The sequence below is a fragment of the Patiria miniata genome, unplaced genomic scaffold (genome assembly GCF_015706575.1).
Source record: "Patiria miniata isolate m_02_andy unplaced genomic scaffold, ASM1570657v1 HiC_scaffold_3, whole genome shotgun sequence".
Classification (NCBI taxonomy): Eukaryota; Metazoa; Echinodermata; class Asteroidea; order Valvatida; family Asterinidae; genus Patiria; species Patiria miniata.
The window spans coordinates 14,680,942-14,752,500 of NW_024037069.1; the positions used below are offsets into that span (position 1 = coordinate 14,680,942).

The 71,559-nt window shown below is 40.8% G+C and overlaps 6 protein-coding genes and 1 pseudogene across 6 annotated transcripts in view; 1 reads left to right on the top strand and 6 right to left on the bottom strand.

The window, feature by feature from the left end:
- Positions 1–9,390: 9,390 nt before the first annotated feature.
- On the bottom strand, positions 9,391–12,918 carry LOC119736376 (cytochrome P450 2J6-like). Its single transcript, XM_038210391.1, has 3 exons — positions 12,331–12,918; positions 10,657–11,655; positions 9,391–10,403 (listed from the first exon to the last, which is right to left on the bottom strand). The coding sequence occupies exons 1-3, from the start codon at positions 12,665–12,667 to the stop codon at positions 10,201–10,203; spliced, it is 1,539 nt and encodes a 512-aa protein (XP_038066319.1). The 5' UTR covers positions 12,668–12,918; the 3' UTR covers positions 9,391–10,200.
- A 1,831-nt stretch (positions 12,919–14,749) lies between these two features.
- On the bottom strand, positions 14,750–29,799 carry LOC119737820 (cytochrome P450 2J6-like; the record flags this gene model as incomplete). Its single annotated transcript, XM_038212435.1, has 4 exons — positions 14,750–15,867; positions 16,120–17,118; positions 17,802–18,188; positions 29,721–29,799. Coding segments are annotated over 4 exons (1,668 nt in total), but the record flags the coding sequence as incomplete, so codon positions are not given.
- On the bottom strand, positions 21,481–29,724 carry LOC119737821 (microsomal glutathione S-transferase 1-like). The gene is made up of 3 exons (XM_038212436.1): positions 29,505–29,724; positions 22,133–22,209; positions 21,481–21,939 (listed from the first exon to the last, which is right to left on the bottom strand). The coding sequence occupies exons 1-3, from the start codon at positions 29,634–29,636 to the stop codon at positions 21,696–21,698; spliced, it is 453 nt and encodes a 150-aa protein (XP_038068364.1). The 5' UTR covers positions 29,637–29,724; the 3' UTR covers positions 21,481–21,695.
- Positions 23,243–29,482, bottom strand: LOC119737819. Its single transcript, XM_038212434.1, has 2 exons — positions 28,119–29,482; positions 23,243–27,665 (listed from the first exon to the last, which is right to left on the bottom strand). Exon 2 carries the CDS (start codon positions 26,279–26,281, stop codon positions 24,767–24,769), a length of 1,515 nt encoding a protein of 504 aa, XP_038068362.1. The 5' UTR covers positions 26,282–27,665; positions 28,119–29,482; the 3' UTR covers positions 23,243–24,766.
- A 13,861-nt stretch (positions 29,800–43,660) lies between the features above and the next one.
- On the bottom strand, positions 43,661–45,321 carry LOC119737001 (microsomal glutathione S-transferase 1-like). Its single transcript, XM_038211049.1, has 3 exons — positions 45,095–45,321; positions 44,329–44,405; positions 43,661–44,142 (listed from the first exon to the last, which is right to left on the bottom strand). Exons 1-3 carry the CDS (start codon positions 45,227–45,229, stop codon positions 43,899–43,901), a joined length of 456 nt encoding a protein of 151 aa, XP_038066977.1. The 5' UTR covers positions 45,230–45,321; the 3' UTR covers positions 43,661–43,898.
- Positions 45,322–45,538: 217 nt separating this feature from the next.
- On the top strand, positions 45,539–46,541 carry LOC119736907 (annotated as a pseudogene).
- Positions 46,542–62,843: 16,302 nt separating this feature from the next.
- Positions 62,844–71,559, bottom strand: part of LOC119736496 (low-density lipoprotein receptor-related protein 1-like) — a 12,619-nt gene continuing 3,903 nt past the window's right edge. Inside the window, exons 4-12 of the mRNA XM_038210513.1 lie at positions 69,925–70,061; positions 69,069–69,326; positions 68,573–68,686; positions 67,977–68,084; positions 67,760–67,867; positions 67,543–67,650; positions 65,804–66,016; positions 64,938–65,034; positions 62,844–63,066 (exon numbers count right to left, since the gene is read on the bottom strand). Of these exons, the coding sequence (XP_038066441.1) occupies positions 62,844–63,066; positions 64,938–65,034; positions 65,804–66,016; positions 67,543–67,650; positions 67,760–67,867; positions 67,977–68,084; positions 68,573–68,686; positions 69,069–69,326; positions 69,925–70,061 (1,366 nt within the window). The remainder of the gene's footprint in view (positions 63,067–64,937; positions 65,035–65,803; positions 66,017–67,542; positions 67,651–67,759; positions 67,868–67,976; positions 68,085–68,572; positions 68,687–69,068; positions 69,327–69,924; positions 70,062–71,559) is intronic.

Genomic DNA, 71,559 nt, shown 5'->3' on the forward strand with positions numbered 1-71,559 from the left:
GTGCTCTGCAAGTCTCCTGATGCCGTCAGTCTCCTGCAAACGCTTGACGGGCAGTTTACCCCGGTCCTTTTCAGAAAGTCACAAACTCATTCCAAGCAATGGTTTCCGGAACTATGCACGCTGCTAGTATGCCACAAATCCGTTTTGTGGTGAAGCTTAGAAGATGACATCATAATTTCTTTAGCGTAGGATTACCGTTTCGCGTTTCAGAGAGATGTTGGCATTCAGGCCATGCTTATGTTGGGGAATCAGTACCATTAATATTCCTAAGTTCAAGTGACCTTAATCATTTCTGGACCGCAGCCAATTATTATTATACCCACTCCTGCCTTTAGTCTTTCCCCAAAAAGGTACACTTTCGGCTGGGCGATACTAGAGCTGTCTCTACAATAGACCGACCTTGGACTGTTGAAACAATGACCTTTCCGTGTCAACGTTTTGTCGGACTCTGGAAAGGAAATGGAAGTTATTCAATGTGATTAAGAAAGGCAAGATTTTCCTTCGAGTACAGTATTGTTTCCTGGTGTCTAATGCTTGAATTCAACTGTATAATTTTTTTCATCGAAATGCACAAAAAGGTGTTTCTTGCTCAGAGTTGAATGGTTTTTAAATACATGCTTGCATTACTAAATGAGGCGCGAATCACATATAAAACAAGGTATATTGTCTGCTAGATGGGAACACAGGCAAACCAATTATTTCACAGCAATTAGGGAAATAACTGTTAATCAATGGGGCCTTTTATGAAGGATGTAGGTCGCGAAATAACAAGGATAATCCCACCAACATTTGGAAGTTGTAAAAATCTGTCGACGGCTCTAATGACATATCGTGCTGGGTCGTGTAGCCGTGAAATTGGCCGCAGACGCAGCACTCAACTCCACCTACACATGTTTGTCTTCATAACAGACCTTGAATTGTATTTGTCACAAGACTGCTACACAAATGACTAATCACAGTTTCTGTTTTGGATTACTTTTTTTACGAGGACTAGCAGGTGTCCGCCTCGTTCCTTTACCTTTCAAGAGGATTGCTCTCATAATAATAGGAAAGAAACGCAATTTTGGTTCAAATTACGGCCAAGAATTAATTCTCTTATTTTCCACGCTTTTGGTGACTCACTATATTGAGTCCTATCCCTCCGTTTTAAGTGACAACGTGTGGTATTATATCCTTGGTTTTTTTTCGGCACAGTTGCTTAAACCATGATTAAAGCAGCAACATTTAAAATGAGGACACCAAATGCTAAATGTCTTGACATGGTCCGAACAAGAAACATATTTTATTGTTAAATACAAAGCCCAGTACTCTTAATTGCCACTAGAAAGCTGACTTGATCGAAAGTCACTGGCAATGCCTATAAAGACATTGGGCTTTGAAAAGGTAAATTATGGGTCTAGGTGTATCCCACACGCTGAGCTCATCGAAACCATTGACGTTCCTCAACTGGGAAATTGTAATGGGCACGTTCCCAGCTTAATTAAGTGAAGGCTTCAGATGTGAAACTAATTCTCCAATATTTTCTTTTCCGAGAGTTCAAGATCATGTTGCTATACAATATGGACTTTCATGGACAACAATGAACTTTAAAAGGGCCCGGAATGTATTTGTAATTAACGCAAAACCAGTGTTTTAGAATGTTACGGTGACACATATAATAATGTCGGGAAAGCCAACCGATTGAACGTTGCTCCAACTTTACATCAGAAGAAAAAAAAATCATGTATAATTTTGAAATCAATATCTATCATTGTGCGAAACGGCCGTTTCAAACGGGGAAGCTTTGCAAATTTCTTAATAAAACAAGAAACTGAAATTTAACTTCACAGGAACACCAATGAGAACTGTGACTCGAGCATAGATTGGCTGGGGAGAATTTTAGAACAATGTCATGTGTATCACTACCTACAACATCTATTTAGGAGTACATCGCAAAACTTATAAGGTTTACCCACGAATCTTAAGATAAAAATAGACAATTATATTTATTTTCTCACACTAATTTTGTTTTTGTGTGCAAACTGTATGTGCCGTCTGGTCAACAGGTGAATCCCAGATGTTTCCGGGGCCGAGGCCAGACTGTGTTGATGGTGGGCGACCGTGACAAAGGTCCGAGCCGCGACCTTGGAGAGCAGAAAGGTTAGTTTGTATAGACCGTCCTGTCGACAAACCGGAATGTACTTTCCTTATAAACATTTCTTTAAACAAAACAAAAATCGATGACAACGTTGAATACAAGATGTGCGCTGGATGGGAATTTGAAATCTTCTGGTGTTGAATAAAGAGTAGACTTAATCCCTGCTTTGAGAGTTGAGCCCCTTAAATCCCTTGATGATCTTTTCTCAGTTAAGAGGGGATTATCCCTTTTACTTTTATCCCGATCTTTGAGAAAATGATATTTCCTCCTATCCATGTTTGTAAAATACATTTGTTCAGTTGTGTTTAGGAAGGGCAGGGTGAGGGGGGGGGGATATTGTCCAGGCTGATTATTTTACAGCTCTTGGCTGCAAGACGTGGGGACGCGCTTGAGAGGCAACATCATTTGAAGCAATACAAACGATGGAAGGGGCCCCCCTTCTGTTCGTCATTGTGTTCTCGGAATGTCAAGAATTACTTTGATACTAAGGGGGATTGTAAGGTAACGATAGTCTAGAATAGAGCATCAAAAGACCTTTTGACACAAAAATTAGAGTAAGAAAAGTGTGATCATGCCGCGTTCGATTAGGGAGCAATTAAAGGCTGATGGCGTCGAGTGGGATACCTGGCACAATAGACAAACATACGTGGAGTATGTTTATAGGGAAACTGGGGGTCACCCATTAGTCTGGAATCCTGCAGAATGCAGGCAGCATTAATGCAAAGAGAACTGGACACATTGGGGTCAATGCCTGATACAATTACGCTCTGTCAATCCTCAATCCCTAATACACCATCGCTATATGTATGCACGCGTATTTCACTCACCTTTGTACAGCACAACCAGGGGCGGATCCAGGAATTTCGCGGGGGGGGGGGGGTGTTTCATCAGCAAAACATTCTGAAATGTAAACAAGGGATTTTTTTGTCTCCGGCCTCCGGCTTCCGGAAATCAATAGGGTGGGTGGGGGTGGGGAGGGGGGGGGGGGTTGTCGGGGTTCGGGGGGGGGGGGGGTGGGGGGTCGTAACATACTTTCAATGGTGGTGCTGTTGAAATCCGACGATTATTTACACAATATTACAGAATAGTGTACAAATACCCCCTAATCAAACTGGCTCTCCCATATTTTATGCAAAAGTGGACTTGCTTAACAGTGCTTTTTTTTTTGGGGGGGGGGGTGGGAGTGTCAGAGCAGGGGGGGGGGGGGTTCGCATTATTTGTAAGGGATTTCTATGAATTTTTTTTGACAGAGCTGGATCCGTCGCCTGACAACAACAGGCACCAATATTAGACGAATGAATCCAATGGCGTAAATCTGTGCCGGCGAGTGGGGGGGGGGGGGGGGGGGGGGTATGGGGGATGACGACAATCCAAATATTGCCCGCCCTTGGAAATTCGAAAAGCAGGAGCGGGGGGGGGGGGGGGGGGGCTGGACACCACATTTCACTAGGGGGCGCTCTTCAGGATATAGATGTATATCAACACATATACTCGCGTTTACATCAAAAAGGCGCATTTTAAAATCTGTTGTACTTTGTTTCTCCATTTTTCGGTGCTTTTGAATACATTTTGGTTGGAAAGTTAAAACAATACCTCGAAATGTGCATTTTTGCCTCATCACGAAACAGTGTGGGGGGGGGGGGTGATTCAATGGCCCACCCCCCACTGGTTTTATACCCCCCCTCCCCCCCAGGATTTACGCCCCTGTTTGAACATATACAAGTACTGGGGTGCATGATGTGATCTCACAGATAAAACAAGCAGCTGAGGTTTTTGCTTCCAGCTCCCAGTCCTGTGAGGTTGTCGAGGTGAAAAGGTCGAATGAAGACACATGCAATTGAAAGTTATAGTTTTTTATTTGTTATAAAAAGCCTAAAAGCCATATCGTCTCTGAGTGATCCCCCGGTGTTTGCTATTTCCCACATTTGCAGCATTGCCAATGTTGCTAGCATCGTGACTTTAGGTCATCCCTGGCTACATGGCATATACAGGTTTATGGCTTCGGACCAACCGCGCCCTCTGGACAAAGAGATTGCCAAATGGGCTGGATAGCTCAGTTGGTAAAGCGGCAGCGGAACGGTAATCTGGAGTTCGCAGGTTCTCGTATGATAATCACTGGAATGTTGCGACCAAAATAATATTTGAAACAAGTTGTCTAGAAAAAAAGGAGAACGTCACGTATGATATCTAAAAGTAGAAACAAAAATTAATGTATTCCTAGGCCTATATGATGTCAGTGACGTCGGTTAACCATGGGTTGGTCCAGACAGACTCTGCAGACAGACCCCTCAAGAAATGACGGGAAATGCCCGACACTTTCCTCACCTGAACAAACTTCCCGCCTGAAGTTAGAAGACGTCTGAGCTGCAGAGGACACGTCAGGTAAAACCTACCTATATCAGTGTTAAAGAAGATCTTGTTGGAATTTCAGAAACATACACGCCTAATCTATACGTGGACTGTATGTGGAACTAGCTATCAAAAAATTGCCAGAAAGACCTTGTCGAGAAAACTGAGCCAAGATAATTGGCCAACCGTATAAGCGTTGTGTGTATTTCTGAATATTCATCATGGGCTCAAAGTCGTCATTATGTCCATTAGGAGACATGTTTTGGGGTAGTATCCCTTTATTTCTCATTTTTGTGGAAGGGTTGGGAGGGGTGTGTGTCATTTGCCATAACCCGCGGTCAACGATTGACAGCAACAGTCACATACCGAGTATGATGACAGTCCTAAGACGACGTGACCGGTGATGAAAAGCTAACCTTAATCCCTTTGATGAGTCAAGGCCTTGACAGACAACCGAAGTTCAAGTTATCCTTTCTTAACGTTGTTAACTTCGCTGTATCATCCTCAGAGGTTCCTGGTGTCATTTCCGTCATAAGATCACACTCATTAACGTGTTCCTCTTATTCATTGTCCATGTGATTGTCAGATTTCGCCAAACAACAAAGCCTTTGCTTTTGGGTTAGCAGTTTGTAAACTGGTTACTGCTATAGCAACTATCTTTTTTAATGCTTTTCATTTTAAGTAAACAAACAAATAAACACACGAAAAAAATAATAATATAGTCCACAACCCTACACAACCACAATTAAAAAAAGTCTACTGATGCAATGGCAAAAAAATCCATTGGAATCATCTTTGGAGAGATTTTGTTAAATATGCCTACTGTCGTTTGGCGTTTTTAAAACCGGACTTTAAAACAAGCTGATGTCGCATAATTTGAATTCAAGCTTTTGCCATTTTGAAATGGAAACAGTAAAAATTTGTAAAAAAATTGGGATTTTTTTATTTTTGTTAAATAAAAACAAAATAAAAAGCTCCAGAATTTTTTAACTCTCTTCATGACAAACCTCGTCTCGAAAGATCTCAAAGACATGATTGAAAAGAGCTCATTGAATTGTATTATAGGCGGCTTATTAACATCACACTACTAAGCAGTGCTATAAAGCGGAATGTGCGAGGGAGGGTGAGTGTGCGGGTTCACGAGCATGATCGCCCGCGAAGCAGGCGTTTGCTCGCCAGGAGGACATGGCGGCGAAGCCTCTCCAAGCGGGCTACTGGTGCAGCCTCGTCCTATTAAAAAAATAGATTAGGCTAAGTAAAAATGCAAATAAATCGAAGCGAAAAGCATACTGGGTTTTTGCATCTCCTTTAAAAAAAGAAGAGTGACTTATCCCTCGGATTGTACTTGGAAGAATATCAAAGTATTCCAAATTTTCGACTTTCCCCTTTATACTTATAATAACAAATGGTGACTTGCATATCTTGATGTCTCTTTGAATTCTAAGTTCAAACCCGAAATGGAATCCACCAACATTTCCTTTTCGATCCTTATGATTTTTCGATTCCTGCTATTTAAGAAAAAAAAGGAGGTCGGATAATCCATTGGCCTTTGGCTGTAGGATGGCAACCGCTAGCCACGGGATGTATACTTGTACGTACACGGTCTAATTAGCAAGAGGATATGTGACAGTGAAGTAGACACGGTGTACCGCAGACTTTCCAGACAAAGGAGGAAATGGCCGCTCATGTGTAATAGTTGTGGGGTAAAACAGCGCCCGAGACCAAGACCAAGTTGTCAGATTGAATTCCTGCGAGAGATAAGACTATGAGGTGTCCCAGGAATCATGCACGCCATTACAGATTATTGTAACAATATGGCGGCTCGTGTAGTTCCGTCGATCGACAGGTTTGTACTGAAACAGACAGATGTTACCAGGATAGCTCAGGCATTGGTTTCCATAGATATTTGGAGTGTACTTTCAGGACGGTCGGCCTTCTCATGCTAACATCGTCTCATGAGATCACAGTGCCTGTACAGTCGCCTCTGACACGGGTACCAGAGAACCCTTAAGGTGAACCAGGCGTTATTCTTCGTCAAAAAAATATAATTTTAAAAGAACATCTGGTTGTTTTTTTTTATATGGATAGCTTTACCGTCAATCAACTTTCAACACCACCATCCTAAGTTTTCACGCCAAAGGGTGATTAAAACTAATTGGGGAACGATTTTGCCTCGGGGTACCATTGTCTATTGGCAGCCATCCGATAACTCCATGCGAAAGCAGCCCTTATACTGAGCTCAGTCGACTATTACTTACTCTCTCCGATCACGCTCCGATGAATGAGGCACAGTGACGTGACACGGTGGGGGGTTCGTGCTCCCCTGGGTGCCCCCACCCTAATTTAAAATGTTTAATGCCCCGACCCCCCCCAAAAAAACCCCCCAAAATTAGTTGCCCTCAGTATCTACCCCCTGAAAAGTATTGGTGTACCCCAGGTGGTGCCTCCCACCCCTAGAATTGAGTTTAATCCCACGGCGCTGAGAGGCATGTCATTATTGCTTTAGCCAGTGGTCGGTGGCATCAAATTGTACAGGTACAGGTACAATAAATGATCGAAGACGCAATGCTTATCTATTCCTTTCTTCATGCACAAATATATTCCACCATCATGCACCAGCGGCGTAGCAACGGGAGGGGGTGGGCGGCGTGGGGGGCGCACGCCCCCCATACAAAAATCGTCACCTTCGCAGTCGCCCCCACCCCCCCCCCCCCCCTCCACTGGAAATTTGGCAATCGGAGAAAATTGTGTTACCATTGTTAGCGAGTTTACCATAAATTGACTATTTTTCACTATGTTAATTTACCTTTGGCCAAAACCCTGCTTTCCTTGATAGGCTGTACATTTTAACGTCCCATGGAACATGTATAGTGACACCCATTGTCTGACAATGACCATGAATCCGTTTTTAAACATACCCCATTAAAATATTTTGTGTCAACCTCCCCCCCCCCCCCCCAAAAAAATGATCTTGCATAGGCGGGGTGTCCAGTGAAAAAAACAAAAACAAGAACCTGTCTACCTTTCACCACGCAGGAATTGGACGCCCCTCCACTGTAACGTCCAGCCCCTCCCCCCGGCCCTGGGATGAGAACACTAGCTACGCTGCTGTCCATGATGGAATGTAAAACAAAAATGACAGCGTCAATGAGTAATTGGAACTCCAGCAGGTATGTGCAATGTCAAATAAAAGCTGAAATAATTTAGCAAACAGCTCAATTCAAATGAGGGCGCTATTTGAAGTTTCAGAGGCAAAAGACATTCGGCAACAGAGGTTCGCCCGTACCCCCCGCCCTGCAAACAGGACGCTGGGATACTCTGATGAATTCACGCTCTGATTGGTTGGATTTTACGTCACAAGTGACCTGCGCGTCATCAAGGTCATGACTCTGCAAGGTTTGAAACGGCCGTTAATAGCGTAATTTTTATTCCTAGGAGGGTTAGGGGCAATGTCATGAATAATTCATGTTTATCCATGAGAACGGACAATGACATCAACAGCATTGTTGTTAGTTACTCAACTAGTTACAATACATTAAAACATTTTAAAGAACGGTTGTCGTCGAGCTACCACACAGTAGCCTATGGATACAAAGATCCCTGGTTCGAATCCACGTCGTCGCTGCTCATTTTCATCAGCTAATTTTCTTCTCCAAATTTATCACTGAGATAATTTTAAATTAAGGGGAAAATAGAACGAGAACCTAAGTCTTGCAATGATTCAAAGGAAAAACTGAATTATTCATGACATTGCCCCTAACCCTCCTAGGAAAAAAATTACGCCGGCCGTTAGGACTGATTCATTACTCTTGTATTCCAGTTTAGAGATGGTTTTTTCTCGTTGAAAAGCGTAATAATGTAGGAAATTCTGTAAAACCTATTTGTGTTGTAAATTTACAATTCCCGTCACTCGCTCAGGCTCCGTTTCGAATCACAAACGGTCGGATTGCATTATGCGACGCTCAAAATTTTGTCCACATGGTTCACGATGAAACAGAAATCACATCCGGTATGGAATGTGCGCAATTCAACGTAGAGTTTTCGGATAGCATTTGCGCACATTGTCTAACTGCGGTCTTGAACAGCTGCAGCCAGATGCCTTATACATAGGTCATAGGGCACTTCCTTCACAAGATTCTGTGAAGCTCATCAGAGTATTACAGCGTCCTGATTGCAGGGCGGGGGGTACGACAGACAGAGGTCGCAATCGTGAATTCTTAAAAGAGTAAATTTTACGTCTCCCTATTATGAGATACTGAAATCCTTTGTTTCGTTTTTTACAAGACAACATGGCTATTTGGTTTGGGTAAAATCCTTTGTATTTGTCAAGATCTACCCACACCGTAGCTTCTTCCTACTGTGTCCGATACATCAACAAAAAAAGCATTTATAAATAGGATCCATACATAAGGATCACCGTGCAAGTATCGATTTGCCAAAAAAAGGTTTCCTTCCAGTTTGCTGCTCGTCGCCTACTAGTTGAAAGTGCGTGATTCCGGATGGGAAAGGATAATTTTAAGGATCAACCAGCCCCCCCCCAAAAAAAAATAACACAATCGGCTGAACAACACGAAAATGCCGATAATGACGTTACCGGTACCACAGGCAAACAAAAAGTAAAAGCATTCACACCCCCCCCCCCCCCCCAAAAAAAAGAAACCACGAGGTTTCTAAACAGCGCCACCAAGTTTCAAAGGGTGTCCAGCTCCCTTCCATAGGGATGCACATACTAATTGAAGTGAGAATTTCTACGCGAACTGATTATTAAAATGGCTGCATGCATGCTTGGGAAGCATCACTTTCGGAAGGTGATTTTGTTTTGGTGTGAATGTTTAAAAATGTTATTGGCTTTATAGTCTACCGAAAATTGAAAAGAAATGAACTGATGAAGGACAAGATAATAATTTAATTTTTGTCGGCTTGTGTGTTATTTGGCCCTGGACTTTGTCGATTTTACACTGTTTTCAATGGGGCTTGAATTGTTGTGGTGCACCCCTAAACAGGATACTATGTAGACTAAGCAAAAAGTCGGTTGAAAGATAAAAACAAAAGTATCGCGATTATCATTTTACATATACAATGTTAACATTATAATTGCTAACTTTCCAAATCTATATATGAACAATTTCGATACAGAAATATGTTTATACTTAACATGTTTTAATTCATTTGGAAACTGTTGTATAATTATTATTGGTGTAGTAAACAAAATCAAATTTGACTACACAGCATATTTACGTACAAACATCTACGAAATAGATAATTTATGTATTTACTTCAAAGTGCTTTTTCAATATTTTCTCTTTAATCTGCTCAAGGATTATAACTGCTACTGGAAATCCTAAAATGACTCGGAAAAATCTGAGAAAGTTACCGTATATCAATGATGCGCTCCATTAAAAACAAGAACGAAAGAACAAATATGCTAAAATGGCATCATTTGACGAGGACAGAAATATGCCAAAAGAGACGCTCTACTTTCTATCTATTTACTTTAATACAGTCGGTGGAATTAGCCTAGAATAAATCTTGCCTAACAGAATATTTCAAAGTCTATACAAAGCGAGGAGATGCAAGTATTTTCTCCTTTTATATTATAGGCCATACACATTTCAGACCGTTGTTCTGACAGCAACCATACCATTCATGTTCACGTTCAGATATACTCAACATTCACATCTTCATTGGAAGAGCACAGATAAGATGGTCGCTTTTCAAGCGCTAAACCCTCCAAAATCTTCTCGTGAGATGGCGCACAGGTCGTACGGCTGCGGGGAGTGCGTGATGCCACCCTTGCCCTTCAACGCCAGCGGAGGAGAATTTTGGGGTTTCTTGAAGGTGAATTGGTGCATGAAGAAACTGAAGAAGAGGAACAGTTCCATCTTGGCCAGGTGTTCCCCGATGCAGCTCCGCCTGCCTACAAGTCAAAAATAAATCAAAGTCCAAAAAGAAAGTGATTGGTTTACGTTCATTTCTTAATATAAAATGCACTTGCAGACAACTAGTCTACTGAGTTCTTATTTAACTAACCCCCGTTGTCACAGTCTAGTCTAATCACGTTTGAGTGACCATGAATTACTCATCCTCGCTGTTATGGCATAGCGCCCTCATTTGTACTCAAGAGACTACCGCTTCGTTCATTATTGTGGTTTGAGTGAAGGTTGACTTACCAGTGCTGAACGGTATCAACTCTTCTGGTTTCACAGCCACGCCTCTTTCGTTCAGAAATCGTTCTGGTTTGAACTGCTCCGGCTCGGGCCAATGCTTAGGATCTCGAAAGATAGTCCACATGTTTGGCACAAGCAAGGCATCCTTGGGGATGAAGAAGCCTCGGAGATAGATATCCGAAGCAGCGGCGTGTGGGACGCCCAAGGGAACGATGTTGGCCAGGCGTTGGACCTCCCAGATTACTGCTCGAGTGAAGTGTAGCTCCGGAATATCGGCCATTCTTGGCATCCGGTTGCGACCCACAACGTCGTCGATTTCTGCCTGGACTCGCTTCTGGACGTCAGGGTTTACCATCATGTACAGGATTGCCCACTGGAGAGTGGTGGCCGTAGTCTCCGAACCAGCCGCGAAGAGACTCAAAATAGTACCGACGATGTTACGTTCACCCAGATGACCGAATTTCGAAGCTTTGAGATGTTTCCCATCGGGAAGCATACCCTCTTTATCTCTACTTAAATTCTGTTGGATTTCCATAAGATACGCGTCGGTGAAATCCTTCAAATTATCAGCGTCGAAGGTTTTGCGGTGGGTGTCGATAACGTTCCGTGCAAAGTTAAGAAGTTCTTCAAAATTTGACAGAAGCTCAGGAATGGGGAGAAAAGGCAGATATCGTAAGCTTGGTATGAATGTGATGGCACCTCCACCTCCCACCAGCTTGATGTTACGGCTCATTAAACCAAGGAGATGCATAAACTCCTTATCGTCGTACTTGTAGCGCTTTCCGAAGATGACGGAGCAGATGACATTAGACACTGCGTTGCCAAGGAACGGTTTCGGATTGAATGGCTTGCCTTTGAATGCGGCGAGTTCTTTCATTAATTCCTCAGCCTCAGTGCCTATCTGCTCCTCGAATGAAGACTTGCCGACCCCAAAGCTCCGGAGTACAGTGAGGCAGAACCGACGCAGTTCGAGCCATGCTTCGCCGTTAGATGCAGCAACCCCTTTTAGAAAATAATGCAAAGTTAACCAAATTTAGCCGGTATTTGTATACAATATTGTTGATGGTTGATATTGCAATAGTGAAAAAGAGCAAAATCACTAAGTAGTAATGATTACATGTCAGCTCGTTGAAGCATTTGTGTTTCGCGTGTGCATTTTGAAATAAAAATTCGAACCAGCCAACCGATCCCGTTTAGCTCAGTAGTGGAGTGGTAGGACTAAGACGTCTGCACTAGATAGCAGGAGGTCGTGGATTTGAGTCCCACCCGAGTGATTTTTTCCAACTTTCACTCGGGAGGTTACACACTGAGTACAAAGTTTTTATACGTCGGTGAAGGGCAAAACCTAATTTGATTTACATCGCCCCAACGCAAAATTTAAAAAAATCCATCTTATATGGATACAAATTGTGGGGGGTTCTTTTCGTTTATTTACTTAGGCTACACAACAAGAGATCATAATCTGAAAATGCGTTTACGTTTTCTTTACACTTTATGAAATGAAATAATCCACATGTACCTGTAACGGATTGAACTATTTGTTGAATTGATGGTGCTGGAAACAACCATGAAGCGGCACTTAAAAGTAATGAATTGTTTACAAGTATTCACAATGATGCACGACATATTGTCAACGTGCGCCTTTTGAAACCATGACGTTTTCTGCTGATGACTTACCTTCCAATTTTAATACCTCAGTAAAGAGACTTTTAGGTCTGTTGCTAAGTTGTGGATGTTGGAACGCTTCCTTCACCAACGCGTAGTCGTTCAAGACCACAACCGTCTTGTTGAAGATTTTGATGCGAAATATGGGCCCATACTTAGCGGCGTACTTTTCAAATTGATGGTGGAACTCCAACCCCCGAAGCATGCACCAGACCATGGCTGGGACAGAACCGAGAAGTGGGAATCCCCAGGGCCCTGGAGGAAGGTTCTTGGGACGGCCAAGCAACCAGCGAAGAACCAGGAGCAGAAACACGCCCAACAGAACGGTGCGAACGTCCAGGAAATCCATGACGTAGGGAACAACGGACTTGCAAGATGTATGATAAGTGTCAATACATGTACGTGTGCTCTCGTATGGAACGAATTCTAACGGAAGTAAACCGTCCGAACAGAGAGCGGCGTGAATTCGAACGTCCTGTTTAAACGACTACCAGTTTGCACTCTGTTTGCAACACAAAGAATCAAACAGCCAACCCTGTACGAGGTTGGAAAAGTGTGTGAACACGCACACTCACGATATCTCACGCATGACACAGCTTAAACACGCACACTCACGATATCTCACGCATGACACAGCTTAAAAGGGTTGCTCCGGGTCAAACTAAACAATTCCAATTTTTTTTCTGCTCTGCACTTTTTATTGTTAGTAAGCCCAGCCTATCTTTGACCCCGGCGTAATCTTAGTAGTAGGGTGACGTTGCAAATAAAACGTTCGGATGCATGGATGTTGCCAGGGTTCTCTTTTTTAGGGGGGGGGGGAGCACATCCCCCCCCAAAAAAAAAAATCCTTGTACTTTTTCTATCTTATTCTCATTTCTTTTTTCGAGGGTGGGCGGGGGACATTTTGCCCTACCACCCTCAAATGACACCCTGCAGCCTGCGCCAATTTTGTTGAAATGTGTATTGAATTAATAACAAATATGACTCCACACCTCTTTTTCTTTTCTTTTTGTTCTCATTTTTTCTCCCTTTTTGGTTTTTATTTTTTTTTCCGGGGGGGGGGGGGAGGAAGCGCCTTCTTGCGCCCCACGCCCCCACTCTCGTGACGCCCATGTTCGGACCGATGTAAATCTGTGCACAGCAAGTGCAACGACTAGGTTTGTGGGGTTAATGTTTTAGTATCTGTCCTATCTGCGTTTTAAAATCTGTTAACAGCTTAAATGTGTGGAGTCAAAGAAAACAAAGTGATAACTGGAGGAGAGTGGAGAGATATAACTAAAACAGAGAGTTCAAACTCATGCGAAAGCAGTTTTTTTAATTGGACATACCAGATGTGACTTTTTTTTACAACTTCAAAAGCTATTCAACATGCTTATATTTATCACGTCCTTGTGTATTGTCAATTGATTACTACATGAAATAAAAAAAAACCCATTGACTTCCACGTTTTACTCGACAGAAACGACGTGAATCATGCCTACTTTGAACTTTGGTGAGACCCAGATTAGCGGAGTAAAGAAAACGCTGTGTTAATAAATAACTGATGACGAGGTTGATTTCTTTGGCGCTTATCAGTATTGTAATCCATCTGTATTTAAACATTTCCAAGTGATAAATGGTTAGTTTGTGGACACTCCTAGCTATCTTATGGATCTAGGGAAAAGTTGTCGGTTGCCTCTATCCACAACCAACATCGATAAAAAAAATACTCCGTCCCCTTTGACCCTTTTCATTTCTAAATTAAATTGAAACGCTTCCCTGATTATTCGACAAAAACATCTTTTTTATAATTATGTATTCCACAGAATCGACAAATTCTATTCCCCCTTAATCGAAATACCCCAACGTCTATCATTTTCCGTGAAAAATGGTCTTCAACTAATCTGCCTTCAAACCTCTTTGCCGCCCTTCCAAGGTCTAAAAATCAGGCTCTAATCTTGCCAAAGCTTTGGGATTGCCGCGGAAAGGTTTGTCACACGTTGTTTTCTCGGCGCACACTTTGTAAAACACGAAATCCGGTTTTTGTTGAAATATGCAGCTTTGGGAAACGGATTAAATTTACGGTACCACTGAGACCTTGCCCTTGAAGTTGAACTTGCGGGTCGTTAAACCTTTGGCCTGTCCCCTTATCATGTTGTTATAGTTGACGTTGTCACAGTAAATTTGACCTTTATGAATCGTTAATTTCTGGGGAATTTATCAATATTGTAATGGACTGGATTAGTTATATTTCTGAACAGAACGACTTGAACTTTTTAAAAAAATAGTCTATATATAGCCTTTAAAACATATATAGGGTAAAAGTCGTCATCTCTGCCCAGATCTGACAGCGACGAACAAGCAAGAACTGCCTCAACTTTGCCCAACGTGTGTTGGTCAAACCGAAAACAAAAGATCAAAATAACGCTGACACAAACTGTTTTTCATTCTCATAATCGCTACATGCGTACGTTGTAAAGGGCGAGTCAAAAGAAAGTGACAGAGTACATGTGATTGGTTGTAGGCCTAATTGTAGTAAATGTGAAATTCCACGTAATTTGCATACTTTAAATAACGTCAAGTTATCTCTATTTTTAAGTAATAGAACACAATCCAGCTGTCTGTCACTGAACATTCACCAATACGCATTGATGAATATCATGGGGGTATACCTCCATGAATAAACGAAAAGTTCCGAAGGGAAAGAGACCCATGTGAACAAGACTTGTTCCTTTAATAGTGACAGCGCAAATCTCAAAATCTGACAGTAAAAATATAGTGTCTCAGTTTGACTCAAATTATTAAAATCTCAATTTGTATTTGAATGCCTGTGTGTAATCTCTGGTTCCCGCTCAGCTGAATAGCTTCCAAGCATTTAGCAATCTACTGACAGATGTAAAAAAAAAAATGTGTTCTTTTAGCAGAACATGCATAACTTCTGATTGCATGCATCAATATTGCATGTGTTTTTTTCACGAGTAGAAGAACATGCGCGTTAATACATGTTCTATGTATGTATCAAATTTAATAGTTTTTAAAAAGAAAAATTCATTAATGCAGGTCACTTTCTTTTTGACTCACTCCATTGAAGGCCCATGACGTTTTATTATTTAAAAAAAAACAAGCTCTACTTTCTATCTATTTATTTTAGTACAGCCGGTGGAATTAGCCTAGAATAAATCTTGCCTAACAGAATATTTCAAAGTCTATACAAAGCGAGGAGATGCAAGTATTTTCTCCTTTTATATTATAGGCCATTCACATTTCAGACCGTTGCTCTGACAGCAAACATACCAATCATGTTCACGTTCAGATATACTCAAAATTCACATCTTCATTGGAAGGGCACAGATAAGATGGTCGCTTTTCAAGCGCTAAACCCTCCAAAATCTTCTCGTGAGATGGCGCACAGGTCGTACGGCTGCGGGGAGTGCGTGATGCCACCCTTGCCCTTCAACGCCAGCGGAGGAGAATTTTGGGGTTTCTTGAAGGTGAATTGGTGCATGAAGAAACTGAAGAAGAGGAACAGTTCCATCTTGGCCAGGTGTTCCCCGATGCAGCTCCGCCTGCCTACAAGTCAAAAATAAATCAAGGTCCAAAAAGAAAGTGATTGGTTTACGTTCATCTCTTAATATAAAATGCACTTGCAGACAACTAGTCTACTGAGTTCTTATTTAAATAACCCTCGTTGTCACAGTCTAGTCTAATCACGTTTGAGTGACCATGAATTACTCATCCTCGTTGTTATGGCATAGCGCCCTGTTTTGTCTCAAGAGACTACCGCTTCGTCCATTATTGTGGTTTGAGTGAAGGTTGACTTACCAGTGCTGAACGGTATCAACTCTTCTGGTTTCACAGCCACGCCTTTTTCGTTCAGAAATCTTTCTGGTTTGAACTGCTCCGGCTCGGGCCAATGCTTAGGATCTCGAAAGATAGTCCACATGTTTGGCACAAGCAAGGCATCCTTGGGGATGAAGAAGCCTCGGAGATAGATATCCGAAGCAGCGGCGTGTGGGACGCCCAAGGGAACGATGTTGGCCAGGCGTTGGATCTCCCAGATTACTGCTCGAGTGAAGTGTAGCTCCGGAATATCGGCCATTCTTGGCATCCGGTTGCGACCCACAACGTCGTCGATTTCTGCCTGGACTCGCTTCTGGACGTCAGGGTTTACCATCATGTACAGGACTGCCCACTGGAGAGTGGTGGCCGTAGTCTCCGAACCAGCCGCAAAGAGATCCAAAATAGTACCGACGATGTTACGTTCACCCAGATGACCGAATTTCGAAGCTTTGAGATGTTTCCCATTGGGAAGCATACCCTCTTTATCTCTACTTAAATTCTGTTGAATTTCCATTAGATACGCGTCGGTGAAATCCTTCAAATTATCAGCGTCGAAGGTTTTGCGGTGGGTGTCGATAACGTTCCGTGCAAAGTTAAGAAGTTCTTCAAAATTTGACAGAAGCTCAGGAATGGGGAGAAAAGGCAGATATCGTAAGCTTGGTATGAATGTGATGGCACCTCCACCTCCCACCAGCTTGATGTTACGGCTCATTAAATCAAGGAGATGCATAAACTCCTTATCGTCGTACTTGTAGCGCTTTCCGAAGATGACGGAGCAGATGACATTAGACACTGCGTTGCCAAGGAACGGTTTGGGATTGAATGGCTTGCCTTTGAATGCGGCGAGTTCTTTCATTAATTCCTCAGCCTCAGTGCCTATCTGCTCCTCGAATGAAGACTTGCCGACCCCAAAGCTCCGGAGTACAGTGAGGCAGAACCGACGCAGTTCGAGCCATGCTTCGCCATTAGATGCAGCAACCCCTTTTAGAAAATAATACAAAGTTAACCAAATTTAGCCGGTATTTGTATACAATATTGTTGATGGTTGATATTGCAATAGTGAAAAAGAGCAAAAATCACTAAGTAGTAATGATTACATGTCAGCTCGTTGAAGCATTTGTGTTTCGCGTGTGCATTTTGAAATAAAAATTCGAACCAGCCAACCGATCCCGTTTAGCTCGGTAGTGGAGTGGTAGGCCTAAGACGTCTGCACTAGATAGCAGGGTTATAGCAGGAGGTCGTGGATTTGAGTCCCACCCGAGTGATTTTTTCCAACTTTCACTTGGGAGGTTACACACTGAGTACACAGTTTCTATACGTCGGTGAAGGGCAAAACTAATTTGACTTACATCACCCCAACGCAAAATTTAAAAAAAATCCATCTTTAATGGATACAAATTGTGGATTTTTTTTTCGTTTATTGACTTAGGCTACACAACAAGTGATCACAATCTGAAAATGCGTTTACGTTTTCTTTACACTTTATGAAATGAAATAATCCACATGTACATGTAACGGATTGAACTATTTGTTGAATTGATGGTGCTGGAAACAACCAAGCGGCACTTAAAAGTAATGAATTGTTTACAAGTATTCACAATGATGCACGACATATTGTCAACGTGCGCCTTTTGAAACCATGACGTTTTCTGCCGATGACTTACCTTCCAATTTTAATACCTCAGTAAAGAGACTTTTAGGTCTGTTGCTAAGTTGTGGATGTTGGAACGCTTCCTTCACCAACGCGTAGTCGTTCAAGACCACAACCGTCTTGTTGAAGATTTTGATGCGAAATATGGGCCCATACTTAGCGGCGTACTTTTCGAATTGATGGTGGAACTCCAACCCCCGAAGCATACACCAGACCATGGCTGGGACAGAACCGAGAAGTGGGAATCCCCAGGGCCCTGGAGGAAGGTTCTTGGGACGGCCAAGCAACCAGCGAAGAACCAGGAGCAGAAACACGCCCAACAGAACGGTGCGAACGTCCAGGAAATCCATGACGTAGGGAACAGCGGACTTGCAAGATGTATAAGTGTCAATACATGTACGTGTGCTCTCGTATTAAACGAATTCTAACGGAAGTAAACCGTCCGAACAGAGAGCGGTGTGAATTCGAACGTCCTGTTTAAACTACCAGTTTGCACTCTGTTTGCAACACAAAGAATCAAACAGCCAACCCTGTACGAGGTTCGAAAAGTGTGTGAACACGCACACTCACGATATCTCACGCATGACACAGCTTAAACACGCACACTCACGATATCTCACGCATGACACAGCTTAAAAGGGTTGCTCCGGGTCAAACTAAACAATTCCAATTTTTTTTCTGCTCTGCACTTTTTATTGTTAGTAAGCCCAGCCCACCTTTGACCCCGGCGTAATAGTAGTAGGGTGACGTTGCAAATAAAACGTTCGGATGCATGGATGTCGCCAGGGTTCTCTTTTTTTTAGGGGGGGGGGAGCACATCCCCCCCCCCAAAAAAAAAATCCTTGTACTTTCTCTATCTGATTCTCTTTTTTTTTTCGAGGGTGGGCGGGGGACATTTTGCCCACCCACCCTCATATGACACCCTGCAGCCTGCGCCAATTTTGTTATAATGTGTATTAAATTAATAACAAATATGACTCCACACCTCTTTTTCTTTTCTTTTTGTTCTCATTTTTTCTCTCCCTTTTTGGTTTTTATTTTTTGTTTTTCAGGGGGGGGGGGGGGGGAAGCGCCTTCTTGCGCCCCACGCCCCCACTCTCGTGACGCCCATGTTCGGACCGATGTAAATCTGTGCACAGCAAGTGCAATGACTAGGTTTGTGGAGTTAATGTTTTAGTATCTGTCCTATCTGCGTTTTAAAATCTGTTAACAGCTTAAATGTGTGGAGTAAAAGAAAACAAAGTGATAACTGGAGGAGAGTGGAGAGATATAACTAAAACAGAGAGTTCAAACTCATGTGAAAGCAGTATTTTTAATGGGACATTCCAGATGTGACTTTTTTTACAACTTCAAAAGCTATTCAACATGCTTATATTTATCACGTCCATGTGTATTGTCAATTGATTACTACATGAAATAAAAAAAAATTGACTTCCACGTTTTACTCGACAAAAACGACGTGAATCATGCCTGCTTTGAACTTTGGTGAGACCCAGATTAGCGCGAGTAAAGAAAACGTTGTGTTAATAAATAACTGATAACGAGGTTGATTTCTTTGGCGCATATCAGTATTGTAATCCATCTGTATTCAAACATTTCCAAGTGACAAATGGTTAGTTTGTGGACACTCCTATCTTATGGATCTAGGGAAAAGTTGTCGGTTGCCTCTATCCACAACCAACATCGATATAAAAAAATACTCCGTCCCCTTTGACCCTTTTCATTTCTAAATTAAATTGAAACGCTTCCCTCATTATGTGACCAAAACATCTTTTTTATAATTTTGTATTCCACAGAATTGACAAATTCTATTCCCCCTGAATCGAAATACCCCAACGTCTATCATTTTCCGTGAAAAATGGTCTTCAACTTATTTGCCTTCAAACCTCTTTGCTGCCCTTCCAAGGTCTAAAAATCCGGCTCTAATCTTGCCAAAGCTTTGGGATTGCCGCGGAAAGGTTTGTCACACGTTGTTTTCTGGGCAAACACCTTGTAAAACACGAAATCCGGTTTTTGTTGAAATATGCAGCTTTGGGAAACGGATTAAATTTACGGTACCACTGAGACCTTGCCCTTGAAGTTGAACTTGCAGGTCGTTAAACCTTTGTCCTGTCCCCTTATCATGTTGTTATAGTTGATGTTGTCACAGTAAATTTGACCTTCATGAATCGTTAATTTCTGGGGAATTTATCAATATTGTAATGGACTGGATTAGTTATATTTGTGAACAGAACGACTTGAACTTTTTTTTGTAAATAGTCTATATATAGCCTTTAAAGACATATATAGGGTAAAAGTCGTTGTCATCTCTGCCCAGATCTGACAGCGACCAACAAGCAAGTACTGCGTCACCTTTGCCCAACGTGTGTTGGTCAAACCGAAAACAAAAGATCAAAATAACGCTGACACAAACTGTTTTCCATTCTTATAATCGCTACATGCGTACGTTGTAAAGGGCGAGTCAAAAGAAAGTGACAGAGTACATGTGATTGGTTGTAGGCCTAATTGTAGTAAATGTGAAATTCCACGTAATTTGCATACTTTAAATAACGTCAAGTTATCTCTATTTTTAAGTAATAGAACAAACAATCCAGCTGTCTTTCACTGAACATTCACCAATACGCATTGATGAATATCATGGGGGTTTACCTTCATGAATAAACGAAAAGTTCCGAAGGGAAAGAGACCTGTGAACAAGACTTGTTCCTTTAATAGTGACAGCGCAAATCTCAAAATCTGACAGTAAAACTATAGTGTCTCAGTTTGACTCAAATTATTAAAATCTCAATTTGTATTTGAATGCCTGTGTGTAATCTCTGGTTCCCGCTCAGCTGAATAGCTTCCAAGCATTTAGCAATCTAATGACAGATGTAAGAAAAATGGGTTCTTTTAGTAGAACATGCTTAACTTCTGATTGCATGCATCAATTGCAGGTGTTTTTTTTACAAGAACATGCGCGTTTAATACATGTTCATGTAAGTATCAAATTTGATAGTTTTTAAAGGAAAAATCATTTATCCAGGTCACTTTCATTTTGACTCACCCTATTAAGGGCCCATGGCGTTTTGTTATTCTCCAAACTAGAATAACGTCATAACAGAATGGAAACTTGAAATCTCAAATCCGTTTCCCCTCAGATTTTGTCAGTTTTATATTCTGTTCAGTTGGCTGCATATATCATTATTTCCCTTAGATTTCTGTGTGTATAATTTCTAATCATTATACTCGTGTGATATTTTCACTTGTTGAAGTATTAAAAACAGAGAAAACAATTACAACTCAATCAACTTTGTAATGATTCACCGCATACAATTGGTTTTATTGCAATCGCTTTTTATTTCAATATGAAGACAAAAACGAACTACATGTAGTTAAGTTTTGATACTTAAATTTAAGTTGAATTGAAATATCAAAACTGGCCTCGGTGAGGGCGCACCGTGCAACGGGGCTATTCCTCAGGAATTGATGGCTATACAACACATCGCACAATTCAGACGATTTTGAAAATAGGATGTACTTTGTACGCAAGGGGATATCTAGGCTGAAGAGTTTCATGTATCACAAGTCGAAACAAAAGTCAGTTCCAAAGTAACAGGACATGAACAATGACAAAACAATACCGACTTGTGATTGACTTGTGAATGACTTATGATTGACTTATGATTGACTTGTGATTTTGACTTGCAATTGACTTGCGATTGACTTGCGATTAAACAGTGATTTGACTTGTGTATGATTTTTGATTGACATGGGACTGACTTGTGATTGACCTGTATTATACATTTGGACTAACTTGTGAGTGAATTGTGATCAATTTGTGATTGATTGGCAAATCTGTTAGTACTTGCAATAAAATAAAGTTTGTAAACTGTTTCCATTATCTTTCTAATGTTCTGACAGATGCTGTCTACAGCTGGCCGTTCATGAGCACCTGCACCGCCATCGAGATGTTAGTGACCACACCGATCATGTACGAGAACAGTCGCGCGGGCTGGGGGAGGGGAGTCAGGTAGGCAACGGTGTGGAAGAAACGGGACGCCACGAACGCACGGAAATGCCAAGTCGCTGCGAAGACACTAGGGCCGGTCAGAACATACAGCAGACCCAAGACCAGAAAGGATGGGATGTTTTCCAAGTCGTTAAGGTGGCATCTGTGAGGATGAAGGACATAGAAGAGATGTGGGCTTAGAATGACTTAAAGTTCTTGAAACTGACATTCTTTGAATATGACGTGAAGTAAATGTATAACAGCAAGGAGGTGAATGTAATATGGTACATAACAGCACCATGTTTTACAAGAAAGACAATACCCACAAACCCACAACAAGAAAAACCCACAAGTACCTTCGAACACGTTCGATATCGTCGTCCCGTCGCACCAGTTCCTTCTTACCAAATGCATCCTCTAGATTGATGAATACCTACATAGAATTAAAGGGAATTTACATCATTGGCTTTTGCTGTAATTTTCAGAAATGAACTAGTTGAGGGGTTAGTATAACAAATCAAATATTGTTACATTGACATGTTTGAAGTTTTGTGTTCGAAAATGCTGGAAAAACCAAGAAAAACAAAAATGTTCAAGTAGTCTGGTTCCCTGACTCCACTAAAGATGAAATGAATCAACTTATAGTTGCCGGAAAATTGTAAGGTAATGGAACCAGTCTAACTGGCCTGCATCCATTCATGAACATGTAACCAATAGCAAACAAAATTTGGACTGAAAAAAATGGTAAATTTGGAGCAGTAGCTGAAAAATAGTTAGGTTTTTCCAACAGTGGTCGGCCGACCACCGTTGGAAATTTATACAAAATACCAATTTTCTTGAAAATGACTTCACACCTGGTGCCATAACTTTACAGGATGCTTTAGACTGTCATTTACCAACATCCTAGTAAGGTATTTCGTAAAAAAATGGTAGTTTTATTTTTCGATGTTTGCAAATGTTGTATATTCCCTTTAATGAAGACATCTTATGAGTAATGCGGGTGATATTGACGTCGTGTGAACGAAGGCATCCAATGCTTCCATCCATAATGAAAACTTTCGGCCCCAAACGCGCAAAAGCTCCTGTGTGTGAGAGAGCCGTTGTAGCGTGAATTTACGTTTTTATGAAATTCGGACTCATTGGTAATAACGCGCATGCGTAAGTATGGTAATTAGGAAAGTGACCGGTCACGTGAGAAGGATTAACCAATAATAGGGAAAAGGGGTCCGATTTTCATAGGAGTCGGATTTTCATGTGACACCGTCATTCATGCACTCAACTCCACAGGATTGACCTTGCAATTAGCATACCGCATACTACACTGGGGCAGTCTGATAAACAAGGGAGATTTGGATTGATCCATTACATGCATGGGGGGAGACCAAAACGCTCAAAGTTTATCTGTGTGGTAAAATAAACAACAGAGATAAACAAGATGAAACAAAGCATGCAAATGGAGACTGCTCATCGTTTTTAGAACAATTTTATTTGCATCATAAAACACTTAGACAGAATAATGGCACAGATACATTAATATATAAAACATTTGTGAAAATAATTATTTGTACTGATAACAAATTCTGATTTCTGCAAAATTGCAAGGCTGTTATATATATATTTTTTAGAATACTGTCGAGTGTGTTACAGAACATTTTTCATAATATAGCACCATCTGACCCGTAATGACAACTTTTGATCTTGAGTGATTTGGCATAAATATAGTGCCGCGTGTACAGTTTTCAAATTGGCATAAAAGGCATTATGTTGATAAACAGGTTAACTATTTCCATAATGACATTGACAAGTTTGGATGGCTTTGGCAAGGGAAATAAAAAAATACAACTATACAGTATTTACATTATACATCTAACTGGGATGCGAATAAACCCTGAATTTCCACAATAAGCATGGTTGTGACAAAGGCTTATTTGCAAATAAAGTTAATTGGTTCATAATAATAAAAACAATACTTTGATTAGAAATAAACGACCAACATATCGATATTAAATTCAGTAATCCATTCATATCTATTAGTTAGGGCTCTCGAAAACAGCCGTCAGACGTCCCGGGACAACCACAATATTTTGTTCAACAACCAGAAGTTCCAGGTTGCCAACCCAATGGGAAACCACTTTTTCCAGCAATACTTATATTTTCCACTATTTTCCACTAACTTCCTTATTGAAAATGAAATTCGGGCAACCAGATTTTAAACACCCCTGTCCGAAGGGCAACCACATGTTTTGAAATTTCGCAAGCCCTGCAAATGTAATACTGGTAATGGAAACAATGTTATACGGTTACAAACAATTCACAACAAATCCTGACAAACTAAATGTATAATGCAAACTAACACTATACTGCAAACAATAATGATCCAAATGTCGAAAAAAAACTGTTAAGATCAAATATTAATACATGAAATCAAAACATAGTGAGCACACATCTTATTGTGCTAGTACACGATTCTTTGGTTTTGTAATTCCTGATTGAAAACATTAAGTATAGAGAATTTGCACTCAAATCAGTATTTAATTACATCATTTTAACCCTGTCTTTGTCCAAAATAGAAGAAGAAAACAAGAAAACCGCAACCCGAATACGCATTTGTGGGGGTATGTAACCTTATGTTTATTAATGAACACAAGTTCGTTTGTTGTGACCATTTTCTTTGCAAAGGCTGCAAGTGACTGTCCACTTCGGCTTTCTTTTGAACTGCCCATGCAAGATGTGCAACCGATGTTGCTTTGACATTATTTGTGACATGGCGGCGGGACCGAAATTAGTTGACCTATAGTACCATTTTGTAACTAGATCATTAAGTTTTTCCAACCCTTGCTGGCAGAAATGGGATATATTTCCATGGAGTCGCATAGCCTCTGGAACATGATAGGCCATTAGATGCATGTACGGTGTGATGTCAGTACTACATGTACAGTTAACTGTGTAGAACAAAATGGACCCAGTCCTTAGCTGCTCGTTCGAAGCTATCAATCTCTGTATCTGTCATTTTTTCTCATTTCTGCCAACAAGAGTGGAAAGTTTTGCCACAATATTTTCCATTCATCTAGTTTTGGGTGGTTTGGAATCAAAGATTCAAGGTCCATATTTTTCAATATTTTCCGGTGTTCAGGACCTCTGAATGACCTATATTCAATTTTACCGTTGTTGATGTAAAACTTCCAGTCACTTATCCCAACTTTGTCATGAATGAACTCTTGAAATTTGTTCACATGGACTGAATTCTCCAACTTCTTTTTCGTGACAGTGTGTTTTGAAATGTTGTCCAGTTTCAATAAGTAGGCAAACAGGTGACCTACTAATTGATCACAAATTCTTAAACAGAGATGCAGTGTGTCCTGAACGACCCAATAGATAGGTACAGAGAGGAAAATCGGATGTTCGTTGCAGCAGAATTTTGTTGGATCTGAAAGTTTTTTCTTCGAGCAGGTAACTATATCTTGAATAGTTCTTGCACCACATTCGGGATCATTTATAGACCATGCTTTCTTCATATCATGACGTTGTTCTTTTGAGCATTTACACCACAAGCATGAATGCTTGCTGGCAAATCCAGCGATGCCCATGATCTGATTGAGATATTTAAGATCGCCACCAAGATATTTCTCAACCTCAATATCCTGTCCATTAACAGTAACACATGTTAAAGTTTCGAATTCCGTAATCAGTTCACATAGTGCAGATTTGAGAGATGTATTATCTTCCCTACATTTGACAATGGCTAAAAGATAGTTTCCATGCTCAGACATACAGGTTTCTTCATCAACAAGAGTATAAGACAAATTGACAAAGGATTGCTTGCATGTTATTCGTGTACCATCTCCACTTAGTTTTATCCTGACCTTGCCATCCTTCACGACATGTGCCCTCTGTGGGTCTGCTAATTTCTCGACAAGTGAGCTAGAAAGGGAGGTGTACACCCCTGGATACTCGGGAGCTGTCTGAACTATATTAATTCTTTTATTGAGCTCATGACGTCTTTCAATCACTCGGCATGCTTTTGGAAGCGTTGATTTAGATTGAGCAAGTTCGTGATAACCTCTGTTGGGAATATTGTACTGGTCCAGAATAAATATCATTTCATCAATGTCATCCTTACAGTATTCTGTTGTTATTTTTCTTTCATTGCCACAGTGAACTACCACCTCATCTCCTAATTCATCCTTGAATGTGATACTGACAGGTTCGCAAGTTGAGGTTGAAACATTTTTGAGTGCTGATTGGAGTGACTCCAAGTGTTGTTTTTTTTGTCGTCTTTTCTGCGATTTACTGTAGTCTTGTTTGCCTTTGGCTTTTCCTCTCTTTCCAGACCTGCATTTCCCGACATTGTTTAATCGGTCTACTTTCCTTGACATTTCTTGATTTTGTTCTTGCAATTCTCCCAAAACACGTCTTGTATTTATCAACTCATCCTGCATAAGTAACATTTCTTCTTCTACCTTTTGCAATTCTCTTTTAGTTGGTGAACCAGTACGGTGGGGCATTCTCAAAGTGTAGTTTGTTTTCCTCCATTTTTTGAACAGCGCTTTCTTTTTGAAGCCAGATTTCTTCACAAGTTTAAATTTGCGGAGCAAAAACTTAATTTTCTCAGCAAGTACTTTCAATACTCTTCCTGTGTGAATCTGCTCTCTGTTTATATGGTACTTAGTTAGAATAGTTTGCAGCACACATTCAATGTTTTCAGGGTTGAGGGAACAGGGTTGCTTGCCAAGTTGTACAAAAACAAGTTGTTCAACTGCAAATTAACAACATGGGGAAACTCTTCAAAGTAGGCGTCTTCAGGCAAGGCACTTGACATGTGAAGACACACGCAAAATGTGAGTAATACACACATCGAATTTACCATGATGTAATCGTACAATGTGACGCAATCAATATGGAAAGATAATTGTGTTGCCAAAGCTCACAACATGGACAATAAATAAATAACATGTACTACATCAGTGTATTAGCTAGCCACCTACGAGGGATTGTTTTGAACTCTCTTTTGTAAAAAATCACACCCAGGTTTGAGCATAATTTACATGCAGTATATAGGGGATGAAAACCCCAGATTTCAACCAAATGAATAAAATGGCAATGCACACCCAGAGTGTGGATTTCTAGCTAATACAGTGTTTCTACTTCAATTATATAATTAATTCCACTTTAGTAAACAGTGCAGCAAAGGATAAACAGCAGCAATAAATTAAAGCTGCAATGTATGCATGTCTAGTGCATTTCCCCGATCTCGTACAAACCCAAACACTAAGACATATCCACGATGGGTATATATGCATTCACCTTCTGCATTGAATTCAGCCAAGGGTGCTCTCTCAGTCATGCGAAAGTTGACGGTACCATCCACAACACGGGAGAAGTCCTTGTTGGAATTAACAATCCTGAAGTGCCAGTTTTGACCAAGCAGGCCATTCAAGTCACCAAGATTTCTTAGTGTATACTTCCCATTTGAGTTAATTTGTCCTTGTGATCTCAGAGGCTCAAATGCGTCTCTTTGGATGGGAATCCGTGATCTCCACACTACTGTCTGTATTTCTTTGAATGTGAAGACTCTCCTTTATGTTGATGGCCAGTTGCAAATAAAAGAATGCTGTTGCCTCCTCTGTTGTTTCGACGAACTTATCTGATATATTCACTACTTCATTAAGAGGTCTCCACTCGTCGTATTTTTTTGTCCCAGTCAATGTAATGCACTAAAGCATAAACTGTATCGTCCTCTGTCTTGGAGTCCAAAACAATCAGAGGGTAGAGTTTTGATGTTGACCACTTGGCCTGCTTCTGGCTGTCTTTTGGAATTGCTGTTCCTTCCGCCAACGCTTTGTAATCCAACCTCTGTATGTTTCTCTTTGATCGTTCTGCCATGAAAATCTGTGGACATTAATAAAAAAAAACGGTTGTGTTTCGCAGTATAGCATGAGACATGGGTATTTTTGACATTTTTACAGCGTGATCCTAGTATCGTTGGGGCCTATGCATACTTGCATGACACCATGCTGACTAGGTTTCTGACAAACATGACAAAAGACTGGGGCTAACATCATTGTCATGATGGTATAAGGCAGCAAGGGATGACAATATTTATATTGTGAAGAAAGTGCAATTTTTAAAGGCACAAGCATTTTCAAACGTTCTTTAAAAATTATTAATATTTATTAATTATTAAGTAGTGTACTCTCATTTTCATAGAAAATTGAGTGTTTATATTTCACAACTTTGGGGTTTTCTTTTACGTACTACAAGTTCAAGCCTCCTTTCACATTTATACAGCGATCTCGCGCCATTTGTCTCCTAGTCCTAGTGCTTAATATATACCATCCTTACCTATTATCCGAATGGAACGGTCCCCAGCGGAAAGATACTTCCAAAATCAGACGACTTCCATCTGAAAACGCTGGGAAAGACGTCGTTTCTCGCCAGAGAATTTGACAGTTTCGATGTCTTACCAAAACCGACTCCTCTCAGGATACAAATATAAGTCGGGATACAAATAATATGGCATAAGTTGGTTGTAAAAGCACAAAAAAGAGACGAAACGTGGCACTACTATCGATCGAGTGTGGCTCCGAAATGCAGGTCAGAGTGCACGTACGTATGCAAGCTTCGCGGGAAGTTGTCACGTGACCAACGTACGCTTACAACAGCCTTTTTTGTAAGGAGGGGGCTTATTGGAAGCAAACTTTAGATGAAAAATGATCCGTGGATTTTAAGCCAATCAAAATGAAGTTTACATGGAAGAAAGAGGGGTTCTCTCTCTTTACAAAACCGTTCACCCCAAAGTTCGATGACCTTTGGTTCTCTTGCTGCGTTAAGTCAAAGACGACGGGTCAGTGTAAACACGGGCAGTTTGGCCAGTTCTCAATGCTTCTCCATAGATAACTGCGGCGGAGTGCAAACATTTGAAGACAAAACGATCCCTGGTTTGTTCGAAAAGGTTTACGAAACATACATGATGGAAAAGCCTGAAACGTATTCTTTCATATTCCGTTCACCCCAAGTTAATACGATGCTCCGTTCAAAAGATACAGCAATGTTAGAACAAAAGTGCCTCCATTTTGAGAGGTTTGACCGCGTTTAAGCTCCGTGTACTAACCCGGGGAAGCGGATGCGCGCTTGTTTTCATAAAAAAACAAAAAGTCCGAATGGTTTTCTTTCGCCCTACTCCTCCCCACTTTTAAAGGCATATTGGATAATGTTCCTTTATCCCAAAAGTAGGCATATAACCTAGAGCCAATCATTATCATAAACGCATTTGGATTGCAGATAGTACTGGTACTAAACACCCTTTGAAATTACTTCATTTTGGCTTGCTGTTATTATTTTAGATGAAATATATAATATGATGTACTGGTAGGCAATTCTAACGATCAATTGACTAGGAAAGAAAGAGTCCTCTTGACAAAATCGTCTGTCGTGATCACAAGATCATGTGCTTGTTTATTTTACTGCTTTCTGAAAAAGTGTTATAGCCACTGAGGTGAAACTTCAACGGGTTGAGTTTTGAAACAGTCTTCTTTAAATTTTCAGTACGATTGTTGGACGCGAACGGAATGCATATAAAGCAAATAATCTTGAGAGATGAAAAGATTCTCCACCCTTAATTATGTACACTGGACCATTTTTACAGTAGGCTTAGTTGGCTTAGTTGATCAGAACTAGCATGAATATTGTTTACTTGTCAAACTTTTGCTCCCTTTAAAATAAACTGACCTTGCGACCCATTCGAAGTCGTCCAGTCTGAAACGCAACGAACGTCATCTTTAGCACGACTGCGGACGCATAGGTGGCATACAACCGAAACACGGGGTTGTCGCTGAAGCTCAATAGTGTGGAAGCAGCCATGTCGGGGGAAAATACACTCACACACGGTGTACTGGTCAGGATGCGTGGCGAATAGGCATGTATAAGATGTATAAGTGTCAATACATGTACGTGTGCTCTCGTATGAAACGAATTCTAACAATAACCGTCCGAACAGAGAGCGGCGTGAATTCGAACGTCCTGTTTAAACTACCAGTTTGCACTCTGTTTGCAACACAAAGAATCAAACAGCCAACCCTGTACGAGGTTCGAAAAGTGTGTGAACACGCACACTCACGATATCTCACGCATGACACAGCTTAAAAACGTTGCTCCGGGTCACTAAACAATTCCAATTTTTTTTCTGCTCTGCACTTTTTATTGTTAGTAAGCCCAGCCTATCTTTGACCCCGGCGTAATAGTAGTAGGGTGACGTTGCAAATAAAACGTTCGGATGCATGGATGTCGCCAGGGTTCTCTTTCTCTATCTTATTCTCATTTTTTTTTTTCGAGGGTGGGCGGGGGACATTTTGCCCACCCACCCTCATATGACACCCTGCAGCCTGCGCCATTTTTTTTATAATGTGTATTAAATTAATAACAAATATGACTCCACACCTCTTTATCTTTTCTTTTTGTTCTCATTTTATTTTCCCTTTTTGGTTTTTATTTTTTGTATTTCTGGGGGGGGGGGGGGGGGGGGGAGGAAGCGCCTTCTTGCGCCCCACGCCCCCACTCTCGTGACGCCCATGTTCGGACCGATGTAAATCTGTGCACAGCAAGTGCAACGACTAGGTTTGTGGGGTTAATGTTTTAGTATCTGTCCTATCTGCGTTTTAAAAACTGTTAACAGCTTAAATGTGTGGAGTCAAAGAAAACAAAGTGATAACTGGAGGAGAAGTAGTGATAGTGGGGGTACCAGATCAAAATGGAAAATCTGTGGCAAGCCTGAACACGTCGCTCTCGTTTCTCAAAAATCACACGTCGCTCTCGTTTCTCAAAATCCCCCGATCCCAATTTTTTTAAAAACCCCGACGTCGGGTACCGGATCAAAATCCCCCGAGACAAAGTTTTAAAAAAATCTGACGTCGGGTACCGGATCAAAAATCCCCCGATCCCAATTTTTAGAAAATAATCTGATCAAAATCCCCCGAGGCAAATTTTAAAAAAATCTGACGCCAGGTACCAGATCAAAAATCCCCCGATCCCAATTTTTAGAAAATAATCTGATCAAAATCCCCCGAGGCAAACGTCAGGTACCAGCCTTTACCCCTTTTCAATGATTCCCCGCCCCCTCCCCACCCCTTCTCTCTCCCAATATATCCCCCTCTCAATATCTCAGTCTCGAAATCAGGCCAGGTTCTTCATATTTACACAACACAGACTCACAGCGACTGGTGCGCGAGTCTACAGTCACTTATAAATAAATAAACAAACAACGTTTTCTTAGGTTTACAAATCAAAGTTTGAACTTTTATTAAAAAACATGTTACTTTAACAAAACATTTTTAAAATCTACCATTTATACACAACATATAGAAAAGCACATGTATTTATGACATCATCGTTACGAGGGCCACTCTCAGTTATTAATTTTTAACAGAGGCAGGGTCAAGGTCCATTACTGGGGGTCACATGGCGCACAGCTGGATATTCTAACAAGCTCGCCGCGGGGAGCCACTTGATAATAGATGAATATTATAATTACTTATTTTTATGAGTCACTGTGTTTTACGTTTCGGTTCTGTAATTAATTCTGGCGTTTATGACATTTGTGCGGGTATAACATCGCTGTGTACTCTCGTCAATTACTCTACTGGGAATTTCCACTACAGTCAAGCTCTCATAGATTATGAAATAATTGATCGCACTCCAAAAAAAATGAAAAAAATAAATATTATGTTTTCTATAATAAAATGGAGAGTAATAATATGTTCAGACCGTCCGTCAAAGGATATTCTAAATGGAACAAAGCCACACTGCGTGATTACGTGCAGCGGTATAATATACCGCACAATGAAAATGTTTATCTTACTCGTAAAGTCTACATTGATGGGATAAAGAATTATGAAAGTCAATTTAAAAACTTGAGGAAAAAGAGACTAGATGAGCTCAAACAGATTGTAGACAAACACAATCTAAAATACGTACCGACGGGTTATAAAGGACGATTTTTGAAAAAAAGATTTAATCTCGACGATTAAAACATACAGACAACCCGAAGACTTTACAGAGTCAGCTTTTAGAGAAACGAGAAGGTTTAAAAATTACTACAGAAACTGGGAATTAAACCCCAGACTTTATAACCACGATTTAATCAAGTTTTTTGATTCGCACAAGGAAGAAATAGTCAATAAAATCAAGTCTGATTTGAGAGAGCTAAGAGGTTTAAAAGTAGAGCTTGTGATAAAAATAAGGTATCGAAAAATCAAACCGAACGATATCATCGAAACAATCGAAGCTATTCATTATAGCAAGCCGAAAGCCGTTTTAAATCAAAGTCAAATAAAACAGGTTTTAAAAGAAGAGATCGATGAGCTATTTAAAAAGGATGAAAGGTGTACGAATCAAGGATCGGGTTGGGTAGTCGATACAATACTCGCGTTATACATCAACATCAACAGATATAATCCAGCGAGAGGTAGTTCTTACATAGGCCTACCCGAACATCTTAAAATTAAACAGGCGATGATCAACGTACAAAACAAAGACGACGAGTGTTTGAGATGGTGTTTGAGATCTGCCTTGGGGTTATACACGGACAAAGTAAAAAATCAAATAAGAAATAATCCTAATTACAAAATCAACGAAAGCAGACCGTCGATTTACATCAAAGACGACGGACTCAAATTTAAAGGCGTTGACTTTCCGACACCGGTCGATCAGATACCCAAGATAGAAAGACAAAATAATTTATTGATAAACGTATACGGTTATGAGGGTGAGATATATCCATTATACGTGTCTAAAAACTACGGGTCACTAGAGATCGATCTGCTTTTGATTTCTAAAGGACGCTGCAGGCTATTAAAAATACCCAGATCTATCAAGGGTGAGAGAAAAGAGGTGGTCATTACCCACAATCCTAGTAGTATATCGGCGGGGCAAACGCTGAGGGTCAAGTTTCCTCAATTGAGCGTAGACGACGTGATCGTACCTGGCACTTGTAAACTAGCTTTCAATTTAGAACTCGACGGTGGAAGCGACAACAATAGAACCATTTTTGGCAATTTGGCCAGAAATGTAGTCAGCGAAATCAGCGTCATACTTCAAGGTCACGAAATCGTGAGTTATCGTCACGCCGACGTTTATCACAACTTTAAAGACAATTGGCTCAACAGCTCGACGACTCGAAACATGGCGTACTCGGGCATAGAAAAAGAAAACGTGTCTAAACTAAGAACTGGGGCTGAAGATGCTAACGCGGGCGCCAACAACGGTAAAGATCAAGCTATCGCAGATGCCTATGGTAACAGATATTGTATTCCCCTAGACATTGACATACTGACTTCGCATCACCCTTTTTACCCCAGCGGTTTAAAACAACCTCTGACGTACAAGATAAAGTTTAACGATCACGATAAAGTAGTTCAGTTCAGATACGGCGGCGATGTACAGTGTCTCAGACTTGTCTCTCGAATACGAAGTGGTGACCAACAGAGACCTAGCTATTACCATCAGAAATAAACACAAGGGGCAATATCTGTTTGATAAAATCCACTCGCTAGAAGTTAGATCCGTCAACAAATCGGACACGCTTTGGAACGTCAGCGTCAATCAACCCATCTGGAGTCTCAAGGGTATTCTGTTTTTGTTTAAAGATCCCACTGAGAAAAATCCGCAGCGATTTTATAATCCAAAACTAACCAAAACATCGGTGACTGTAGAAGGTAAACCCAATCAACTCTACAGTCAAGGCATGTTTCAGTATCAACACTGGAACGAAATTAGCAAGTTCTTTGGAGACAGCGATACCGAAAGCAGGCGCGGAGTAGCTAAAGACTTAAATTTGACGGGTTTTGACCTCGGAGACTATCTAAAAAACAAGTACGGTCTGTGGCTCGATTTTAGAAGTAACGACGACAATTCCGCTCACGGATCCGGTAGAAAACTTGGAGACGGAGTTGGCATCAACATTCCATTTAACTGAGAAGCCGAAAACCAAGGTGACCTCACGATGTACGTCTTTTTGGTCATGGATGCTCAATTGAACTTGGAAGACGGGAATTTTAAATCTCTGTTAAGTTAAAATGACACAACCGCATTGCGCTTTAATCGTCGGCAAAACAAATTCGGGTAAAACCAAATGGATTTTGGAGCTGTTAGAGTCAGACTATAAAAACGTATTTGAAGTTATAGTCATCATTTGCCCTACCATATTTAAAAACAAAACGTACATCGAAAGAAAGTGGATTCACGCAGATCCCGAAGTATACCTCTGCGATCCGGAATTGTACAAGATGACGCTCAACGAAGCGATCGATTTTTACAGGAAAATATTCGAAGGTGTTGCTACGTTGTTTATCGTAGACGATTGCTCTTCGGATCAAGAGATTAAATATCGTAAAAAGACGTGCGCGCTAAGCAAGATGGCGTTTAGCGGAAGACACGTAAATCACAGCTGTTGGTTATTGACACAAAAGTACAACAGCGTTTTAAAAGATTATAGAGAAAATACGGCTTGGTTGGCGTTATTTTATTGCAAGGATAAAACATCGTTTGATCAAGCGTTAGACGAAAATGACGTCGTGCCGATTGAAGAACGAGATTATATAAAACGACGTTTGAGAGATGTGAAATATAGTAAATTGGTCGTATACACCGAACCTCCAGTTAGTTACGAGCTACTTGAGTAGCTAGATAACCTAGCTGCGCAAGTTAAATAAGCTAGGTGCTCAAGTTAAATAAGCTAGGTGCTCAAGTTAAATAAGCTAGGTGCTCAAGTTAAATAAGCTAGGTGAGTAGCAACCTATTCAACCAACTACACATGTATTACAATTTGCTAATCAACAAAAATCAGCAACCTATTCAACAAACGTTAACAAAATACATTTTGCTGTTAGTAAATGATAGCAATATTCGAGTATTTTCAGTTTTTGGTTATTATCATCATATCGCTTAATCTATCGTTTTACACCTACGAATATCTCCGCTTTTGTAACAAAGTTGCAACAGCTACAACAAAATTAAATTCGTTTCTAATTAAATGGAGGACGTAAAACTTACTTTAACGAACGAACAAGATCACAACGCTGAACATAAAGATCGTTTGTGCGGTGTCGTAGCAGCCGGAAACTCTAAAAAGTACTTGGGAAAGGAATACACCGTTAAACATATCGAAGCTCTTGACAGTAAAGATCTCGACAAATTATATCATCTGTACGAAACTAAATTTGGAAATGAAATTGTTCAAACAGTTGGCAAATACACTTTAAGTCTATTTTCGAGAGTGTTATCCGTTGTTACACCTGTACAAGTTTTAGGATATAACGTCACTATAGATTCTGAAGAAGAACTCACCAACGACTTGAGTTCTGATCCTATTATAAGCGCGAGTATGGCTGGTATGTTGAGCGACGTTTGTTACAAGTACGGAACTTTTATATCACCCCTAGTTGCTACGATTATCACAACAAAACATTTGAAATTAAACAAACCTAATATAATAATTGGAAGATCAGAAAGCAGCGACAGCAACGCCTGCAGCTCAACCAGCAGAGACACCCCAACCGATAAAAACAACGTCATCACCGACGGTAACGAGAGTGACCAAGACTAAAAATCCTAAACGAATTCAGCAGGGTAAAGCTTTAGCCGAGCACAATAGACAGATGAAATTAAAATTAGCAAAAATGAACGTAACATCGGACGATAATACGAGCTCACCAGACTACAACTCTTGGGCCATGTGGGGTGCTATAGCGTCGATAATAGGAGAGGGGTTGCTGGTATTAAAAAGTAAGGCAACTGCGCCGGTGGTACAGCCAGTGCCGGTAGTAACGCAACCCACTACACCCAGCGCCCCCAAAACGCTAAACATGGAATAAAAACAACAATTTTTTAAATTGTTATATTAAAAACGATGAGTAACTTTGACACCAACGGAATAGCTAATACGATTTTTCACGGAGCCGTCATATCGGGTCTTTCGATGGGATACGCCATGGTAGGAAATAAACTACTCAAAATGAAAGCGCCGGATTTAAACAAACTAAGCGTAGAAGATGCGGGTAAATTGACGGTTATTATAAGTGGAGCTCTGGCCACGCAAAATTGGTTGGTGGCCCAGGGTATACTACCGGGCAGTATAATGAAAACGGCATAATTTAAATAGGTTTATTAAATAAATGGCTGAGGGAGGATTTGACTTTGACCACGTTGATGATTACGACAAAGATGATTACGACGATGATGATGTAGCAGAGACCAATCTAGATGACGACTTTGATACTCCTGCACCACGTACCGACATTGATGACGTTTTAGATCAAGGAAGAAGCATGGTCACTAATGGGCGCGTTGATGAGTTTTACGATACTTATAACATATACAATAAACCAATATCTCCGAGATACGAAAAATTTATTCTCAAAACAGAAGGTTTATTTTATGACACTGGTAAAGGCTTACTAAGGTTAACGGATCAAAGAAAACCAGACAGATTCTTGACTCTGAGGACTATAGAGTTAAATGTAAGAAAGATGGGTTTAAACGGTAGAGATTTTATTAGAAACAAATTAGGCTTTACGCATTACGCACGTAAGACACTCAGTGACGATCAAAGTCAACAATTGCGATCGATACAACCCGAAAGTATCACCATGACAGAACTACCCAGAGTCACCGATGAGATAACCGAGATTATAGACGATTTAGAACAAGACACCGCCGCTCAAACTGAAGGATTGAATTACAGAGAACTCCAGGGTTTAGATAAAAGTCTTCAGACGTTGAAAGGTAACCTAGAACTTAATTTATCACGTCTCACAGAACTAGACCGAGAGATTGCAGCCACGAGACAAGAACTCGACGAATCTTACAGCGAAGATGGACGACGAGAGTTAAACGATAAATTGAGCGACTTGAACGTTGAAAGATCCGCCAGATTAGAAGCCGCAAAAGCCAACGAACGAGGGCTCAAAAGTCCGATCGCTAGAATCAAAGAAACGATTAATAAAATATTGGGCGACGACACGACTCTGGCGGAAAAGATTAGAACTCTATTTAGAGAACAAGGTGTGACCGTAGTGAGTATTTTAGCCGCTTTTAGTTTGGCCATCAGCACGATAGTGAGTAGCATCGTCGCTGGCGTGAGAGGTGTGGGTGTCCCAACCACACCATCGCCAACACCTACACCTACACCAACACCAACACCAAAAGGCGGTATCAAAGAGTGGATTTCAAAACAACTTGCTAATTTTGCTTCTGCTCTTAAAAAACTCGGAGTGAGCACGTTGGGTACTCTGCCGGGTATCATAGGCAGCGTACTCAGTTGGATATTTAACGCGCTGAGTAAGTCCGTATCGTGGTTGGCCGAACACGTGTGGGTTTTGTTATTGGGTGTGGGAGCCTTGGTGTTTGCGTACCTGCAAAAACGATGGTAGTTATAGTTGTAATCAAGTTTAAAAACAAAACAACAACAAAAAAATAAGCCTTACCAGCACAAAGTTGGTAAGGCTTATTTTTTGTGGTGAGCTTAGAGTGTGACGTATTGCGTTGCCTCGTAAGCCAAAATACCCATACCAACGATAGCTAATATTCCTACCGTCAACGATAATTTTTCGTCTTGGTGAGTTTGTAGTTTCGTGGGTTCTTGGGTTAAAACTGTAGGTGCTGGTGTTAGTGTTGGTGTTGGTGCTGGTGTTAGTGTTAGTGATACAATATCGTTCGTCATAGGCTCTGGGGGTGTTGGTGGCGCGACGTCATCGGTGTCATCAAAAGAGTCGTCCGGTTGAGGTTGTGAGTTTAAATCTGGCACCAAACCAGTTTTCATAATCTGGGTAGCGATTTGAAGATTGTTGTTATAGCCGTCGTGCGTTCCAACCCTCAAGTTCATATCCGATGGAATTAAATACAACCCCGGTTTCACGACAAAATTTAAAGGCGTTCTGGCATACTGCAAAGAGTCTTGAAATTGATTGATACTCGTTTCCATGTCGTCTACTGCATTGATGATATCTTCAACGATGACGTTAAATTGTCTCTGAGCGTCTAACCCGGTGCCTGGTGATAATACGCTCGTTTTTGTTTGGGCCTGCGCACCTAGTAAAGCGTACACGTAAGATCTGATCGATTCGTTGATCTTTATGATTCCCGCCGGGGTAAACGAACTCGTGTCGGGTATAAAATCTAACCAAGCCATTTTGACGATGTCTTCTTGTTCGATAAAGGCTACGGTGTAATCGCTGTAACGCCCCGAACCCTTGGGTGGATCTTCCAAACCAAACCCCATTTTAGTTCCACCCATCATATTTTTACGATATTGACTATACTCGAGGTTAAGGTCGGTTGTATCATAATCGTTTCCAGGTACGGGTACGTAAGACGTGTCCCAGTAATAAGCTGTACCTAAACCGTTAGAATTTGTGTCTCTCGTCTGTTTAAAAGACTTGTTTTGATCTATGCCAAACAACAAACAGGTATCGGTAAAAGCTCTGAGATTATAACTGTTGTCTAGAGCTTGCGTCATCTCCCGGTAAAGGAGCGGCAAAGTCGTACAGGATCTTTCTAACCGTAAAATATAAATGAAAGTTAAAGATGGCCCAAACGTAACGGTTGCTCGCGTTTAAAAGATCGAATCCAACACCGCAGCCCGTAGTAGCGCAGTAGATCGCAAAATTTAACTGATTTTGATAAAACGACATGGGGTGTGATTTCCAACGATCTACATCCTCGTCCGTTGTGATGCGAGGCAATTTATAGTCTGAGGTTAAGTTGGGAAACAAGGTTAAAAACCCGCTGGTATTATTAACTATGACCTCTAGTTCCCTGGGTTTAGTGCTGTTTAAAAACTTTGCTTGACTCATTATTTTAGTTTCAGTTTTAATATAAAAAGACTTTAAAATAAATGCATTCGTTTCACTTGTTTCAAAATGAGCAGACGTTTGAATTAGAAGACGTCGTAGATAATTTAAACGGTCAAAAATCTGTACGCGTAAAAAGGGTGTTGTTTAACGCCGGATATTTTAATATTTCCAGCGCCACGGAGATTGATTGGTTTACGCAAATAGATGGGAGACCCGCGTTTACAACAGATAAACCTCCCCTCATACCTGCGGAGTTTCTTTCAGATGTGCACATAAGAACGCCGGATAGAGATTTTATAGAGCGATTGTTACCCGATATACCATACCACTTTTTATTTAACGATGAAAATGTTTTACAAAAAACTATAAACGATCTTATAAAAGCGTACGAAGACGATAGACTAGAATCCGTTTTAGAATCAAACAAAAGAAAAAGAGCTATTATAGCTGAACGGCGAGGGTTGATTTTAGCCGCCATGTCTTCAGAAATACCAAAAACTGAATTAGAACTTAAAACGCTTCAATCTTTAGTAAGAATATTATTTGTTAGAGAAACAAATCTTTGAAGGTGAGGAATTGGCTTTAAAGTTTATTGAAGGAGAAATGGGTGCGAGCGAGTTGAGCGAGTTGAGAGATAGTAGAGAAGCAGGGTGATTATAAGAGGAAGTCTTATCGTGACGTGTGATGATTTCGATTTTATTCCTCCGAGTCATTTAGAGCCGTTACCACTCGGAAGTATCGGTTCGGTCATCATACCACCGGGGTGGTACGACGTCGATTGGTTCGATTTCATTTTAAATTCTATACCCGGGGTAAATTTTCGAATATTTGGTGACGTTGGTGATAACCGACGTAAATCTCAAATTGCGCTTGAACAGAGAAGTATCTCGATTACTCAATTTACCCAATGGAAGACTGGTACCCAAAGTGGTGTATACGGGGTATTACGACGTTAATCCGTTTAAATTTTTGTTTATTCGCTGCCCGCAATTAAGTACGAGTGAAAAATTTTTTAATGGTCGTCCTTCTGACATCTTAAAAATCGTACCCGTGGCTACGCGCAAACCCGATATTGATAGAGCCGAGGGATTCAAAAACCTTAAAAACGGTATAATCGACAAACTGACATTTTCTATCAGCGGTGAAAAAGAACAGGTATTCAACAATAAGGGTGAGGGTATCATTATCGAGTTGGAGATCTTTTAATTTTAAAATCTTTTTATATTAAAAACATGAGTGTAGATGGTAAGGCGTTATACCCCGATATTTCTGGAGATGTACTCCAATTACATAGTAAAGAAGAAACAAAAGTGTACAGACTTAAAAAGATTGAAGAGATTCGATCTTTAATCTTGAAAGAGAGAGACCACCGAGAGCGCACTTATAAAAAAATAAAGAGAGTGATCGACACTATTAATTACGTAGAGATAGGATTAGAAGGATTGGGGGCTATAGCGGGGGCTGTCAGTATTCCCGCTCTCTTGGGTGTTATATCAGCCCCTGTTGGATTGGTGCTAGAAGGAACTTTTATAGGCGCTTTTGGTGTAGATATTCTGCTTAGAATCGCGTCTAGGCGATTATCCGCCAAGCTGAAAAAGCACGACCAGATTAAAATATTAGCAGACTCCAAACTTAACACGATTGAAGAATACGTGTCTCAAGCCATCAACGACGGAGATATATCGCACGAAGAGTTTATATTGATTACGAGAGAGTTCGCAAAATTTAACGAGCTTAAGCAAAAAATTAGAACAAAGACCAACACAAAGCCTCAAAAAATTAAAAACGATTTAGACTTTGAAAAAGAAGTTAAAAAAAAATCTCTTATCGAAAAACTTACAAGTTCGAATTCTCAGTAAATAAACATTATGAAGGCGATCCACCGAGTTATACCTTTCCTCTTAGGGTGTCACCCTCAGCCCCACCTTTATTGTAGCGGTCATCGTATCTTTTTAAGGCTTTCTATGACTGAACGTTTATCACTCAACCTTACACAAAGCATTGACGTTAGGTTAAAACATGCTATCAGTCTCTATAAAGCGTTTATCCATGGTTGCTGGTTAATATTCACAAAAGACATTTTTTTAGAGGCGCTGTTTATAAGTGGGGGATCGGGGGATTTTGATCCGGTACCCGACGTCAGATTTTTTAAAAATTGGGATCGGGGGATTTTGATCCGGTACCCGACGTCAGATTTTAAAAAATTGGGATCGGGGGATTTTGATCCGGTACCCGACGTCAGATTTTTAAAAATTGGGATCGGGGGATTTTGATCCGGTACCCGACGTCAGATTTTTTAAAAATTGGGATCGGGGGATTTTGATCCGGTATCCGACGTCAGAATTTTTAAAAATTGCCTCGGGGGATTTTGAGAAACGAGAGCGACGTGCGATTTTTGAGAAACGAGAGCGACGTGTTCAGGCTTGCCACAGATTTTCCATTTTGATCTGGTACCCCCACTATCCCTACTACTGGATGAGAGTGGAGAGATATAACTAAAACAGAGAGTTCAAACTCATGTGAAAGCAGTTTTTTTAATGGGACATTCCAGATGTGACTTTTTTTTACAACTTCAAAAGCTATTGAACATGCTTATATTTATCACGTCCTTGTGTATTGTCAATTGATTACTACATGAAATAAAAAACAACAACATTGACTTCCACGTTTTACTCGACAGAAACGACGTGAATCATGCCTACTTTGAACTTTGTTGAGACCCAGATTAGCGCGAGTAAAGAAAACGTTGTGTTAATAAATAACTGATAACGAGGTTGATTTCTTTGGCGTATATCAGTATTGTAATCCATCTGTATTCAAACATTTCCAAGTGACAAATGGTTAGTTTGTGGACACTCCTATCTAATGGATCTAGGGAAAAGTTGTCGGTTGCCTCTATCCACAACCAACATCGATAAAAAAAAATACTCCGTCCCCTTTGACCCTTTTCATTTCTAAATTAAATTGAAACGCTTCCCTCATTATGTGACCAAAACATCTTTTTTATAATTTTGTATTCCACAGAATTGACAAATTCTATTCTCCCTGAATCGAAATACCCCAACGTCTATCATTTTCCGTGAAAAAGGTCTTCAACTTATCTGCCTTCAAACCTCTTTGCCGCCTTTCCAAGGTCTAAAAATCCGGCTCGAATCTTGCCAAAGCTTTGGGATTGCCGCGGAAAGGTTTGTCACACGTTGTTTTCTCGGCGCACACCTTGTAAAACACGAAATCAGGTTTTTGTTGAAATATGCAGCTTTGGGAAACGGATTAAATTTACGGTACCACTGAGACCTTGCCCTTGAAGTTGAACTTGCGGGTTGTTAAACTTTTGTCCTGTCCCCTTATCATGTTGTTATAGTTGACGTTGTCACAGTAAATTTGACCTTTATGAATCGTTAATTTCTGGGGAAATTATCAATATTGTAATGGACTGGATTAGTTATATTTGTGAACAGAATGACTTTACTTTTTTTTAAAAAATAGTCTATAGCCTTTAAAGACATATATAGGGTAAAAGTCGTTGTCATCTCTGTCCAGATCTAACAGCGATGAAAAAGCAAGAACTGCGGTCACATTTGCCCTACGTGTGCTGGTCAAACCGAAAACAAAAGATCAAACTATGGTAAAAAAATAACGCTGACTTCAAATAACGTCAACTTATCTCTATTTTTAAGTAATAGAAATAACACAAAATTCAGCTGTCTATCACTGAACATTCACCGATACGCATTGATGAATATCATGGGGGTATACCTCCATGAATAAACGAAAACTTAGGAAGGGAAAGAGACCTGTGAAGAAGACTTGTTTCTTTAATAGTGACAGCGCAAATCCCAAAATCTGACAGTAAAACTATAGTGTCTCAGTTTGACTCATATTATTAAAATCTCAATTTGTATTTGAATACCTGTGTGTAATCTCTGGTTCCCGCTCAGCTGAATAGCTTCCAAGCATTTAGCAATATACTGACAGATGTAAAAAACAAAAGGGTTATTTTAGTAGAACATGCATAACGTCTGATTGCATGCATCAATTGCATGTGTTTTTTTCACGAGTAGAAGAACATGCGCGTTTAATACATGTTCTATGTATGTATCAAATTTAATAGTTTTTAAAAGGAAACATTCATTAATCCAGGTCACTTTCTTTTTAACTCACTCCATTGAAGGCCCATGACGTTTTATTATTTTCAAAAAAAAAAACAAGAATAACGCCAGAAAAGAATAAAAAATTGCAATCTCTAATCCGTTTTCCCTCAGTTTTTGTTAGTTTTACCTTCTTTTCAATTTCGCTGCATAGCCTCGTTATTTCCCTTAGATTTCTGTGTGTATAATTTCTAAACATTATACTCGTGTGATATTTTTCACTTGTTGAAGTGTTAAAAACAGAGAAAACAATTACAACTCAATCAACTTTGTAATGATTCACCGTATACAATCGGTTTTATTGCAATCGCTTTTTATTTCAATTTGAAGTTAAAAACGAACTACATGTAGTTAAGTTTTGGAACTTAAATTTAGTTGAATTGAAATATCAAAACTGGCCTCGGTGAGGGCGCACCGTGCAACGGGGCTGTTCCTCAACACATTTGCACAATTCAGGCGAAATGGGATATCTAGGCTGAAGAGTTTCATGTATCACAAGTCGAAACACAAGTCACTTCCAAAGTAACAGGATATGAATAAAAGCAACACAAGGGCGGATCCAGGGGGGGGGGAGGGGGCCATCCCCCCCCCCCCCCAAAAAAGAATCTTTTTTTTTTTTAGTAAAGGCAGGCAATGAGTACATCACCTTATTTTCCTAAAAAAACATTGGTTAAAGTGGTCAGAAATTGCCTCAGATCACACCACAGAGCATCTAGAATCCAAATTAGAACCCCATGCCGTAATCTTTTGGGACACACTTTTGGGGGACCAAATTTTTTTGGGCCGCCCAAAAATTGTGTTCTGGATCCGCCCTTGAAGCAATACTGACTTGTGATTGGTTAGTGAATGACTTGTAATTGACTTGTGAATGATTTGTGATTAACATGTGATTTTGACATGTGATTGACTTGCGATTGACTTGCGATTGACTAGCGATTCACCACTGATTTGACTTGTGAATGATTCTTGATTGACATTTGATTGACCTGTGATCGAATTGTGATCGAAGGGCAAAACCTTATTTGAATTGTGATCAACTTGTGATTGATTGGCAAATTTGTTAGTACTTGCAATAAAATAAAATATGTAATCTGTTTCCATTATCTTTCGAATGTTCTGACAGATGCTGTCTACAGCTGGCCGTTCATGAGCACCTGTACCGCCATCGAGATGTTAGTGACCATACCGATCATGAACGAGAACCCTCGCGCGGGCTGGGGGAGGGGAGTCAGGTAGGCAACGGTGTGGAAGAAACGGGACGCCACGAACGCACGGAAATGCCAAGTCGCTGCGAAGACACTAGGGCCGGTCAGAACATACAGCAGACCCAAGACCAGAAAGGCTGGTATGTTTTCCAAGTCGTTACGGTGGCATCTGTGAGGATCATGAAGGACATAGAGGAGATGTGGGCTTAGAATGACTTAAAGTTCTTGAAAAGACATTCTTTGAATATGGCATGTATAACAGCAAGGAGGTGAATGTAATATGGTACATAACAGCACCATGTTTTACAAGAAAGACAATACCCACAAACCCACAACAAGAAAAACCCACAAGTACCTTCGAACACGTTCGATATCGTCGTCCCGTCGCACCAGTTCCTTCTTACCATTTGCATCCTCTAGATTGATGAATACCTACATAGAATTAATGAAGACAGCTAATGAGTAATGCGGGTGATATTGACGTCATGTGAACGAAGGCATCCATTGCTTCCATATGCTTTTGCGAGACTATTTTTCAAAAAACAAAAAGTCCGAATGGTTTTCTTTCGCCCTACTCCTCCCCTCTTTTAAAGGCATATTGGATAATGTTCCTTTATCCCAAAAGTAGGCATATAACCTAGAGCCAATCATTATCATAAACGCATTTGGATTGCAGATAGTACTGGTACTAAACACCCCTTGAAATTACTTCGTTTTAGCTTGCTGTTATTATTTTAGATGAAATATATAATATGTTGTACCGGTAGGCAATTCTAACGATCAATTGACTAGGAAAGAAAGAGTCCTTTTGGCGAAATCGTCTGTCGTGATCAAAAGATCATGTGCTTGTTTATTTTACTGCTTTCTGAAAAAGTGTTAAAGCCACTGAGCTGAAACTTCAACGGGTTGAGTTTCGAAAAAGTCTTCTTTAACTTTTCAGTAGGATTGTTAGACACGAACGGAATGCATATAAAGCAAATAATCTTGAGAGATGTGAGATTCTCCACCCTTAATTATGTACACTGGACCATGTTTACAGTAGGCTTAGTTGGCTTAGTTGATCAGAACTAGCATGAATTGTTTACTTGTCAAACTTTTGCTCCCTTTAAAATAAAACTGACCTTGCGACCCATTCGAAGTCGTCCGGTCCGAAACGCAAGGAACGTCATCTTTAGCACGACTGCGGACGCATAGGTGGCGTACAGCCGAAACACGGGGTTGTCGCTGAAGCTCAAAAGTACGGTGGAAGCGGCCATGTCGGATGAAAATGCACTCACACACGGTGTACTGGTCAGGATGCGTGGCGAATAGGCGGCGAGCAAATGAACCGTTCAAGTTTGAATAGCCAGATTACCGAGTATAGATGTGCCATGGGGAACAACCGGTGCCCTTTGGTCGTGTTTGCATACTTTGCAAATCTCTACCATAAACACGGATTATGTTTGAGATACTACGAAAGCCATTTTGTGCCAAAAAGTAATGCGTATATATATAATGAAATACCAATTAAAAGTATACTTCAGACACCAAATGAAATACCAATTAAAAGTATACTTCAGACACCACACCATGTGTCCAACTCTTCCCAGTTTGTCAGCATCACCAGAAACCTCACTGTCCAACCCACTGACTTGCTTGTCAGTTTTGACGTCGTCTCACTCTTCACCAATGTTCCCACAGGCGAGGCCTGCAAACTAGCTAAGGAAAGACTTGAACATGATACCACTCTCGCTGAACGCACAGACCTGTCCCCCGACCAAATTCATGATCTGTTACTAACATGTATTTCTTCCAGTTGTTTTCAGTGGCAAGGCAAGTTCTACGAGCAAACGGCTGGGACCTCCATGGGATCTCCTTTATCCCCGGTCCTAGCCGACATCTTCATGGAGGAGTTCGAGTCTTCCTCCCTACTCACAGCGGATCTTCGGCCGAGCCTGTGGCTACGCTACGTTGATGACACCTTCGTAGTGTGGCCCCATGGCCCGGACACACTCCAAGACTTCCTCCAGTACCTCAACAAGCAACACACCAGCATCAGCTTCACCATGGAACAAGAACAGCATGGCACCATTCCTTTCCTGGACGTCAAGATCTCCAGGAATCCGGATGGCACCCTGGGACACAGCGTCTACAGGAAACCCACCCACACCGACCGCTATCTCCACCAGCGGTCGTTCCATCACCCCAGCATCAAGTCATCGGTCAACCGCACCCTAGTACAGAGAGCCTTCGAGGTCTGCGACCAAGACAACCTCAAGCGTGAACTCCAGCACATCCAGACGTCACTACAACGGAACGGCTACAAACCCAACCGCATCAAGATCAGCAAACCTGACCAACGGGTCCCCTATACCCAAGGTCCTCCCACTGTATCTCCCTCAGTCACTCTTCCTTACATAGGTCCAGCTTCTCATCATCTGCAACGCATCCTCCGACAAGCCGGCGTCAAGGTGTACCACTCATCTGGCAACAAGCTCCAAGGCAGCCTCCATACTCACAAGGACAAGCAGGACTCCTCTTCCAAGCCGGGAGTCTACCGCATTCCATGCGAATGCGGCAAAGTCTACATCGGCGAAACCGGTCGGAACCTTCCCACTAGGCTCAAGGAACACAGAGCACATGGACGGCGAGGGGATTTTGACAAATCGGCCATTGTCAAACATTCCCACATCAACGACCACAAAGTTGATTGGGATGCGGCCGAACTCATCGCACCGATCCAGTTCTGGCATCCAAGACGCATACGGGAAGCCATCGAGATCCGCAAGCACAACACAGTTCCGCAAGACATCGGGTTTCATCTCAACGACATCTGGCTCCCACTTCTCCAGACTGATGGGTCTCCTATACCCTAGGTCCTCAGCTACTACCTTAGACTGATGGGTCTCCTATACCCTAGGTCCTCCCTCCACTGACACTGCAACCCTACTGTTCCACTTCAGTGGGCACTAAGCTTGCTCAGGGATCCTGTCTACTTGGCATCCTCACAGGATGCAACTTCACACTCCATTGATTTCACCTTTTGCTACTTAAGTATTCACTTTCTTAGAGTTTAGGCACTCTCCTGAAGACGGTCAGAGCATACTGACCGGAACGTCGAGTTTATACCTCTGGTTCTTTTCAGAACCATTCTCTTAGTTGAGAAATTATTCGCACATGGTGTTTCCGCAAACCTTTCATTATTTAGTATCTTCACCATGCAAAGCCTCAAATCTTACTTATACTTCAGAAGTTTTTTTTCCTTTTCTGTTCTGATAGGTATACTTGAACAGGTAATGTGTAGGAATATATGTTAATAACATAATTATATTCCTACACATTACCTGTTCCCAGGGATTGTTTAAAATAAAAGAGAAAGAAGGGTCTATATTCATTGTCGATTCTGGCCTTTTTTCTCGTTTTGCGAGAGTCATTATATACACAATTTCATTTATCTAAATGTGCAGTCTTAATTGCCCTGTTTTCACCAGCGCTTTACTCCTCCCCCCAATATTTTGTAAAGAGTGCCCTTTTTAAACGATTGCCTTTTTTTCTGAACAAGTGCCCTTTTTAAAAAGAAGTCGTGCCCTTTTTTCCCGATTGGCCGTTCCGGGTGCCTTTTTTAATTTCGCGCATGTATTGCACTGAAAAGTGCAATTGTCCATTAAAAAAAAAAAAAAAAAAAAAAAATAGTGTGCATAATCGTCGGTTTGAACATCGCTCCCATCAACAGATGGTACCAGCCCCCCCCACCCCCCCCCCCTCCCCAACTATTTGATTTACGGAGGCCTGGTGTCCGGAGGAAACGTGTCTACATTTCAGCACGGATGTGCAAGTGCCCTTTTCAAGAAATCCCCCCCCCCCCCCAATAAAAAATGACCGTGCTACGCCACTGTTATGAAATTGGTTTACCGGTCATTATTATGCTTGGTGCTACATATTTGTTTAAATATGAAATATTTTGGGGGGTTTGGGTTCCGCTTTTTTTTTTTACTCACCCTGCACGAAAGTGATTTACAAACTGGAATCAAAGCAAAAGTTGGTACTCTAGTGTATATCTACTGTATGTAGGACAATGTTAACGACTATGAACGTCCATTGCACTGTGAACACATACATAAACACAGACTTGAAACGAGTCTATAGGCTATCAGCCCTCACTGTACTGGCATGCGCAACGGAAAGGTTATGTCAATCACGTTTCATTCATTTTCCGTGGTGCACAAAATAGTCTTATCGACGTGAATATAAATATTTACACACATGGACACTTTTTGTATAGTCACTATGAAGAGGTGTCATTACACAAGCCGTTACACTAGGGCAAAGTTGTAGGCCAAGCTTGATAAATTCTAAACGAGAAAGAGAGGTAGAGACATGCAGGGTCTTCTTTTCCTGTCAATCGAGGAGCCATTGAAAATAGGGAAGCTTGCAAGGTGAAAGATTACAAACTGTAGTATGCATATAACAAGTCAAATAAATTAATCATAAAAGCTGCTTATTTATTCATCCACTAACTTGCCTAAAGGTGTTTTTTAAGAAGTTACACTGAACCAGAAATATCAAACGGAACTTCTTGAAGGCGTTTTGAAAATGTAACTCCAAATAATAGGCCTCATACGTATAATCTTGACACCGAATTAAATCTGTTACACAGGGTGAGTCAAAGAAAGCGGAACCCCAAAAAATACGTACCACCAAAAATAATAATGATAGATAAGCAAATTTAATAAACTACTTTAAGACGAAAACATTATTTCAAGTGCTCAATCCGTCTAAATTATCTCGTCCATAAAGACACCCACTATTCAGATTCGAACCGGCCAGCCGATCCCGTTAACTCGGTGGTCGAGTGGTAAGACATCTGCACTAGAAAGCAGGAGGTCGTGGGTTCGAGTCCCACCCGAGTGATTTCTTCCAACTTTCACTCGGGAGGTAACACACTGAGTATACAGTGTTAAAAAACGTCGGTGAAGGGCAAAACCTAATTTGATTTATATCACCCCGACGTGAAATTCCATCTTATAATAGTTTATGCAGTACCCGCTGCTATGTACATCAGATTCGAACAGGCCAGCCGATCCCGTTAACTCGGTGGTCGAGTGCTAAGACATCTGCACTAGAAAGCAGGAGGTCGTGGGTTCGAGTCCCACCCGAGTGATTTTTTCCAACTTTCACTCAGGAGGTAACACACTGAGTATACAGTGTTAAAGAGATTGTGGAATGCTCGAAGACATTTCCGTCATTTTTCGGGTATATGTAGCCTAAGGTGTGATGAAATAAACACGACTATTGTTTCTGTCATAAAATGAGTACAAAAGGTACTTTTGAAAGCTGTTTTTCAAGTCCTGTCATGCCTGTTTCGACCCGAACATGCAATTTGTGTAAAAGTCGTCGTTGCGGGCACCAAACAAAACATAGTAAATTGTGACGTAATAAACAGGACTCCCGATGCAGAGTAGCATAAACGAGTCCTGTTTATTACGTCACGATTTACTGTGTTTTGTTTTGCCCGCAACGACGACTTTTACACAAATTGCACGGTCAGGTCGAAACAGGACCTGAAAAATAGCTCTCAAAAGTACCTTTTGTACTCATTTCATGACAGACGCAATAGTCGTTTTTATTTCATCACACCTTAGGCTACATATACCCCAAAAATGACAGAAATGTCTTCTAGCATTCCACAACCTCTGTTAAAAACGTCGTTGAAGAGCAAAACCTAATTTGATTTACACCCACTATTCATTGTGTGTTTTGACTGTTTGGAACAAAAAAGAAAATGACATAGAATATTGGCTTCAACAACTATAGTACACAATATCTTTATTAACAACCCTGCCTTGGCTAACTATACGATTTTATTTCATCACACCTTAGGCTACATATACCCCAAAAATGACAGAAATGTCTTCTAGCATTCCACAACCTCTGTTAAAAACGTCGTTGAAGGGCAAAACCTAATTTGATTTACACCCACTATTCATTGTGTGTTTTGACTGTTTGGAACAAAAAAGAAAATGACATAGAATATTGGCTTCAACAACTATAGTACACAATATCTTTATTAACAACCCTGCCTTAGCTAACTATACGATTTATAAAATCCACTTCTTCTTTTTTAAAGACGGGCCGTCAAAAGGACTTTGTTGAATATTTTTAACTTTTACACTGAGATTTTATCGCTGGTGATGTTTGAAAACAATTGTACAACAACAATTCTTGAAATCGTATTTAAAAGTAGTCTCTTAAATTGGTTTACCAGACATAATATTGTTTTGGGGGCTACACATGTTTGTTAAATATGAAATATGTTTCTTTGGGCTCCTCGTTTTTCACTATGTAGGTAAAATAATAAATGAGCAAAATATACACGCATAACCTTGATACAGTTAATTAATGAATCAGTGTTATATAGATAACATAAAAATTGAGTAAACTATTATTGCAATACGCAAATATGTACGCATCGTTAACCTAGATAATTATCGTGAATTAACAAATCAGTGTTAGGCCAACAACAAAAATAAGTCGGTCTCTGGTCAGCGCGCGCGTCGATTTTAATCATGCGCGTCGATCTTTTTTTTCCAAAAATGTTCCGCGGTAGCTCCAACAGCGCCCTCTATTTCCGCACCTCCTCAATTTTTTTTTACCTAAAAAAGAACACCAAGGAATGGGAAATTGCACCAAGGCAAATGATCGAAAGCACCAAGGCAAATTATGGAGGACACCAATGAACATGAGGACACCAAAAAAGCAAAATAGTACCCATCTTGTCTGTACAATCCAAGCTTGAAGAAAAAGAAAAAAAGAAAAGAAAAAAAAAAAAAAAGCCGCGTGGCCGCGTCAATTCTAGCCTTGACCAAGGCTATCAGCTTGTTCCCATACGAGCTTGTTCCCGCTACCGCACACCGCGCGCGCCGCGACACAATCACTAGTTGTACTATACCGTTAGCCCCAACGACCCTTGCGTGTGCTTTGTGTGCATGTACGTACGCCCCACACACACTTCTGCAAACAGCCGTACAGTAAGTCGAGGTGGAAGATAGCCTTGACGCAACCGTGGCGAATTCCTTATGTGTTTCTTTATAGTTTCGACTGAAATCGGCCGAGAATTTCTGATGCGCATATATTACACGATATCCAATCAAAGCCCGTAAACTTTGATCCGCACATACATATTCATGATCCCACAAATTTCTGTATACACCACGTACATGTATGTTCAATCCCATATTAAACCATTTCTCCATTTTTACAAACAAATGAAATATGCCGCTATATATATGAGTGAACAATTGTTCAAAATGATACTATTTCCAAAGTATTGCGAATTATTGGACAGTTTAAAGACAGTCCGCCGACGTTTATTGTCGGTGCAACAGCGTATTTTTTTCCCATATCACCTTGACAGCTTAGAAGAAATACCCCCCAAAAGTCAGCGGATGATATACTCAATAGTGTGAGCGCTTTTTTTTTGCCGCTGAAAGAGAGCGCAGCGTGTCTTACTGCATGGCGCCAGCCGGGCCGGTGCCTTCAGTGGACGGCCTCAACGTGGCCTCTGTGCATGTTGACATCGTTTTTGCCGGCGTGCGGTTTTGTACTGTTTGCCGTTTTTTGAAGGTCTAATTTTTCATCCTTTTCTTTTCAGTTTCGACCCAAACTATGTGTAACTTTATAAATATTATTCTACTATTATTTAAGATTTTAAGGGGGTGTTTTACAATAATTATTGTTACCACAGGCCGTCTGGTTTATAAACCTTTGGTCGTATTATGCAATTTGATAAATATTCATTTTTTGTCAGCCGTTATCCAATGAGAGAAGACTATTTACCATAGCGCGTACTAATTATCATATTCAGCATACACGGTTGCGTCAAGGCTATCTTCCACCTCGACTTACTGTACGGCTGTTTGCGGAAGTGTGTGTGTGGCGTACGTACATGCACACAAAGCACACGCAAGGGTCGTTGGGGCTAACGGTATAGTACAACTAGTGTTCATTCGTTTTGAACGTACGCAAGACGGGCATTTATGTTTCAGCCAATGGAGAGCTTTGCTTGCCACGCTCCACCCACAGTTACCGCCCACCGTGACCGTCCACAGCCTTACTTTTATTATTCAAATTGTTTGCTGCATGCAAGAGGATTCCAACTCGTTGAGCGGTACAAAAATCTAAATAACAAAAGAGGATCTCTTACAAAGAAAGCTGTCTGACACAATACCTGCTGAATCTCTCTATCGAAGCAATTTTGCAAGTACATGTACATTGTACATGATGTGTTTTGAACAAAATCTAGTCGGTAAAGCAAACAGAATTACGCACGTAATTAGTTTAGTGCAGGTATATGAATTCAAACTGCAGGGATTCCTCTCAGCATTTAGCCTACTGTACATACTGCCTTTAGTCATGGATCCCGTGGCCACAATCATGTTCCTTTGTGTTATTGATAAGTGTACCCCTGTTGATTTTTTTCTCGACGAAGAGCTGGCTTTTCTTTGGAATTATTTCAACACTCTGTTTATGGGTTTTCTCTGCACGGGCATATTTTGTTTGCCTGCACCTTTTTACCAAGATTGCGCTACAATAGAAACTATTCTGAAGGCTTACGTAGGGGTACAGCACACAGTCAGTATTCAGATTAACAATACACTTGGAATGTAAGGAAAGAAAAAGGCTAAGGCAGAGTACGAGCGCTATACATGTAGACACCATTATAAAGGCTTACGTAGGGTACAGTCAGTATTCAGATTAACAATACACTTGAAACGCAAGGAAAGAATAAGGCTAAGGCAGGGTACGAGCGCTACAATAGACACTATTATAAGGGCTTACGTAGGGTACAGTCAGTATTCAGATTTACAATACACTTGGCACGTAAGGAAAGAATAAGGCTAAGGCAGGGTACGAGCGCTACAATGGAAACTATGTAGGATTAAAAAGGCTTATACGTAGGGAACAGTCAGTATTCAGATTAACAATACACTCGGAACGCAAGGAAATAATAAGGCTAAGGCAGGGTACGAGCGCTACTTAGAAAAACAATAAAAACGGTACATAGGATTATAAATGTTACGCAGGGTACAGTCAGTATTCAGATTAACAAGACATATTCATTTGTATGCCTGTTAAAGCTAAAGTCCACGTACCGTTGGATACTGTCACTTTGAAAGCAAGACGAAAGTGAGGCACGAAATGGGGGACGTTCGACAAATGTGCCCGTGTGAATATCAATGACGAGGAGAGGGCACCTGTTTTAAATGCATATCGCCATAAGTTTATAAACAAAGAAGAGGTTTATGGAGTAAATCATTAGTTTATAGAGTAAATCGCAAATGTTTAACGACGCTGAAAAAAAAGTTTGGCTCATTACGTTTAAAATTAACCTTAACTGAATCTCCAATAAAAAGAAATATTTGTATGTACCGTATTTTTATCATATTCTTTTCATAACTAAAAACGAATAAAACTGCTGCAAACTGTTTAAAGAGTGCATTGACCTGAAACTACAATAAAAAAACTAAGCTGACCCATGTTTCGGCAAGTCCTTCAAATTTTTATTTATAATTATTTATTTATAATACATGTGATATAATCGATAACAAGTCTTTTATTTTGTTAATTTCAGTTTTTATTTATCGGAGATTATACGATAGAGCTTCAAAGAAACAGAGATTTGTTTGTGTTTACTTTTATTGACAGGAAAAAGGGTTGACAAACTTTGTCGAAAGATTTCAACATGAGTTTGAGTTGTACGTGCACTATAGTATCCTATACACGTATACACGTACATGTACAACATTTCCAGTGCTTTTCTTCATCACGTCATATGTCGCCTATAGGTACAGCACTATACAACTCCACTTTATGGTTTCCGATCCTGCCACTTAGAATGTTCTTTTGTTCTGTTGAAATTTGTACCGCTCAACGACTTGGAATCCTCTTGCATTGTTATCGTGATTAATAGAAGCAGCGAACAATTTGAATAATAAAAGTAAGGCAGTGGACGGTCACGGTGGGCGGTAACTGTTGGTGGAGCGTGGCAAGCAAAGCTTTTCATTGGCTGAGACGTAAATGCCCGTCCTGAGTACGTTCAAAACAAATGAACACTAACAGGGATTAGGGAGGTTTCGCAAGCGAACGGATATGCTTACACTTACGTTTAGCTATCCGTATCCGTTTTTTACTTACGTGTAGCGAGCGAGATATGCGTGTCGTCTGCACGTGTATCGGAAAGTGAGTGGCGTATGACGTCATACGTGCAGACGACGCGCATATCTCGCTCGCTACACGTAAGTAAAAAACGGATACGGATAGCTAAACGTATGTCGCGGCGCGCGGTAGCGGGAACAAGCTCGTATGGGAACAAGCTGATAGCATTGGTCAAGGCTACGTCAATTCCGGAACTTTGGTCTGACCAGAGACCGAATATTTTTTTTTGCCTTATATTGGTAAAATATTGACCGAGTATATGCAATACGCAAATATATACTCATCGTAACAATGATTTATACCGTTAATTAATAAATCAGTGTTATAGGTAAAATAATAATTGAGTAAACTGTCATTGTAATACGCAAATATATACGCATCGTTAAGGGCCCTGTCACACTTCTGCGTATCCTAATTCCTTATGAGTTGCGAATTGACATTTTTTTCATACGCAGTCGTACGCACAATACGCACCTCATATGCATCTCTATCGTTTTGCGTAGGCTTTATGTACGCAGATATATGCATGGTACGGCCCAGTACGCAGGATAATTTTGGGCATGCACAAAACTACGCTGCGTACGCTGTTACGCAGGTCATAAGCATAGATATAGAATAAAAAGACGGTCATAAGTTATAAATACGCAGCGCATCGGTCCCGCATCGGTCGAGTGCGTTACGAGTACGCTATGTGTTCGTGACGCACACCGTCAGCATATGAGCCGCCTGTATTGGACGTATACATAGCGTACTTGCAGCGCAGTTGCAAAGCACGCTGAATAGCGAGCGGCGGAAATGCGGCGGGAATACGCTCAGAAGTGCGTCAAGCATGCAGTCGGCATAAGTCGGGTGCGTCCGGAATACGCTCGTCACGCGCACTGCATACTGACCTATTCGCAGCCCGAAAAATAGTGTTGTGCACTGCATACGCAACTCATACGCATCTCATACGCAATGGATGCGCTGAATTCGTTACTTGTGCGCGAGATGTGCGTCGCACATAAGTCAAAGTGATTAAACATTTCGACGTTAATTGAGCGTACGGCTGCGTATTGAAAAATTTTGATAAGGAACTCATAAGGAATTATGATACGCAAAGGTGTGACAGGGGCTTAACCTAGATATGGTGAATTAATAAATCAGTGTTATATTGGTACAAATATTGACCGAGTATATGCAATACGCAAATATATACGCATCGTAACAATGATATATACCATTAATTAGTTAATCAGTGTTATAGGTAAAATAATAACTGAGTAAACTATCATTGCACTTCGCAAATTTATCTTCAAGCAAATTTGAATCCTCGATCCTGATTGGTCAATCAATGGCAACAAGCCGTGCTACATATAACCATACCGCACGGCCACGGTCCATACCGCACTCTGCGTATAGACCGCTTGCAGACGCGATCGATAATTGACGCGCGAAGGTGCGCGACGCCATATTATGGGACAAAATGTGCATAGATAGATATACGCTTGTCCCACAACATGGCGTCGCGCGCCTTCGCGCGTCGATTATCGAACGCACCTGCAAGCGGTCTATTCCGCTGTTCCAAGCATATAGAATAAACAGACTAGATCGGCAGCGCGTCCACACGCGCCCATTCACTGTTCGATAAATCTTTGCCATTTTTGTTGTCTCTCGTGGACGCGCAACAAATTAACGTAAAGTAATGGAGCTAAATGTATCTTTCCTCCAGCACGTGACCAAGCTCAACACGCGCGAAGCCGGAAATGCGCACCAAGTATTTACGCGATGCGTGCACGCACGCTTACACGTTGGTGTGCCACTTTTCATTTCGGCTTTGGGAAAATCAGTTTATTTTCTGAAAAATAAACCTGTTTTAAGACAACCAAAGCTAAGTAGGCCCTAGTCATAATTAGAAGCATTCATGTTCAAGAAATACTGATTGAAATAACAAGAGTAGACTGGTGTTTCAACATTATGGGAACGGTGTTATCTGATCTATGCTCTTGTGTTTTTATTTGAAGGTCTCAAGTTCAGTAACAGAAATAAACTCGCATTGTGCGCGTCCACGGCGTTGCGTTCGTTACGTCTAGCGCGCAATTTGTATCTTTCCTCCAGCACGTGACCCTCCATGCCAGGCCGCGTTTATGCACGCGCTGCATATCTAGGCTTTTTAGTCTTTTTATTCTATATCCATGGTTCCAAGATGCGAGCGCCATTCCAGCTGCATACGCTAAACTGCTGAATGTCCATGTAAAGCGTGCTAGTTCCAAATGTACTGCGCGTCAAGTTTGCTTGAAGATAAATTCGTTATCACGCTCGCGCTCGTGGAACACGGACAATAGACCGCTTGCAGACGCGATCGATAATTGACGCGCGAAGTTGAGCGACGCCATGTTATGGGACAAAATGTGTATGGATAGATATACGCCTGTCCCACAACATGGCGTCGCAAGCCTTCGCGCGTCGATTATCGAACGCATCTGCCAGCGGTCTATGTAGTACGTCTGTGTCCCACATGGAGATCAATGCCCACATACCACTCGGCCTTTAGACTTGGCTAAGTCTGGGTTGCGCTCGGTCTGTGCCTATATTATAGTAAATCCACTCAAAGCGCATATCGCACACGTCCTTGCAGTACATAACGCGCGCCCTCGTGCGTCGAATCCGGACCATCATGTTAAAAACGTACATGTACATGTTATTTTCAAGTGATGCAGCAACCCAGATTGGTCAATCTGCCAAGTGTACGCGCTGGTTTGTTCCACGTTTGTACACAGTCTGTGGAAATTAATTTTCGCTGTGATTGGCTTCTACCGATGTCGGTAGAAGCCAATTATATCACAGTATTTCAGGTAATGAGCGTTTTTATTCTTAGAAACGCACGCAGGTTGTTTTGATATTATTCCTATCACGCAATCAGCCTTGTCTGCGTGTTCGCGCAGCCAAAGTTTCGTGGAGACCGCACACGCATCCCATGGTGAGGAGTAGAAACAGATACACGCACGCGTATGTTTGAATGCTTTGAAACGGCTCTGGGTACACAAAACACGAAGCGGTATCAATTGATCTCAACATCTTTTACAGGTTAACCCCAATACAAATTCCCTTTTGTTTTGAATAACATTTGAATGTCGTGTTCTTTATCAATTCAATCCAAGAGCAGCTGATCTTAGCTTTGAAACGGCTCTGGGTACACAAAACACGAAGCGGTATCAATTGATCTCAACATCTTTTACAGGTTAACCCCAATACAAATTCCCTTTTGTTTTGAATAACATTTGAATGTCGTGTTCTTTATCAATTCAATCCAAGAGCAGCTGATCTTAGCATTATCATCCAAATTTAATGTGTTTGAATCTACAGATTAAGATTACTCTTTTAAAACTTTTGCAGATTGTTATTTAGCCTTCCATACCTACTGAAAATAATAAACGAGTCTTCAAAAATTGGTTACTTTGATTGGTCAAGCGATGTTGCTGCATATGCATAGAGATGGTGTTGAATATGCATCGATGAATATGTGCGCGTTCACGCGAGGGGGGTGCTGATGGCAGATTGATAAAGTCGGAATTGCTAACTTTTTCACCACATGTATGCACATGCTCTGCAATACATGCACACACATGTACGTGTAATACGCGTGTTGTACAATGTACATACATGTGTGCGCATTGTTATACGGCACTGAAGTGGAACGCACGCTGAAGTGTACCTTGTCGGGCATCCGGAAAGACGTAAACTAAGTGATTTTTGCTACTTTTTTTTCAGATACCGACTTATGCAAATTCCGACTTGAGTCAAGTCTACTCGGCTTTCGGCATCGTGGTTTGTGGGACACAGACGCACTACATTATTCCGTGTTCCACTCGCGCTCGCAGGATAACTAATATTAAATAACCGACAAACAGATCCTTGTCATTTGATTGGTGGAACTCACATCACGTGGCATTCGTTATTGCTCCCATTCATGCCGCGGCTCAAAAAGTACTATCCGCCCATGGGGAATAATGGGAAATACTATTCAACAGTTAGGATTATGACGCGGTATTTGTGTGTAAATGTTGTTGTTCCAAGGAGCCAGCGCTACAGCGTTGGGTTCAAACATTTTCGTGAAGGGGTGGTTTGGAAGAGAGAATTACATTTTCCTCTAGTTTTGAATTGAAAAATAAAAAGTTCAAATATATCAATTGACAAGGATCTATATGTCAGTTATATAAAACAAATATTGAGTGGCTTTAAATTTTGAAATGGGAGGAATATTATCGCTCGGTAAAATCTGGACTTTTCCAGTTCACTCGGCTTCGCCTCGTGAAATGAAAAAGTCCAGATTTTACTGGGCGATAATATTCCTCCCATTCCACGCTGAGCCACTCATTATTTGTATAATATACGCATCGTAACCTTGATATTGTTGATTAATACGTGTGTTATATTGGTAAAATAATAACCGAGTATATGCAATACGCAAGTATATATATACGCATCGTAACATTGAAACCGTTAATTAATACATCAGTGTTATATAAGTAAGGGCCCTGTCACACTTCTGCGTATCCTAATTCATTATGAGTTGCGCATTGACTTTTTTTCATACGCACAATACTCACCTCATATGCATCTCTATCGTTTTATGTAAGTTTTATGTACGCAGGCATACGCATGGTACGGCCCAGTACGCTGGATAGTTTTGGGCATGCACAAAACTACGTTGCGTACGCTGCGTACGCTGTTAGGCAGGTCATAAGTTATAAATACGCAGCGCATCGGTCCCGCATCGGTCGAGCGCGGTACGAGTACGCTATGTGCTCGTGAGGGATAAGCCGTTCATACGCGGCAATACGCTGACCTCCTATATTGGACGTATACATAGCGACGTATTGCACGAATTAGTACCGATCGTCTTGCGAGCGGGCAGCGCATTGTACTTATTCGTAACTTATGACAAACGCACAGATGGCGAACTTGCGCACTGCATACGCAACTCATACGCATCTCATACGCAGTGGATGCGCTGAATTCGTTACTTGTTCGCTAGATGTGCGTCGCACATATGTCAAAGTAATCAAAAAATTTCGACGTTTTTGATCGTACGGCTGCGTATTGAAAATTGTTGATAAGGAAATCATAAGGAATTGGGATACGCAAAAGTGTGACAGGGGCTTTAGGGCCCTGTCACACTTCTGCTTATCCTAAATCCTTATGAGTTGCGCATTGACATTTTTTTCATACGCAGTCGTACGCACAATACGCACCTCATATGCATCTGTATCGTTTTGTGTAGGTTTAATGTACGCAGATATACGCATGGTACGGCCCAGTACGCAGGATAGTTTTGGGCATGCACAAAACTACGCTGCGTACGCTGTTACGCAGGTCATAAGTTATAAATACGCAGCGCATCGGTCCCGCATCGGTCGAGTGCGTTACGAGTACGCTATGTGTTCGTGACGCACCCCGTCAGCATATGAGCCGCCTGTATTGGACGTATACATAGCGTACTTGCAGCGCAGATGCAACGCACGCTGAACGGCGAGCGGCCGAAATGCGGCGGTAATACGCTCAGAAGTGCTTCAAGCATGCGGTCGGCATAAGTCGGGTGCGTCCGAAATACGCTCGGCATGCGCACTGCATACTGACCTATTCACAGCTCGAAAAAAATAATGTTGCGCACTGCATACGCAACTCATACGCATCTCATACGCAATGGATGCGCTGAATTCGTTACTTGTACGCTAGATGTGCGTCGCACATAAGTCAAAGTGTTCAAAACATTTCGACGTTAATTGAGCGTACGGCTGCGTATTGAAAATGTTTGATAAGGAACTCATAAGGAATTAGGATACGCAAAGGTGTGACAGGGGCTTCAAATAATAACTGAGTAAATATTTTGCAAAACGCAAATATATACTCATCGTACCTTGATACCGTTAATAAATGAGTGCTATATGTAAAATAACAACTGAGTAAAATATAAATGCAATAGGCAAATATAATTGTAATAAGCAATTGCATGCACGCATCATAACCTTAGTACCGTTAATAAGCATATTATACGTAAAGGAATAACTGAGTAAAATATAACTGCATTATTAAGGGAATAAATGTGTGCTCGAGAGGTTTTAATCACTCTGTTTAAGACCGCAGAGTCTACCCGAGCCGAAGGCGAGGGTAATTATCAGCACCCAGACTCTAAGCGGTCTTAAACAGAGTGATTAATACCGACCGAGCACATATTTATTCCCATTCATAAATACCTTTTCGGTAAAACAAATGTAATATTTCGGTCAAAAAATCCCGATTTTGTTAACAAGTTCACTTCATGCTTTTTGAAACATCCCTCTAGTTAAATGGGGCCGTATCATAAGTCCGTCGCCTCATAGGTCCGACGCCTCATAAGTCCGAAATTTCGGACTTATGAGGCGTCGGACTTATGAGGCATAAAATCTATTTATTCCGCCTCATAGGTCCGACGCCTCATAAGTCCGACGCCTCATAAGTCCGACAACGGAAAAACGAGGCGTTTAATTTGTCGGAATTAAGAGGCGTCGGAGCTATGAGGCGTCGGAGCTATGAGGTTTCGGACTTATGAGCGGACCCCAGTTAAATAATGGAGTGTTCAGCTGGCGATTAAGATGTTAACAACCCTTTTATGAAGATTGACGCGCGCGTGGCACGTTCTGTGCGATGTCGCGCAGAACGCACCTGGGGCGTTGCGTTTTGAATTTAGAACTATAAAATTCTGACTCACTGGTAGTGTTGCGCATGCCTACGCGAGGACTGTGAACGTTCAACCAATAAAACGGTAAGAGGCACTGGATTTGTAGGAGTCCACATTTTATGTGACACTGGAAAAGTGTTTAAGACCAACTAGCCATGTCTTTATCATCCGTTTAAGACCGGCCACGTGACGGGCTCTCGACCAATAGGAATGGCTAAATTGTCTGAGATTTTTTATGAATGTCCATTAATTGTAACATTTTTGTCATTATTAATTGCATTTTCAAACCATCACAACTGAAAGTAACGTCTTCTATCTAGCCCTAAATCTACGCTGCATCCCGTCCTATTTTTATATTTTCTAAAAGTGTAATTCCAGCCAGATTAGACACACGAAAGACCTTTGTTTTTTACACATAGCGAGAATGGGCTGCATGTTCTCTCAACTGTTGTTATATAGGATTGGGAGATTTTAGCCTTTCAGCTGTAGCAATAGGATGTCGGCGTTGCAAACATTATAATTTGCAAATAGCCATCCCGAGCTATTCGGAAAGGCGCCGAAAGTAAGAAACCAAAATGTTTGCAGTACTTAAATAATGTAACTCTGTACATGCACCCACAATCATATAGAAACAAAATCTAGAAAAAAATTAATGCTAGGCCTACACTTGTTCACAAAATTGCAGGGTTTTTTAAGTTATAGTCCATCATTTGCAGCCATCCGAAAAAGTAACTGGCGTATTATTGTTGAAAAACATACTTGGTTGAAAGATAGTAAGTGGACTAAACTCCCTGTGAAATTAATCTTTGTGGCAAGCTGTCATTTTGAAGTAATCAACGAAAGAAGGCCTTTCGACGCACCGTAGGAAAATTTAAATTAGTAGTTCGTTTTGTTATTCGGCGCAGCGCGCGCAAGCATTGGCACGACGCACAGGCGCGCGCAGTTGCTATAATTCGTCGGATCAGTGCGCGACATCGCGTATAGCTGCAATTCAAAACAATTCAAAACATGATTCAGCAACTTTTGATTTGAAATTGAGATCCTAGAATGCTGTTTTTCTCGGAATATACAGCTAAAGCTGAGCTGAAACTTCATCAGGTTAGTTGTTCAGTATCCTTCATTAGATTTTGAACACGTTTGTTGCTTCAAACGAACAAAGTGCACAAATTACAAATGATGGACTATATCTTTAAGTCCCTTGACACCTAGAAAAAAGCCGTAGGTATATCAATTGAACATTGGTGCGCTGAAGAAAAAAAATAAACATTACATTGTAAGAGTTTTTTTGAAAAATGACACTTATGACAAAAACGCAGAAATTGCCCGTGTGCTTGACGTGTTTGGTCGTAGGAGGACTCAACCTGAACCGTTAATTTTATGGATATCAGCCATCATAAAAGGTGTTTTTTAATTCGAATTCAAAAACAAAAAAATGCACAAAGTGTAAATCTTTGACTAACGCAGCGGAACAAATCATTGTCCTAAGATAGCTGCTTTGCAAATTGTCATACAGAGAAATTGCAAATAAACACAAAAACATTGTGGAGAAAATTGAAAACAAGAAAACAAGCTGGGCAATGTCAAGGGCGGATCCAGAACACAATTTTTTTTGGGGGGGGGCAAAAACAATTTTGGTCCCCCAAAAAGTGGGTCAAAAAAATTACGGCGTGGGGTACGTTTAAGGGCCCCGAAAAATTTTTTGGATTCTAGATGCTATGTGGTGCGATCTGAGGCAATTTCTGACCACTTTAACCAATTTTTTTTTGAGGAAAAGATCGTGGTGTACTCATTGCCTGCCTTTAGTGCGATGTCACATAAAAAAAAATGGTTTCGTTTGGGGGGGGGGGGGCATGGCCCCCTTTGCCCCCCCCCCCCCCCCCCCTGGATCCGCCCTTGGGCAATGTATACCACTGCAGTGGCTAGAACTGAGAGCCTTTGCCGGGATAGTAATTTGAAATGGGTCTGTTCAAACGGGCCGTTCAATTCAGCACTTCTTCATAAATCGATGTGGGAAGTGGTTGTTTCATATTAATGTTGACGGCGCCATCAGCCATATAGCATGGATTGTTGTTTCCCGAAGCATTGGCTTGGAAGTCAGATTGCAGGTAGTCTGAATCAACTTGATACGCTGGGGGAGGTGATCGGCAGTAAGATATGGGCGGAACGTTCACTACCCTTTCCTGGTTGTTCCGCTTCTTCTTCCTGTGTATCCGAATAAAAGATTGAAAATCACATGTGAAGTGGGTCTAACAATAGAGGTGATTATCGTTGATGTTATTATTAAGTCCAAACAAAGCTGTCGAAAATGTTATGAAGAGCAGAAAGACAATAAATTTCCCAAATGACTAATGAAACAAATTGTTACAAAACAAAGACCCACTATAAAGCAAGAAGAAACTACATTGAAAAATTAAGCAACTGAGTAAGCAACACGCCAGGACTAATTTTTTTCTGCCACAAGTGGTAAAAACATGGTTATCAATGTCACACTGCAATCTGAAATGTTAAAAGATCACATTTTCGACTTTGCTATATAAACTTTGATTCTTAAAAATTTTCTTCGCAAGCTGTGGAATCCAGTAACAAGCTGTCATTATTGATTGGCAAGTACTTCACAAAGTACAGCGTGTGTCAATAAAAACGCAGAATTCAAAGCGATTTTTTTTTCTAAGAAAATTATGCTACTGGTGTGCCTAATTTGGTAAGGATTTGATTGTCCATAATTTCATCTTTGACAAGATTTTTGTTTGGTGGAATTTGGACTTTTGGTTCAAAAGTTATGACAAGTTTTGTGAAGCCCTTCTGAAGCGGGTTGGTCTGATTCAATGACCTTAACACAACGACCAGTTATGTACAATGCAGGTATGCATTGAAGACCATTAAACCAGAACAAAACTTTCTTTGAAACAACTGATAAGTATCTCTGGACAGGATTGTCCAAATGAGATGGGATAAAAAGTATAGTGAAGAGAAGGAAAGGTACTTTGAAAAGAGGGTTAACGTTATGATGAATAGGGGTGGTTTATATTCTTAATATTTTTGTTTCTAATCCTGCGTTTTTATTGACACACGCTGTACTTCAGAACAAATGAATAACTTCAGAACAACCTAAAATGGAACAGCCAGGTTCAAGAATTGATTTCTAAGGATAGCAGACGCCTCCACATTCTTAGTCGCTTAAAAAAGTTTGGTGTTCCCAGAGAAGATCTTGTAACAGTCTTTACCTCATATTTTCGGCCCATTTTTGAATATGCTTCACCCGTGTGGCACTCTGGTCTAACTTCAAACCAAACTTCCAGTATCGAAGCAATACAAAATCCTTTTGGACCACGATTATTCATCCTACGATAATTCACCGTCTAAATTTAAAGTTAAGACCTTCGCTCACAGGAGGGAAGACCTTTGTTTACAATTTGCCAAATCTTGTGTTGTTTCTGAGCGTTTTAAGAGCTGTTTTTTTTTTAAAATAATTATACTCATGCAATGGAACTTCGGCAAAAAAACTGCATTTTATTGAACCTAAAGTCTGAGTTGAAAGGTACGGAAAAAGCTCTATCACGTATCTTACTAAATTACTTAACACACATGCTTGATGTTTTTACTTTTTACAGTGTCTGGGTTTTTCCAATGCATTCCGTTGTGTATGTGCAATTCTTACTTGATAAAACTGTTTTTTGAGCTCATTTTCTTATAATTTGCTAGCTTGTTTTTATATAGGAGTGGGGCTTTGCTATAGAATATTACAGGGGTGGGTCTTTACCATTAGTGTATTTTTTATATCTAATAATGTAGTATATTTTTGTAATGTAATGACTACTTTGATTTGAACTATTATAACTTTTTAAAATCATTTTATTATAAATTAAACCGCAATTTGGCCTTCTGGTCGCAAGTGTTTGATAATAAATAATATAAAAAAAAAAAAATACCAAAAAAAATAGGGGCTTGGTCTTATTAATTAGACAAAAGGCCATGTTAATACAGTCGGGTCATGTCCAAGGCGACCCCCTGCAAAGAATCCTAAAAAACAGACAATGTTTATTTTTTGCCCGCCTCAATTAAATGAACCTTACATTTTGAGTGCGATGATCACAATAATCAGCAGGACTATAATAAAGACAGCTGCCCCGCCTCCTGCAGTTATGGGTACCACTGGTATGGTGCGTTCTTCTAGAATAAAATCCAGAGAAAGGTATTATTTAAACAATATAGTCAAACCATCCAAACATGTCAGCAGTCATGGTCCAAGATTGGCTTTGGAATTTTGTTCCCATCCAACCACTGCTAATCGCAGTCGAGTTGCAGCGATGATAGAGGGCGCTACCACCGCGGATTTTAGGGTCCGATTGCCCAAGGGGAACAAACTCCCTATTCCAGTCAAGACTACGGGTTGACTGAAATACGGTGCGTTTTGAGACTACGGGTTGCCCACACCCATTTAATAATCCCGGGCTCGCGACAAGTGTTGTGTGGAAATTAACTCTATTATGAACACATTGCACATGAGTCACATAGTAAAAACTCAAATTTGTATAGGTTGAGAGTACTTCGGTGTAAAGGCGAAACCATTGCTGAACATGATATGAGAAACCTCTCATCTTTCACAGCTAATAGGCTTAAAGAGACCAAATTTAATATGTTCATATGAATATCTTCATTAACGGCAGAAAAGTCCGAATTCATCCAAACAGCATAGGGAACGGGCATTATGCTTTTGGGACAAAATAACCTTGAGGGGGACGAAATTAACGGGTTTTACCTAGGTAATTCCGTACCCCGAAGAGTTTTACCAGGAGACAGAATTACCGTACACACGTCCTGCATGCTGATGAACAATTTGCACTGTGATTGGCCTTCCAAGAAGTGTTACGTTCCTTCCTAGACCTATACAGGTTAACTATCTTTTAGTGGATATATTAAATCATTAATTGTAACCTACCTGGATCACTTTGTTCAGCCTGATAGCATTGCACTGATCCACCAGACCAAGTGCCGTCTGCCAAGCAAGCACGGCTCACATTATGACTGGACGAACCCTTGATGGAGTAGCCTCTATCACAGGTAAAGGTAGCCTCCTCACCAGGCGCAAAAACGGTGACATTTTTCAACAGCCTGACGTGGTTTGGCAAGAATGGAGCGTTGCAACCTACAACTGCAAACCAGACGAGAGATAAATAGTCAGACTATTTTGCAGTCCTAACCTACGAGACAATCACTGGTGACCTACATCCCTAATATTCGGACTTACTGATTTCAACCAGCATAATCTTGTGACGGAAATAAAAGTCACCAGCTAAACTTTAATGCCAAAATCAGTTTTTAAATATCGGTTGATGAATGGAAAATATGCAATTTCTAAACAAAGCTGGTGAATACTGTTAACAGAATAATAATAATAATAATAATAATAATAATAATAATAATACCAAGCATTAGCGCTCTACAAAGATCGCAACGCCTTACAATAAACAACAAACAGTTACAGAAAAATTCAAAAGAAATTATACACCAAAAACAACAACTTTATTACACATTTTGAAATAAGTGTGTTATTAAGTAGGCGCTTGAAGATCCCAGTTGACGCCGCTTTCCTGATATCAATCGGCAGTTGATTCCACAATTTTGAAGCAACAACAAAGAATTCAGTTATCACCAGCTATCTTGTTGAAACTAGGAACAACCAGCCGGGTGACATCAGAAGAAGAGCGGAGTCTCTTGCGATTTTTGAAAACACAAGACGTGCAGTGCAGATTTGTTTTGAAGACGATATACGCGTCTGATATCGACTTCCCTGGCACCGTACATCAGTGTGTTGGCATAGTCAATACGAGAAAGACCCAAAGATCTGACAGCACTATGGCATGCATCTTGAGTGAGGACTCGCCGAATCCGCCACAGATTACGAATATGGAAATTTACGCTAAATTTCATTAATGTGATTGGTCATGGATAGGGCTGAGTCAAATGTAACCCCTAGATTCTTTACAGTGGTGGAGGGATTATACAGATGTCTCCAAGTTTAAACTGAAGTTGTGGTAATGTGCTGATGACCTTCGGGGAATTAAAAACATGAACCATCCAAGTATTGATCTTAGAAATACAAGTGGAAAGTTTTGTAAGTGCACGATAAGAATCACCGGCAATCTTTGGATCAAAATCGCTGATGATATCACCATTTGGATGGGTGTACAGAGTGAAGCACTGTGGGCCTATTACAGAGCCCTGGGGTACTGAATATTTGAGAACATGCTCAAAAGACTGAATAGTCTTAATGGACGCTCTGGTACGACGTTCATAGAGGAAGGACATGAACCATGATTTAATGGCACCTGTAATACCAGAACGAGTCTCAGGTCTGTCAAGAAGTATTCCATGATCAATGTATCAAATGGAGCTGACATGTCAAGTAAAACCTTGTTCTTGTCTAGGGATTTGAGGATAAAATTTTCGACCTTAAGCAAGGTAGTCTTAGTAATGCTTGGAACTTCTCACCAAGATTGTTGTTGTTAATATGATTTGTAACTTGACATGGTGCCGCTTTTTCAATTACTTTTCCAATGAACATGATGTTTGAAACAGGTCGATAACTCTTAAGGGCGTTATGATTAAGGGTGGGTTTCTTAAGAACAGGGGTGATGATGGACCGCATTTTAAGGTTTTTTCAGTTGAAAACCATACAAAGTGCACAGGTTGGTCCTTCATAGTGAGGCGGGCATCGACAAGTGAATCCTGCGGACGAACTGCTACAGGTTCCTCCATTCACACATGGTAAGCTGCTACAGGGATCTGTTGTGAAAAAAAAGACAATTGTTTTTAGTGTATTTACTTTAAGTTTCATTTGTCGCCAACCAAGCCATCACAAGAACTGACTGTTTCTTCTTATTTATTTTTTTACCGAGTGCACAGGTTGGTCCTTCATAGTGAGGCGGGCATTGACAAGTGAATCCTGCGGACGAACTGCTACAGGTTCCTCCATTCACACATGGTAAGCTGCTACAGGGATCTGTTGTGAAAAAAAAGACAATTGTTTTTAGTGTATTTACTTTAAGTTTCATTTGTCGCCAACCAAGCCATCACAAGAACTGACTGTTTCTTCTTATTTATTTTTTTACCGAGTGCACAGGTTGGTCCTTCATAGTGAGGCGGGCATCGACAAGTGAATCCTGCGGACGAACTGCTACAGGTTCCTCCATTCATGCATGGTAAGCTGCTACATGGATCTGTTGTGAAAAAGAAGAAGAAAGTATTGATCAAAGTTTGGAGAAATCATCATTCTCAAGAAAAATGTTTGACATCTCTAACAATAACAATTGTGTATCAACAAGCGAGTCATTTGACAAATTTTATATTTATTAAAGTCAAGCCAACAAAACAGCTGACTGAAAGAGATGAAGATTTTTTTCAACCGCCTGAACTTTTAATCGTTGGAATTAAGTTTGCTATACTCATCCTTTAACGTCTTTATAATGAGACTAATTTGTTGTAGTTGATATTTTAGTTACGGTTCAGATTCATGCGAAATTGTAATCGAACTCTGACGGGAACAATTGTGCTTGTGTTCTTGGGCACGAAGCTTCACTGCAATTCCCTCTTTCCATCCAGGAGTACAAATGGCTCCCTAGGGACCACATTTCGCTGATATAGAGCTGCTGCAGAAAACTGTTCACATGTCATGACGAACAGGGGTAGTAACTGTTAAAACACTTACTTTCAAAGCATGTAACTCCAGAGAAACCAGAGGGACAGTGACAAACAAAGCCGTTGACGATATCCTCACAGGTCGCTCCATTGAGACAAGGAGAGCTGTCACAGTAGTTGGGTTCTGTTAGAAGTGAGATTTCAGAGAGACGAGTTACTGATGTTAGAAACAAAGGACAGGGGGAATGGTTGAAAACCATACACTTTGGGTTGTGACACAAACTGGATTAGAAACGGTCATTTTGATTTCATTTAGCCGTTCAACACAACGTCAAAGAAATATGCAAATACATTTCAGCCTACGATGGGTTTTCTAAATTGTGTTCGACATTGTCTTCTTTTCTTGATGTAAATCTTACAGTCGAAATCCAAAAACAAAACCAAAATGTCGGGGTCTATTTTCTACGTAGCGTGCGGCATTCGACTTAAGCCACTTAAGTCTACACTTTCTAGAGATTTAATGACATATGTTGATGTTACGTGGATTCAAACCACTAAATACAAACCTTTTTGGATGTGAATTCGCCTTATCTCATGGAAAGAAGTTGGGCCAAAGTTTTGTTCCCCTCTTCCATTTAGGTGCACACGGATGACCCCACTGTAAACCAAATCGCTCCAGTATATGTAGTCCTTGTATATCACCATGTCGAATGGATGGATTGGCGCGTACTGTGTAAGGTTTATCAGAAGTTCCCGGTTGTTACCAAGGAGATCCGATCGTTCTATCGTGTCAAGAACACCATCACACCAGTACAAGTGGTTGGCTGCAGAAAGACGACAGAAGTATCATTTTAATTGCATAGCATGTTTTACACGTAATATTATATGAAAGAAGTTGGCAGTTAAATTATCGCCATGAAGATAACGTTGATGATCCTTTGGTGTTTGAAGCACGTTAAAGCTTATTTGTCGTCATTTACCTTCTGTTCAGATTGTGGGGGCTTCCATCCAAAGATGATCAACTCTAAAAGTAGTTCTGAAACCAATCGGCTTTTTGAAAAAAAGGGATGTCTACGCTCCATTGCAAAATAGAGCTATTTAGGACATAAATTCATCCGAATTTCACAGAAATACGGCCTCGCGGCAGTCATCTGCACAACTTCCACCTTTTTTTATACAAAACCGCAAGTTCATGGCACTAACTGCTCTAATACAGGAGAATTGAGGGCATGCAAATCGTGATTTGGCCGGCGTAGGCAATTACGGGCCTATTTACTGGCATGCACCCTAAAGGATCGGCTACCTTAAAAAAGATATCCTCGGACCACTTCCATAACGATAGGCATGCATGGAAGACGGTGCTTTATTTTAACATTTTAATATTTTTGTATTAGGTTTGATGAAATTAATTTAAACGTTTACTTTCATGATCAAGGATGACGGCCTGTGGCCAAACCAAATTATCAGCAACCAGGGTGACTCTGTTCGTCCCGTCCGAGTTTGCTCTCTCGATCTTTGGAACGCCTGTGTCGTCTCCTACGTCCGTCCAGTAAATGTGTCTGGAACACGCATTTGGAAATATAACGTATTCGTAAGTTTTAGCATGTAGTATGACGGTAGACACTGGATTCGAAAACTGATTGGGAAAATTATTAGCAACTTTACAGCGTAGTACTACTGCTTAAAGCTACAGTCCATCATTTGCAGCTATCCAAAAAAAAACTGACGTAATTATTGTTGAAAAGCATACTTGGTTGAAAGATAGTTAGGGTACTATATTCCCTGTGAAATTATTCTCTCTGACATGCTGTCATTTTGGAGAAATCAACGAAAGAAGGCCTTTCCAACGGCGCGTCTTAAGCTTAAGACGCACTGTTGCAGTCAGTAGCCGAGCCACGCGTATCTGCTCTATTTTCTCGTCCCCACAATTGACAGCAACGCAAGGCCAGCGAACGATGGCCGTAAAAAAGAGCTTTAGAAAATTCGTCATTTTCATGGCAAACAACAACCGATCCAAACAAACAAAGACCTACTTCAAACATCCATCAAGGTATATTTTTCTCAAAAAAATAACGATTTCGATGCATTTTGACGATATTATTTCAAGGACAAATCGACTTAAAATTAGCTCATGAAATTTCCGGGTTTTTTCGAGAACGACGAAAGTCTCCCAAATGTTGAGGTAATCAAAGGAAAGAGTGAACCTTCATCTACAAAAAATCTCGTGAACGTGATGTCGTTAATATTTTAGAATTCGATGTTCACCTAGTGTTTCCAACAACTTCCATTTTTCACAACGCGAAAAAGATCGTTGCCATTGTAAAGCATAGAGCGAGGAACCCAAACACGGTGTGACCTGGTGCAAGGGCGGATCCAGAACACAATTTTTTGGGGGCCCCAAAAAATTTTGGTCCCCCCAAAAAGTGGGTCAAAAAAATTACGGCGTGGGGTTCGGATTCTAGATGCTCTGTGGTGCGATCTGAGGCAATTTCTGACCACTTTAACCAATGTTTTTTGAGGAAAAGATGGTGGTGTACTCATTGCCTGCCTTTATTGCGATGTCACATAAAAAAAAAATTGGTTTCGTTTTTTTTGGGGGAGGGGGGCCATGGCCCCCTTTGGCCCCCCTGGATCCGCCCTTGACCTTGTGACACATACGCCCACTGATTGGTCGAGCTCAAGTTTTGCCTGCTTAATATTCATAAGTCATTCATTGCACTTTAGCACGTGCTATTCACAATGTTTTCAGGCCAACGTACGTCGGCGTACTTATACACGCGTACATTGTGATTGCAAATCATGAAATCTCGCAAAAGTCTTCATTTTTCAACCGGCGATTTGGACCAAACATTAGAAGTCTCCTGCACGTGTTTCACATGAAAATGAAGCGTATACTTTCCTCTATCTACTAAGCCTTGCCATTTGTTTCGGCCTTTTTTATGAATCGAATGTACACCTAAAAACTATCGGCCCTCGATTTTGTTGATAAAAAATATGATATTGTTTGACAGGCCATTTTGTTGCATTTTGTTTTTCTTTAAACCTCGGTGGTTCGAA

Excerpts from the sequence above, each read along its gene's own strand:
- LOC119737821 (XM_038212436.1), bottom strand. The coding sequence starts at position 29,636 with ATGGCTGCTTCCACACTATTGAGCTTCAGCGACAACCCCGTGTTTCGG. Across the intron at positions 22,210-29,504 it reads GACTTCGAATGGGTCGCAAG|GTATTCATCAATCTAGAGGA; the intron begins GTCAGTTTATTT and ends AATTCTATGTAG. Across the intron at positions 21,940-22,132 it reads GATATCGAACGTGTTCGAAG|ATGCCACCTTAACGACTTGG; the intron begins GTACTTGTGGGT and ends TCATCCTCACAG.
- LOC119737001 (XM_038211049.1), bottom strand. The coding sequence starts at position 45,229 with ATGGCCGCTTCCACCGTACTTTTGAGCTTCAGCGACAACCCCGTGTTT. Across the intron at positions 44,406-45,094 it reads GACTTCGAATGGGTCGCAAG|GTATTCATCAATCTAGAGGA; the intron begins GTCAGTTTTATT and ends AATTCTATGTAG. Across the intron at positions 44,143-44,328 it reads GATATCGAACGTGTTCGAAG|ATGCCACCGTAACGACTTGG; the intron begins GTACTTGTGGGT and ends TGATCCTCACAG.
- LOC119737819 (XM_038212434.1), bottom strand. The coding sequence starts at position 26,281 with ATGCCCCACCGTACTGGTTCACCAACTAAAAGAGAATTGCAAAAGGTA.
- LOC119736376 (XM_038210391.1), bottom strand. The coding sequence starts at position 12,667 with ATGGATTTCCTGGACGTTCGCACCGTTCTGTTGGGCGTGTTTCTGCTC. Across the intron at positions 11,656-12,330 it reads TGAGGTATTAAAATTGGAAG|GGGTTGCTGCATCTAACGGC; the intron begins GTAAGTCATCAG and ends ATTTTCTAAAAG. Across the intron at positions 10,404-10,656 it reads GTTGATACCGTTCAGCACTG|GCAGGCGGAGCTGCATCGGG; the intron begins GTAAGTCAACCT and ends TTTGACTTGTAG.